This window comes from Sarcophilus harrisii, chromosome 3, assembly GCF_902635505.1.
Source record: "Sarcophilus harrisii chromosome 3, mSarHar1.11, whole genome shotgun sequence".
NCBI classification, from domain to species: Eukaryota; Metazoa; Chordata; class Mammalia; order Dasyuromorphia; family Dasyuridae; genus Sarcophilus; species Sarcophilus harrisii.
This window is the reverse complement of record NC_045428.1, coordinates 123,434,639-123,506,727: the sequence shown is the minus strand read 5'-3', so window position 1 is coordinate 123,506,727 and position 72,089 is coordinate 123,434,639.

Below are 72,089 nucleotides of genomic sequence, written 5' to 3'. Positions count from 1 at the left end.
GGACTGTATATTATTTCTTTTGTGAGCCAAATCTGATGAGAATAAACTTCAAAGAATGTTTATCCCCCTTTCTGCTTTCCATGTACTGTAATATGTATTTTGTTCTTTTTATGCAGTGTGAATTATCCCATTTTACCTCCCTTTTTCACTTCTCCCAGTACAATCATTTTTTTGCAATTCTTAATTTCTTTTTTATATCATCATATCAAAATTAATTTATATCCACACTCTTTATGTCTATTCTTCTGCCCTAAGAAACACAGAGTTCAAAAGAGTTATAAATATTATCTTTTCGTGTAGGGATTTAAACAATTTACCCTTCAAATTATAAATAGATGGATATGCATGTGGATAGAGATAGATATAGAGATATAGAAACATATATATATATACATATAGAGATAAATAGATAGATGAAACTGAAATAGACAGATGTATTTATTTTCTTTCTTGTTTTTTTTATGTTTCTCTTGGTTCTTAGATTTTCTGTTTAGCTTTGTCTTTTCATCAGAAATTATTAAAAATTCACTATTTCATTGGATGTTTATCTTTCCCCCTGAAATATAATGATCAATTTTGTTGATTAGTTGATTCTTTGTTGTAGTTCAAGTTCCTTCGACTTCCAAAATATTATATTGCAGGCACTCTGATCCCTTAATGTAGAAACTGTTAGGTGTTGACTTGACTCCTTGACATTTGAATTCTTTTCTTCTGTATGCTTCCAACATTTTCTCCTTTTAGTTCAAAAACTTGGCTACAGTAATCCTTGGGGTTTTCTGTTTGTGGTTTCTTTTTGGGAGTAATCACTGGATTCTTTCAATTACTATTTTACCCATTAGTTCTAAGATATCAAGACACTTTTCCTTGATAATTTCTTGCAAGATGCTGTCTTGGATCCTTTTTTGATCAGTTTTCAGGTAGTCTAGTGATTCTTAAATTGTATCTTCTGGATCAATTTTCCAGGTCAGTTTATTTTTTCCCAATGAATTTCTTCTATTTTTTTTTATTCTGTTGATTTTGTTTAACTGATTCTTGATGTTTCATATAAGCATTGATTTCAATTGCCCAATTCTAATTTTTATGGATTTTTTTTTAGTTAGCCTTTGTACTTTTTCCATTTGGCCAATTATATTTTTAAAGAGTTGTTTTCTGCAGTGGATTTTTTTTTGCCTCACTTGTCCAATTCTATTTTTTAAGGAATTGTTCTTTTTGTTCAATTTGTGTGCTTCCTTTTCCAAGCTGTTGACTCTTTTTTTATAATTCTCCTGCATAATCCTCATTTCTTTTTCACATTTTTTTCTTATGCCTGACTTAATCAAAGACTTTTTTTTAATTTTTAAAATCTTTTTGAGTTCTTCCAAGATTTTGGGGGTTTTGGACCAATTCATATTGTTTTTTGAGCCTCTCCATGTAGAATTTTTAACAGTATTGTCCTCTTCTGAGTTTGTGTCAGTCTTCTCTGTTGCCATAGTAGTTTCCCATTATCAGGGTTTTTTTTCCTGTTTCTTACTCACTTTTACCCTATATGACTTTTAAATTTGAGTTCTGTTTTGCAGGCACAGGGTCCCAAGCTTTAAGGGACCTGTTTCCTGGATTTCCATGCAGGGGATTCAAGGGCTTATGGCTTGCCTATTGTGCTAGAGAGCCTGGTCTAGTGGTCTAGTTGTGGTTGTTGTGCGAAGAATCTATGGTTCACAATTTGCCTTTTAGGAGTGAAGATCTCACAGGTGGTCTGATTTGCCACAGGCCTGCCAAGCCAAGGTCAAATGTTCTAATTTGATGATCTGTGCTGTGATTAAGAGCCTGCTGCTGGCTTGCCCAGGTACTATCTGCACTGGACTGTGCTCTCTTTTACCCAAGTAAAACATTTCCTCAAGTCCTTTGAAGTTATCTTAAGCTGGAAAATTGTTTCACTCCATCTTTTTATGAAATCTGTCACTCCAGAATCTATTTAGAATTTTGATTTCATGTTGTTTCTGAGGGAGAGTGGGGAGAGCTCAAACTACTTTTTCATTATCTCCATCATATTGGCTCTATATCCTAAGCTTCTTTTTTAATGTTTTTATTTTAATATGAAAAGAATGAGAGCTATGGAGGATAGAATTAAGGGGGTGAAAGGGTCAACAACCTAATAGCAGAGATACAAAACTTTGCTTTGCTAATGACCTCTCTAGAATTAGAACGAATTGCATAGAAAGTAAGAGGCAGACTCCTGGATATCATTTTCAAAAAAATGTTAAAGAAAAATACTCAGACATTAGAAAAAGAGGGCAATATAAATATAGGGGAAAAAATCTATGAACCACCTTCTGAAGGAAATTTTCAAATAAAAACTCTCATAGATGTGTTTGCAAAGCACAGAAAGCTAGAAAAAAATTAAATATTGAGAAACCACAATTATGATTAGGATTTAGCAGCCCTGACTATAAATTAAAAGAGAATGTGGAATGATATATAAACTTAAAGGATGGTAGAAGATTATTTTAAAAACCAACTGACAACTAGATAACAATAATTAAAAAATTAGTGGGATAAAGAACAAATAAATGAAATTGTGCTTGTTATTAAAGATAATGACAACAACGAGAGAACATATTAAATTTGGAGGATGCAATGCAGAAAAAGTCTAAACACCTTTATTCCTAAGAATATATTAAGAATATATTGTTGATCAATGAATTGGGAAAAAAACTAAAAATACCATGATACCAAAAAAGGAAAAACACTAATTAGCTAAGAAATACCAAAATGGAAATTCTGGAATTCAAATAAGATATTTATTAACAAAATTGAAAACAAAAGAATTAAAAATGCATTGATAAAATAGATAAGCCTCTAAATTGGTTTTGGAGTGCATTTACTTAGCACAAAAGAAAATCAAATTATCAGCATCAAAAATTATTGGAATACACAGGAAAACTGTTGGAATACACAAGAGCCACTTGATAGTGGCTAGTGGAGGTCCAACCCAGAATGGATCTCCTCTTTGGAGATGATGATACAAGGAGACTGAGAGGCAGTTGCTCTTATGTTACCTCTCTCCTCTTCCCTCTGCCTCCAGTTTATCTCATTCCCAGTCCACAACACCTGTGTCATCAAAGACTGCCCTGCAACTCCTTCAAACGTTATGATTCACAGCTGTGGAGGCTCTCAGAGAATTGATCTCTCCCTTAACAAAAAATGAAAAAGTATAATCATTTCAAATAAATCATAAAGGATATTATCAGAAAATATTTTGCCCAACTAGATGCCAATTAAATTTTTGATCCTTTCCTCATCATTTGCATTAAACTGTTTCATTCTTTCTTGAATAATAAAATACATTTTTCATGAGTTTTTAATTGTTTCAAAAATTATGTTATATAGAACTGGAAGCCATTTTTCTACCAATGATGAATAAGTGACCTTTTAATTTCACTTTGCCATAAGCATTCTTGAGCTGGTTTTCAGTTACAATTGCAAATATATTGCGTACTTTGGAGATATTCACATTTTCATCAGTTATTCCTTTATGAAGAAATTTCCCTTTTAAAATATTTCCAGATGTTTGAAGAGCATCACCTGATTGAATACTAAAATTTCAGTGGCCTTGATGACTGTTCTATATAATTTACTAAACATATATTTTACTTAAATTAAAGTATGTATTACTTTGAGAAAGTTTCTAAAACCTGACTGGCCTTTTGTTAGGCTTTATAAGATTCAGAAATACAATGAATTCCTATATAGTATGGGAGTTTCCCTTAGAGCTACTAAATCATACAATTTTATATTATTCATCATTCATTCATTCATTCATTTGATTGTTTGTTTCTTTTGATTCTAGATATTCTATCATCATGTAAATAATCAAGGAAAACAAAAAGATAAGAAGGAGAGAGTAAGGAAGGAGAGGCAAGGGAGGCAAAGAGAGGATAGGGCTTGCTCAAATAACTAATACAATTTCATATAAAATCAATAATAGCAATGGAATAACCACGTGGTGAATTTTTTGGTAATAGCAAGTTATAAAGACCAAATATTAAATAGCAAATGAGTTATAATTTGAGTTGATGGAGACTATTCACACAAATTAGAGGTTCTTAAAATAACATATAATATATTATTGAATGTTTTGATCGGTAATTCAGTGGGTAGAATGCTGGACTTGGAATTAGAAAGATCTGAGTTCAAGCCTGGGCTCAGACAGCCTGGGCTGTATGATGATAGGCAAGTCATTTTCTTTTGCCTCAGTTTACTCATGGTAAAATGGATATCATAAGGTAGTAGAATCAATGGGATCCTGATAGGATTCTATTATCAATAGAGTATCACCTACCTTTTAGAATTGTTGCTAGAATGAAATGTTATTATAAATATAAAGTGCTTAGAACAGGGCCTGGCACATAGTGACCACTATAATAGCTCCTATTATTGATATTATTATTATTATTTTCATTCAGAATTTTCAGTTATAGAAATAATTGATACATATGTAAAATTTTTGATTAAGGAAAAAAACACTTTAAAATATGATGATATCTACATCATGATAAAATTATTGTGTAGAAAAATGACATGAATTCAAAAAATTTGGATTCTGATTCTGGCTTCAGAACTAAATACTTATATGATAATAAAAAGGTAGTCATAGGGAGCTCCCTCTAATTCTTTTCTAAACTGCAAAATAAAGATTTAATTTTGTAACATCTAAAATCTTAGCTGGAAAATGATATTGTCTCCCCAAAATCATATTTGAATGTGGCATAGTGGCATGAATTTAATTATGGTTTCTAATGGTCTCAATGACAAAAAGCTAGTGGTTACACAAATGGGAGAGAATATTTTAGAATTCTGTCAATTAGACAGCAAATATGTGAATGCATTGGAAAAAATGAATAATTTGAGTAGAAAGTATAGCATTCAATATAATTATTTTATACAGAATTTATCAGTTTATTATTAATATAGTACTTACACAATTTGAATGCTTAATTTAATGCATTCTGAGTAATGTAAATTAATTTTGATAAAAACTATAAAGCATTGATAAAGTGCATTGATCAGCAAACATGATGTGTTTTCCAAGAACAAAGAGATGGTGGTTGAAGTCAACACCAATATAAAACATAATTATATTTTGCAATCTTAACAAAGAAAATTAGTAGGACAATATGACCAATATTGTCTCATAAAACAGAGAATCCATGGATCATAAAAATAATTTAAGCAAAATTTAGATAAACACCCAGCCAAAAATATATCCTGAAGCTATTTAAAGTTGTAAATAGGAGCATAACTGAAGAAACTAGAAAAGATATGTAAATTTTTAAAAAACAATTTTTATCATTATAGAGATGTGAGTTACTATCCTTAGATATTAACATTCTAATCCAAATGTGGTAGTACTAGAGAAGAGCTGTATTAGGTGACACTAAGAAAACAATTGCAGGAAAAACAATCAGATTAGTTCAAACATTTACAGATTATATCTATTTTGCACACCACACAATTATGATAGCTTTACAATGTATTTGAAAGAGATAAAGATATGAAAGTTGTTGAAAGTATCTTAAACTGGGATTTATATTAAAATGTAACTAAGAAATCATTTACCACTGCTGACCTTTATGCTTATTTTTATCATGAATATGGAATTCTTGTGAAACATTTCTACATACATTCTCAGTGAGAGTGTCATTAGGGAACAAGCAGATTTCACAAGTTATTTTGAGCATATTTATTCTACAAATATAAGTATAACATATAATATGTAGAGTGAAATATAATACATGATATTACTGCTTACTGTTTGCTTTTTTTTAAAGCATATAACTTGGGGCTAAACCAAGATGGCAGAGAGCAGACACTATTTTCTGTGACCTTCTCTGACTTTCTCTCAAACCAAAAGTAGTGCAAGCCTCTAAACTGGTTCTGGAGGTACAGAACCCACAAATATTGGAAGTACAACAGATTTCTAGAAGAAGATACCTTAGAAGAACTTCAGAACAGGTCTGTTTCAAATGGACTAGGGGACAGTCTGCTGAGCCCACACCGCAGCACAGGAAACCTGGAGCAAGGAGCTGGGCACAGAATCAGAATGTTGCAGCTTCCCCACACTAGGGAATCTTCTATGAGCCTCTTAGGTAAACTCTGTCCTGGCTGCAAGTGGGTGAGTTAGGAGATTTGCAATGAAAGGCAAATTGTAAACCACTGAGCCCCAGGAGAAGGACTTAACTTCAATTACCTAACACCAGAAGTCAATCAGCAGAGCTGTCCCACGGCAAACTGAAGCAGTTATCACTCCTTTGCATTAAGAGCAGACCTCAAGCCCTTAAAAATGAGCAAAAAACCCAAAAAGAACTCTTACTATAGACACCTTTTTATGGAGAGAGAGAAGAACAGATCTCAAATCCTTAAGTTCCTAAAGGCAAATCAACTCTAGATGAAGCCCCCAAAAGAGTTATGAACTGGTCCCCATTTCACAAGTCTTTCTTGGAAGATTTCAAAAAGGATCTTAAAAAGAGAGAGAAGAAATATGGGGAAAGAAAATAAGATCTTTGCAAGAAGGATGGGAAAAGCATATAATCCCCTACAAAATAGATTTGATGAAAAAGAAAAAGCATATTACTCCTTACAAAATAGATATGGATGAGATAAAAATATGTTGACAAACAGAATTTGTGAAATGGAAAAAAAATCAATGAATAAAAGCATGTAACTTAGTAGATTATAATTGTCATCTTAAAAGTTCTCTTCCAATGAGGTAACTTCTCTAAATATGTCAAAATCATTCAAAATTCATTAAAAGATATTACAAAAAAGAAAGTTTTGCTTCAATAACTCTTTAATGATAAACATAAGAAGGAACATAAAATAAGAATATGCTCAACACAAAGATTCACTCATCTATTAGAAGAGACCATGCTAAAAGTTCAAGTTGAAACGGGATTCTCTAAGAATGATAGAGCCTCTTAAATTATCCTGTGATGCACAACTTTGTTGCAGTTTTAATAAAGTACCAAATATTGCAGTCTCAGAGCAGAGATCAGCAATTACTCAAAACAATTTGGTCTGACCATTTGTGTAGAAAAAATAAAGTCAACACAGAATATTTATTTATAGATATTTAGGCCACCTAAACAAACTGTCCTAAGCAAACTATACATGGAATATATACTATAAGTGACAACTGTACATGGAATAATTAGACAAATAGAATAATTGAGCTTGATTTAAAGAGAAAGAATAAAGCAGTCTAAGTTGCTCCCAGAATATTGCAAAACTGCTTTAATCACTACAAGCTTCTCCTTGAAATAAAAAAAAAATCATCTTTTTAATACCAAAATTTGGATAGTATAATATATTTGTGAGACCTTTATCTTAATTGACCTGAACATGAATATCACACAGAATGATAATAATTTATCCATGTTTCCTTTGTAATTCTTGTCCATGTGAAAATCCCAGTGAAAATCTTCTAAGAGTGGTGTTAAAGGATGTTATTAGGAAATTTATGATAGGGGAAGAAAGCATGAATAAGTCATGTGCCCAGGCAAGGGATAATAGTTGGACAGCCTAAATGCTCTATTTTTATTCTCATAGGATCTAGACAAAGAAAGGAAGGTCCATAGCATGCTGGGAGTCCCCAGCCCCACCACTTAACATATTTACCATGACTTATAGTATGTTATAGAAGGCTTGAGTAAGATTCACATAAGACAGGCAAATCTGTGAATTTCTATCTACTTCATTGACTAGTCATTTATGCATTAATTGAATAAAAACACATAGAAATATCTTTATACATCATCAAGTCCAAACTGTTTAAAAAATAATAACTGAATACTCGTAATGTGAATTATTTGGCAATACTAGTTAAATAAAACAACTTTTTCAAAAATAAATTTATCACTTTATTTCCTTTAATTTTCCTCTTTACTTTTTTTTTTCTTTTTTACATTAAAAAAATCTGTGTCTGTGAAAAGCATTATTGAACCAGGGACAATGGTGGGTTTGCTCCAATTTTGATGGCTGGGCCATTCTTTTGGACACAAAGTACTTTTTGTTCTAAGAAATGTTTGCACTCATTTCAAATATTTGAAACAAAAATGTTACATCAGTTCCTTGCACAATCCTCATCCTCAATAAAGTCAAATTTATCCTAGTACAGAATAACAGTAATCCAATACACATTTCTTGATTAATCTTAATAAAATCGTTTGCTAAATTAAAAATCATAGTTTCAGAGATTATTATATCTGAATTATCAGATATGTATGGCTTATATATGTTTCAGTTTAAAGTCTCAGATATAATTAAGATCACATATGTTGAACACACATCTAAAGTATCACCTCTTTCTATTCAATACCTCCTATTTGATCACCAAATCACTGGTGCTCCTAATAAATAAGCTTACTTTTACATAACAGGTTTCTCAGTATAATTTTGTGAATAAGCAACATATCTTTTATTGGTTACATTTTACAAGGGAGGAAACTGAAGCTTTAAAAAGATTAAATGCCTTGAATAGGGTAATTGGCTAATAACTGGCAAGAAAGAAATTGTTCTGCTTGCTCAAAGTTCAATTTTCTTTCCATTATACCATACCTAACTATCAAGGAAGAAAACAGTTTTTTATGAGTGTCATGTCAGTCATGTGTAATGGCATTCCTGACCAAAAGTAAATTTAAGATTACCATGACGTCTCAAATAAAGACTCATCATTGGAACCCAACTTTCCTTTTTTAAGGCATTGTGTATAGAAGTATATTCAGGTTTTAATTTGTATAAATTAACCCTCCCCAATATATATGGACAAAGACAAACCAGTAATAAGCAACATAATTGTTTTATGATACTTATAAATTCAGGGTGAGCTTATCAAACTGACCAACAACAATCTTAATTGAAAAAGGATGAAGCAAAATGAAGGCATATTTTAGTATATGTGCTGCTAAAAGTAAGCACAATGAAGGTATATTTTGAGGAGGGAAATATTTGTCAGAAAAGAACTGGAGTATGGGTTATTGCTGGGAGATAACAGGAATTGAACAGGCATCAATGGATGGTCCTAAATATGCTCAGTTATTACATAGTGACAGTAGATCACTGGAATCTAATTTTTATCCCCACTATTCTACTACAGTAGTTTTCTTCAAGGTCACTAATTATATCTTTATTACCAAAGTAATGGTTCCTTTATCTTCATCTATCCTTTTTAATCTTTGGGGATCTTCACAATGTGAAACATTGCTTCTTTCTTGATAATATTTCTGCTCTACAACATCCTACGTTGTTGACAATTCCTTTGCCTCTTTTGCTGATTCCTCATCCTTTTCCTATATCCTTAATGTGTATGTTGCCTAAGATTTGCTTATAGTATTCTTTTTTCATTTTTCCTACTCTCCCTTTTGGTCTTTTCATCAATTCTAGTAGTTTTATTATTTTTCCTCTATGCAGATTGCCTTTAATCTACATTTGTACACCAACATTTTTGCAGAGTCTTACACTTCTTATTCCCATATACAAAGTTTAACTATAAATAGCATGTCAATGATCAAGAAGACTTAGGTTAAAGTCTCTCTCTGACACTTTTTCCATGACCACTGACAAATAATAATTCTCATATTATTTTAAAAATCTTCAACTAATCTTCTCGCATCCAATATATTTCCTCTTCCTATCCATCCTCCACATTCCATTTTCCATTCTTATAGTGCTCTCCATTGTTCCATGTTGTCCTTTAAGTCTTGAATGAAATCCTTTATCCACGTCTATTTGTTAAATTTCTTGTAAACTGAAGGAACATTTTCCCTAGAGGGTATTTTTAACTCTATGGCCAGAAAACAATTTCTCCTCATATCTATGACAGCTTTTATCTAGATGACTATTTTATACTTTCCCTCGTTTTATATTTGTTTATATATTTGCCAATCCTCAGCAAAACTATAATTTTTGAGAGTAGGGCTTTGTTATATCTTTCTATAATGAGGACCCAGGACAGTATTTTTCACATAGGAAGCATGAATTAAATAAATAATAGAATAAAAGCGTATAAAATACATTGTTTCTCAAACTTGATCATTCACCAGCCTTACAGATTTCCCAGAGATAATCTCCATAAAATGTAAACATTTGGGAATATAGTCTCTTTTTATAGAGAGTAATTACAATGGGAAAGAACTATTTCTTGTTTTATTTATTTAGCATCTTCTGATTAAAAGACAGCATAAAGTCGTGCAAAGGGTTCATATCCTATACTCATAAGAGACCTAAGTTTGAATCCCTCTATTCACAGGCAAGTTACATCATCTCAAGCCTCAGTTTAAAGATTTTCAATTAATATTCCTGCATACAATATGGTTAGTTTACTCCTCCATAAAGGAGAAATAGTAAGAGATAATGATATCCATATTATCATCCAAAAGAGTAATTGTAAAGAACAAAAAGAATCCTTAGAAAAGTCACTGCAAACATTAAAGCAAAATATGTGGCAGTTGTCTATTTTTCAAAGTCTATCAGAAGAGTACAAAGTTCCTCACATCATACAATACTGCAAAGACTATCTTGAGCTTGGTGTTATCAAACTGCAGGTTTGTAGTCCAGGGACTAGCGTAACTGAACTGGAAGAGACTCTTAGGATAATGCATTTTTCAGTTACAGTTGAATACTCCACAACAATCCAAGACAACATAGAGAGCAAAAGCCGGTAACCACAATGACAAAAACATAGATCCTTAAAATATTTTTCCCATCTAGGATAATCAAAAAAGGTAGTATTTGTGTTATAGAACTTATTCATTTAAATTGGAATGACATTTGATAGGAATGGAGGAAAAACCATCTTGATGTTCAAAAAAAATAAACTGTGACAAAATACTTTACAGCAACATGTGCAAAATATAGTTTAAGGAATATCTGCTATTTTGATGATGCTCTTTTTCTATTAAGGTAGAAGGGAACTAATAATCCTTACTTTTTAATTATTCTGTGATTTTTTTTAGTTGTTGAGAACTGATTTTTGCATAGCATTTGGAGGAAAATGTAACTTTAAACATTTTGTACAGATTGATAAAGATATAGATATATCATATATATGCATATATATACATATATATATATATGTTCACAGACACAAACACTATTTATTCACATACATGTATATATACAAACTTACATGTGTATGTGTGTACAGGCAAACTGGTATAATAATTAAAGTCTTAGAATTAGAACTCAGGTTTTAGTCTTTACACATAATCACTGGCTGTGTTATCCTGGCCAAATCATTTAGTCTTTCAATACTCTAAGCTTTATAGCTAACACTATGAGATGCTAACATAGACTGGTAAAGAGTTATTGAGAAGAAATGGGGAAGCATTTTTAGTGTATACTATGTGTCAGGTGCTATACTAAGCTTAATATGAATATTATTTCATTTGGTCCTCACAACAACTTCTGGAGACAAATGCTATTATTATCTCCATTTTATTGCTGAGAAAACTGAGGCAAGACAAAAAATAATTTGCCCTGAGTCACACAGTTAGTAGAGGACTGAGACTGGATTTGTACTCAGTTCTTCCTGCCTCCAGGCTCAGTAGTCTATAAACTGTGCCACCTAAGTACCTCATCAGGGAATTTCTCCTATTCAGTGAAATCACAGGTCCAATCCCCATACATATGCACATATATTACATATGAATATATATGAATTATATATATTCATACAAATAAACAAGTGTGTACATACTTATGCACATGTGTAGTATGATATCCTGATCCTACTGCACATTGAGAAATAATATTTCTTGGATCCTAAAGTCAGAATGTCTCAGTGCTCTTGACAATTCTATCAGCAAATGCATTTTCAGAACTTAACTCTGCATCATATCATTGTAAACTTTATAGAGGAAAAAAAGCAGCATAATTCTGTCCCTAAAGAGAGGGGGGAAATACAAATAAGCAAGTTATAAATCAGTATGCATTTACTATTTTTTTGTACTAGACACTGTGCTGAGCCATAGGTATACAAAAACAAAAGTAGTAACGTTGCCTGCCTTTAAATAGCGTGTGTTTTAATAAGGGGGAATATATATAAATAAATAATGTAGAGAAAATATATTCAAAATGAAACAAAGTGGTTTGTGAACAGAGGAAACTAATAGCTGAGTTTTTAAGTCTTCATATTGAAGGAAGGAAACAGACTTTAAAAAGTAGGAATAAAAAGGGAGACTATTCTAGTTATAAGGGATAAACAATGCAAAATGACAAGATGGAGGGCTTTCAATAGTGAAGAAATATCAGAATATGGTTTTGTGTATGTGTGTTTGTTGCTTTTTATTTTCGAGGACCAATGACATCACAGGGTAATGTATTGACTTGTGTGTGAATTGGATTTAAGTGAAGAAGAGTTGCAAAAGTCCTCAGCCTCGTTCTCTCTACCAGACTTATTAAAGTCTACTGTCAAAACAAAAATCAAGATGACTGGTGATGGCCTGGAATGCAATGGATGACCTTAGTATCTTCAATGTCTTACAAAGCTCTAAGCACTCCACAGCACCTGTTGCCTTCATTGCCACTGGGACAAGTTCTTATCCACCCATTCTACTGAGGAAGACTTCACGTGCTTGAGGTAGATTTTCCCTAATTCATCAATAGGTTTGAGGCTAATTGGTTGCCATCACTCAACTAGAATACAGAGTGCATAAAAAGGAATACATATTAAAACACTATAAAGATAAAGGGGATCATGGCCATGAAGGGTTTTAAATGAAAGACAAAGGAATTTATATTTGATCCTACAGGTAAGAGGGAATAACTACACTTTGGGAGGTGGGGATGGAAGGAGTGTGTGACATGAAAAATCACTTTGATAGATATATGGAACAAAGATTAGAAGGGAAGGCTTGAGGCAATGAGAAGCAAATATGAAACTATGATGAAGGGGAGGTGATAAAACCTTGAATTAGAGTATTGACTACAGGAGTGAAGAGACAAAGATACACATAAAAGATGTGAAATCTTAATGATTTAAAGACTGGTGCTTTGTGCATGTGCCATGCGAGAGAGGAAAAAATTATGGATGATACTAAGGTTGTGAAACTGAGTGACTAGAAGGAAGATGATATTCCTCAACATAAAAAGGGTAATTTGGTAGAGGTAAGAGTTTTGGAAAGAAAATTATGTTTAGTTTTGGGCATGCTAAGTTTGAGATGACTATATATAGGTAGTTCAAAATCGCTAAAAGGAGTTTTTATGGGACTGAGCTCAAGGGAAAGAATAGGGCTTGCATAAAGATCTGGAAGTCAAATCTATAAACGTTAAAACTGAACCTCTGACAACACTGAGAGAATGTGCAAAAAAAGGAAAGGGGAACTAGGAAAGAGACTTTGGAGCATTATATATAAAACAGTTAGCAAGTAAAACAACTTATATTTATATATACATATAGTAGGGATGCGAATGCACATATATAAACACATAAAATTAACTGACCAATTAAATGCTAGGGACAATCTGACCATCAATAAATCCATTTTATTTAATTAATTCAGTGGAAAAATCAGTTGGACTACTTGAAAAATGTTATATAAGCATAGACTAAAAATTAAATAAAAATAAAATAGTTTTAATATTTCTACATATAATATTAATATAATATCATAAGGGAGGAAGGAACTTAACATAGGTTGAAGTTGTCACAGAAGACTTCAAGATGAAACTTGGGCTTAAACTTTCAGAATGGGTAACATATGATGTAAGAAAGTATGGTAGGAATGGCATTCCAGTCTAAGAAAATGACATGAACACCAATATAGAACTGGGAAAGAATATGGTGTGTAGGAGGTGGAGGAACACTAAGGATATTTACTATCTTGATGAGTATTTATAATTTTTAGAATTTGTTCAAATGCAAAATTAGCAAAAGAATTAGCATTTAACAAAAATGTATATATCATCTTTAAAAATTAAAGCTAAATTATGGGGAAATATTTTCTGTGTTTTTTAATTAAATAATAGAGTTAAAGGGACTAGGAAAAAAATTGAATGTTTTCAGTCAATTCCAACATTAACTTGGGCAATTAAAGAAACTATAGTCCTTATAGTGAGAGGTTTTTATTTATTCTAATAGAAGAATTGATTCAAGAGCTTTATGTCAAATTTCAACAAAATAGAATTGATTTTGCCTTTTTATATAGTTCTATTAAGTTCTACAAAATGTTCCTGTTTTAGTTGTTTGAGCTGAAAAAACAAGTATAATAAAGTTCTCAAGGCATTCATGAAAAAATTTGGAATATACATACGAAAGGTTTAGCTTCATTTTTTAAAATCCTTTTTGAAAGGCTAAATGTGCTCAGGACCTCAAAAATACCGTAACGGTTCTAGAGCTAATATATTAGAATTGTATCAGATTCATCCTATTTTATGGAGACAAAGAAACTGGAAGGAAAAATGTATAGTATTGCAAATGAGAATTCTAGAAGAAGCAAATAGAATCAAGAAGGAGATGCTGAGATATAGATTAGATGAAATCAGGGAGACACTAATTAGGACAGGACCAGGACAGGAACAAGAGGAAAAACCGTTCAGTTTGTTAAGTAATTCATGCTTTCTTTGCTCCCTACATTTTTATTCTTGTTATTCACTTCCATCAAAGAATGAAGAGGATTCAACTGAGCATAAAGATCTAATAACAACATTAATAGTAATAACCACTCGTTTCTCGAGGATAACTTGAGTACTTTTATCCTGGCAAGGATAAAATATGCTCAGTAAAGTATGTAGATAACTATAAAATTGTGCAATTATAATTATACATATTTATATTCTATTTACGTCATATATATTTCCTGTGATATGTGTGTATTAGAACTCATGGCATATTGATTCTAATGTTCATCCTTCCAAAAAGAAACAGTATGCTACATTGGTTATCTATATTCCTGAGTTCAGTCTCCATCCTCTCCTATCAATCCTCCTTGAAGTTATTCAATTGATATTTTTTTAAATAACTTTTTATTACCAAACCCATGCCAGGGTAATTTTTACAACATTATCCCTTCCACTCACTTCTGTTCCGATTTTTCCCCTCCCTTTCTCCACCCCCTCCCCCAGATAGCAAGCAGTTCTATACATGTCAAAGAGGTTACAGTATATCTTAGATACGATATATGTGTGCAGAACCAAACAGTTCTCTTGTTGCTCAGGGAGAATTGGATTCAGAAGGTATAAATAACCCAGGAGGAAAAACAAAAATGCAGAAAGTTTACATTCATTTCCTAGTGTTCTTTCTTTGGGTGTAGCTACTTCTGTCCATCCTTGATCAACTGAAACTGAGTTAGATCTTCTCTTTGTCAAAGAAATCCACTTCCATCAGAATACATCCTCATCCAGTATTGTTGTTGAGGTATATAATGATCTCCTGGTTCTGCTCATTTCACTCAGCCTCAGTTCATGCAAGTCTCGCCAATCCTCTTTGTATTCATCCTGCTGGTCGTTTCTTACAGAACAATAATATTCCATAACATTAATATATCACAATTTACTCAACCATTCTCCAATTGATGGGCGTCCATTCATTTTCCAGCTTCTAACCACTACAAACAGGGATGCCACAAACATTTTGGCACATACAGGTCCCTTTCCCTTCTTTAGTATCTCTTTGGGGTATAAGCCCAGTAGAAACACTGCTGGATCAAAGGGTATGGACAGTTTGATAACTTTTTGGGCATAGTTCCAAATTGCTCTCCAGAATGGCTGGATGTGTTCACAATTCCACCAATAATGTATCAGTGTCCCCATTTTCCCACATCCCCTCCAACATTCCGTGTTATCTTTCCCTGTCATTCTAGCCAATCTGACAGTGTAGTGACTGTGTAGGGGTATCTCAGAGTTGTCTTAATTTGCATTTCTCTGATTAATAATGATTTGGAGCATATTTTCATATGGCTAGAAATAGTTTTAATTTCTTCATCTGAGAAATGTCTGTTCATATCCTTTGACCATTTATCAATTGGAGAATGGCTTGATTTCTTATAAATTAGAGTCAATTCTCTATATATTTTGGAAATGAGGCTTTTATCAGAACCTTTGACTGTAAAAATGTTTTCCCAGTTTATTGCTTCCCTTCTAATCTTGTCTGCATTAGTTTTGTTTCTATAAAAACTTTTTAATTTGATATAATCAAAATTTTCTATTTTGTGATCAATAGTGATCTCTAGTTTTTCTTGGGTCATAAATTCCTTCCTCTTCCACAGGTTTGAGAAGTAAACTATCCTGTGTTCCTCTAATTTATTTATAATCTCATTCTTTCTGCCTAGATCATGAACCCATTTTGACCTTATCTTGGTGTACAGTGTTAAGTGTAGGTCAATGCCTAGTTTCTGCCATGCTAATTTCCAATTTTCCCAGCAATTTTTGTCAAATAATGCATTCTTATCCCAAAAATTGAGCTCTTTGGGTTTGTCAAACACTAGATAATTAAAGTTATTGGCTGTTTTGTCCTTTGAACCTACCCTATTCCATTGATCAACTAGTCTATTTCTTAGCCAATACCAGATGGTTTTAGTAACCTCTGCTTTATAATATAATTTTAGATCTGGTACAGCTAGGCCACCTTCATTTAATTTTTTTCATTAATTCCCTTGAAGTTCTTGACCTTTTGTTTTTCCATATGAACTTTGTTAGTATTTTTTCTAGGTCATTAAAATAGTTTTTTCGGAGTCTGATTGGTATAGTGCTAAATAAATAGATTAGTTTAGGTAGTATTGTCATCTTTATTATATTTTCTCACCCAATCCAACAGCATTTAATATTTTTCCAGTTGGTTAGATCAGACTTAATATGTGTGGAAATTGTTTTGTAGTTTTGCTCATAAAGTTTCTGATTTTCCCTTGGCAGATACATTCCTAAATATTTTATACAATCAGTAGTTACTTTAAATGGAATTTCTCTTTGTAACTCTGACTGTTGGGTTTTGTTAGTGATATATAAGAATGCTGATGACTTATGTGGGTTTATTTTATAACCAGCAACTTTGCTAAAGCTGTGGATTCTTTCTAATAACTTTTTAGTACAATGGGGTTCTCTAAGTATACCATCATATCATCAGCAAAGAGTGATAATTAGGTTTCCTCATTGCCTATTCTTATTCCTTTAATCTCTTTTTCAACTCTTTTCAATTGATATTATTAAAACACAGGTGACTCCTTTACCCAGAACCTTCTATGTTTCTTTATTACCCCCATGATGAATTAATGAATGAATTAATAATAATCCATTCAATAGCCAAATTGTGGTACGTGTGATATAATTACCAACACTGTCCCTGCCTTGAAGACGTTTATTATTTTGAGGGAAACAACACATATAAGGTAGTAATGGAAAGAAAGGGTATTTTGTTTTTGAAAGGTACTGAAATGTAAATGGAACTGTGAGGAGCTGTGTTTTTAAGAGCAGTCACAGTATTTATTTGATTATGGCTCTAGAATGAGAAGATACAAGGAACAAAGAGTAATTGGCAGGACAAATAGACAAACCAAGGACTGCACTAGTATCAACATAATCTTACAATATCTAGAAGAAATCCCTACTTATTGAACAGATGCTTTATGAATGCCTAAAGGAAGAAATGGACATAAATTTTGCTGGGTGAGAAGTCATAGATGACCTGTAATTTGTACTGCTATGATTAATGCATGGACACTGAAGTTCATACTGACACAATGCTTTATAATATAGAAATCACATATCCAAGTCTAGTGAGGTAGGTACAAATATTACTATTCTCTTTTTAATAAGGAAATTTATATTCAGAAATAGTTCTAAATGAGACAAATTTCCGTGTTTACTAAGTGTACTGGAATTGAGTTCTCCCTACTCTATTATTTCACAGTTTTCAATTTTGAGAAAAAGGAAAAAAAACAAATCAGGTGATATTTCTGTAATATAATAAATTTGATAAATATTTTATATTGTTAAACTAATAATGTCACTTTCACACTCTAATAATTACCCCATATTATAAGTTTTAGAATACATATATAATCTTAGTCTATTTTGAATCATTAATTAAAATTTTGAAGATCAGAGTTGAACATCTCTCCTGAAGAGCTAAAATATTCACAAAATTTTCATTTTTAATCAATCATGAGTTCATAATGTAATGATTGTATATTAATTTAATTTTGTATGGGGATGTTGGAAAAAGAAAGTAGAAAAGGGTAAATGACAAAATGACAGAATATAAAATTCATGTAGGATGGCTGCATCTCAGAAAAACCTAAGATTTATGCAACTTGTGGTAGAGTTTTTCAGGATGGTTACTAGTTAAGGTATCTATTCTGTCTTCTATATCAAAAAATAAAATTCTTATGATCAGGAATTAAACAATATTTTTATTATATTAGCTTATTTTTAATTTTATCCTCCTCATTTTGTGGTTGTCTTGTAAAAGTTTGGACAAAATAAATTAAGGCTCTTCAGCTTGAGACCATTAAAACATTTCCATGCAGGAGGAAGTCTAATGGGCCTTCCTGAATTTACCTCAGCAATATCTGCTGGAGTGATTTTCAAGTACTGGCTAAAGTGCATTCCTGTGTATTTCCACTTAAGCCATCTGCCAATCTTAATACTTATTCCTGAGGGAAGAAAACTTCCAGAGCTGTTTTTCATTTAATTTGCAAGGACATCCTGTTTAGGTACTTATCAAAAGAACAGAAGAATCAATGCCAAATACCACAAACCCTAGTTTAGAAAACTTAATGGGTCAGGCTAAAGTAATAACCTACATTTAAAAGAAGCTGCAGCTTTCTTCCTTTCTATTTAGTAAATATTCTGCCTGTTGGACTGTTTGGTCTAAATACTTTTCCTTCTGTCTCTAAAATTGCTGTAATATGTTAAAGACTTTCTGGGGAGGGAAAAAGTTACTATCTTTTGCAAGGATAGGAGCATTTACTATGAAGGTGCTGTGACCCTATTTATATATGCCAATGATCCTAATTCCTGTCATGTGAGAAAGTTAATTCTCTAATCACCAAGACAACATTTCTAAATCTAGTAAATTACAAACTATAAGCCATCAACTTCATTTGGTGAAATGAAAAAATTGCTGGATTAGGAATGAGCAAATGTAGCTTCTGATCTTGATTTTGCTGCTAACTGTCTGGTTTGGGGTAAATTATTTAATCTCTCTAAGCCTTGATTTCTTACCTATAAAACAGCAGCAATAAACCTTGTCTTTGCTAATTTGCAGTATTGTTATATACAATAAACTAATGTGCAATAATTTAATTTCACAGTGCCTGATACAGAACTTGGTACAGAAAAGTGTAAAATAATTATACATGCATTTTGTTGAATAAATTACATAAATGCAACGAGAGATAGTGTAGAGCACTTAAATGTGAATCTAAATAATTTTTTTAAAGAAAAGACGAAGAGCATAGGTTTCTGGGAACTAGAGTTAATTTAAATCTACACAGTAAGACACCTGTTTAATGGACTCATTTCAATCAAATGAAAAACCATATTGATTAGGAAGTACTATGTTTGTGAGTTACTTAATCTCTCTTAATTTCAGTTATCTCATCTGGAAAATGAAGAAAATAATTCCTTACATGCCTATTGATCTATTGCCAAGGATGTGAAATTAAATTTGTTAATGCATTTTGGGGGCATGGAGGACAGAAGGATCTGTACTTCTATATGAGGAGCCCCTAATTAGGAAATCTTTTTACTAGTAATGATTAGCACTTTATAAATTGAGACTTCAGTAAATTCACTGGGGCTTAGGTAGCAAGTAAGTTGCCCCAGATCATACAGCCAATATGTTTTAGAAGACTGGAACCCAATATTTCTTAAGTTAGCTATCTATATACTAGCCCCAAGATAATTCAAATATATGTATTTGTGTCCTTGCTTTCTGTACTTGACTTTTTCACAGGACTGTTGTAACAATGACCAACATCAACATTAGCATCAACAATAACAACAAATAATGTATATATATATATATATGCGTGTGTGTGTATATAATGTATATACATATATATGTGTGTGTGTGTGCAATACACATATGTATATAATACACATATATGTTTACTTGTGTATATATGTCTGTATATATACAGATATATATCTTTGACATTGACAGAATTGAAAATCAATTAAGACTACATGTGTGCATATTTATGTATATGGTATCTTAAACATAAATATATGGGCACATTTTCAATTTATTCTCATAGAAGTTCTGTGAAATAGACAGATAGGGCAAGTATTATTTTCCTGATTTTGCAGATGAAGAAATTAAATTCTAGGAAGCTTAAATGATTTCATATGCAGTGTCTATCAAGATACATAATTTACATTTTAACAATGTAGCAGACTAATACATGTTGCCATCACTTTACCTAACTGATATCTTTTCACCTTTGTGTGAAGAAAAAGGATGATGCATCATACCTGAATATAGTAATGTATAAGTGCTTAATGAATCTTTTTTTTTTTTTTCATTTAGGTATTGATGTCCATGAATCACAGACACACACAAAAGAGACAGAGATATATGCCTGCCCTAACTTGATTCTCACAAAAAAAACCTCTTTCTTCACTATTATCTACTATTTTTCTAGGAGAGGGCCTTCCTGAGGCTAAAGAAGGTCTAAAGGGTGTTTGTGAACACCAATGACCAAATTACTATGGAGAGAGGAGAAAGAACTTCTACAGGAAAAAAAGAAAAAAAAATGTAGAAATTGGGCAACTCTTAGATTTGGATGAAGTAATTAGTATGGAGAACAGCTAACTGAGATAATAAATATGAATTATATGATGCTGATGATGGGAATTTTGAAGAGGAATTTTTTTTTGTTTTCTGAGTTTTTTGTGGAGCTAATCCTAAAATGATCATTTGATAGTCAATAGTATTCCATCCCTTACTGAGATGTTGGATTTGTTTGAAGGAAAGATTCCCCTTCTTCATAGGTTTATACATTTTCATACTTTATATATGCTTTGCTTTTTCTGGAGGCTGGCTCATCTCTATCCATTCTCTTAAATGTTTGTTGTTTCTTCTAATATGGCCTCTGAGACAGTAGACCAGGAAAAGTCAATACGATATATAACAGAACAGAACACTACCACTTCAAGACATTCCATTGATATTTTAGGTCTCTCATCTTTCAATTTCTTTCTCTCTCATTCATCTTTACACATATCAAACTATTTTTCCTAATGATCATGTCTCTTCTTTCCTCAAAAAATTTCAGTGACTCTTTATTATCTTTCTATTGAAATTCAAAACTGTGGGTTAAATATTTAAAGACTTTCTGCCTTTATTACATATTACATATGTTCCTTATTCATATACTTTTTGATACAGCCAAATTGACCTTCTTACTGATTGTTGTACTCACAATTATAGATCTCATCTTCATGCTTTTTCTAAACCTGTTCATCAGGTGTTAAAACACTCTTCAATTTTAGCTCTTTAACAATACTTAGATTTCTCCAAATCTCAGTTCAAATGCTTTATCTAGAATAATTTCTAGATTTTCTCCCAGATACTATATCCCCTCCTCCAAAAGAATCTTATATTAATTCTGAATGTTTTATACTTGTTTTACATGTTTGTATATACGCTATCTCTTGAAAGAGAATTAAATCCTTTGATAGAAGATAATGTTTCATATATTTTTATCTCCATTGCTTAGTGCAGTGTCTGTCACTTAATAATGTTTAATTGAGGACCATGGGAGCTGAATGTAGACCACAACATAGCAATCTCACTCTTTCTGTTGTTGTTTGCTTGCATTTTGTTTTCTTTCCCAGTTTTTTTTTCCTTCTTAATCCAATTTTTCTTGTGCAGCAAGAGAACTGTATAAATATACATACATATATTGGATTTAACATATCTAACTACCTGCCATCTAGGGGAGGGGCTGGGAGGGAACAGAAGGCCCTGCAAGGGTCAGTGTTGCAAAACTATCCATGCATATGTTTTGTAAATAAAAAGCTTCAATAAGAAATAGAAAAATAATGTTTAATTGATTGATCTACATTACCCTGTCCAAGTCATTGTTTCTGGTGCTTCCTATCCTCAGGACTTTCCTTTCTTGAGGAATCTGGAATTTCATTCATATTCTTTTTCTATAACCCTAACCCTACCCCTACTCTCAGGGAATTCATTTTTCATAATGATAATAATCTTGAAATCGTGATTTCTCACTTTATCAATCTCCTCAATTCCAAGGACTTACATTGCCACTCTAGCTCAGTTATCAACACGGCTGATCACACCTATAGCACAATGGCTAGCCAACAAATTGTGTCATATTCATCATATTAAATTTACAATGATCCCTCTCTGATCATAGTCTCTGTTATTTCATTTCTCCCTGAATTGCTTTTAGTCATGAGACACACACATCATCTACCATTTTTTTGGTACTACTTCTGAGCTACTGGGCTTTTGTAAAGTAAGATACACAATAAGACTAACCATATTCAGTAAAAAGTTATCTTATTTGAACTTATCTTTCCCTACTGCAGATAAATATTTATGTCCCTCCATAATTCACTTTTTCTCATCACCCACCAAACAACGATCTTAATCTTTTCTCTGTTTTCTATAAACTCTTGTTACACTGAAATCCTAAATTTCAGTTATAAATTTGACTGCCACTTACTAGAGAAAATGAAATCCATCAATGTGTTGGTTTGCTTAGATTAACTTCACTTTATTACATGCAAGAATTCTCTGGAGGATGAGAAAAACACAGATGTCACTGATAAGCAAAAGTGAAGCAAAAAAAAGTCATATATGGTGAGTCACTATGTTTCCATTGTCCCACAACTAAAAATACTACTAAAGAATAGTAATATAAAAAATAATATTAAATAAATGGAACAAACACTCCAACTATAAACAAAATCATAAGAAAATAGATGACCAAATGGAAAAATACATCAAAGATTCTTCTTAGGATATAAAAGAATTGGTTGAATTTGTTTTATTATGTTTCCAAATTTACTTTCCTATGCTCTGTACCATATTTCCTTTATCCCAGGTATGTTTCTGAAATAAATATAAAATATTTCAAAATATATTTTAAAAACATAAGATATGATAAAATATAAAGTACTAAATTATATTACAAAAATATTACAATCTAACTGACAGAAAACTATAGTTATCAACAGTTTTATTTTTCCAGAATAGACTTTGTAGCCAGATGGTCTGCTATGTGCTAGAGATACATAAAGGACAAAGAAAGACAGTCCCTATTCAAAAAGAGTTTTCAAGCTAATGAGGGAAAAGAACACACAAAAGGAATCTAGAAAAAGTAGTCTCAGAATCCTGGACATTTCTTCACATCTTGACATTTTTTTCAATATATGGTATTAAATTGCAACGGCAATCTTTTTAGTGTTACCTGACTAATGCTTTATCCTACCGTCTGCTCAAAAATTTGTCTCTCTCCTCAAACTAATTACATTATCCTCATCTCCTTTAATAGTTCCCAGGTCTCAAACTGCAACCATTCTCAATAAGATCAGGAGTGAAACAAGGTTGCCCACTATCACCGTTACTATTTAATATTGCATTAGAAATGCTAGCTTTGGCAATAAGAGTTGAGAAAGAGATTAAAGGAATAAGAATAGGCAATGAGGAAACCAAATTATCACTTTTTGCAGATGATATGATGGTATACTTAGAGAACCCCAGAGATTCTACTAAAAAGTTATTAGAAACAATCCACACCTTTAGAAAAGTTGCAGGATACAAAATAAACCCACATAAGTCATCAGCATTCTTATATATCACTAACAAAACCCAACAGTCAGAGTTACAAAGATAAATTCCATTTAAAGTAACTACTGATTGTATAAAATATTTAGGAATGTATCTGCCAAGGGAAAATCAGAAAATTTGTGAGCAACACTACAAAACAATTTCCACACATATTAAGTCTGATCTAACCAACTGGAAAAATATTAAATGCTCTTGGATTGGGCGAGAAAATATAATAAAGATGACAATACTACCTAAACTAATCTATTTATTTAGCACTATACCAATCAGACTCCCAAAAAACTATTTTGATGACCTACAAAAAATAACAACAAAGTTCATATGGAAAAACAAAAGGTCAAGAATTTCAAGGGAATTAATGAAAAAAAAAATCAAATGAAGGTGGCCTAGCGGTTCCAGATCTAACATTATATTATAAAGCAGTGGTTACTAAAACCATCTGGTATTGGCTAAGAAATAGACTAGTTGATCAGTGGAACAGGGTAGGTTCAAAGGACAAAACAGCCAATAACTTTAATTATCTAGTGTTTGACAAACCGAAAGAGCCCAATTTTTGGGATAAGAATGCATTATTTGATAAAAATTGCTGGGAAAATTGGAAATTAGTATGGCAGAAACTAGGCATTGACCCACACTTAAAACCATAGACCAAGATAAGGTCAAGATAAGGTAGTCCTGTGGCATTCTCCACCCTCCCATGAGGTTACAAGAAGTTCTCCTTTTGATGAGCCACCTACAACAGCAGTTCCTTAGGAGCCAATATGACAGGTGGATCAATTTTCCCTATGGGAACCAAGATAACCACCTAAAATGAATTATAAAAATGGACAAGTTTTTTTTCTTTCTTCAAAATACCATATGAACACAAATATTTACAATGCAATATATGGGTTCATGACCTAGGCATAAAGAACGAGATTATAAATAAATTGGAAGAGCATAGGATACTTTACCTCTCAGACCTGTGGAAGAGGAAGGAATTTATAACCCAAGAAGAACTAGAGATCACTATTGACTACAAAATAGAAAATTTTGATTATATTAAATTGAAAAGTTTTTGTACAAACAAAACTAATGCAGGCAAGATTAGAAGGGAAACAATAAACTGGGAAAACATTTTTACAGTCAAAGGTTCTGATAAAGGCCTCATTTCCAAAATATATAGAGAATTGACTCTAATTTATAAGAAATCAAGCCATTCTCCAATTGATAAATGGTCAAAGGATATGAACAGACAATTTTCAGATGAAGAAATTAAAACTATTTCTAGCCATATGAAAATATGCTCCAAATCATTATTAATCAGAGAAATGCAAATTAAGACAACTCTGAGATACCACTACACATCTGTCAGATTGGCTAGAATGACAGGGAAAGATAATGCGGAATTTGGAGGGGATGTGGGAAAACAGGGACACTGATACATTATTGGTGGAATTGTGAACACATCCAGCCATTCTGGAGAGAAATTTGGAACTATGTTCAAAAAGTTATCAAACTGTGCATACCCTTTGATCCAGCAGCGTTTCTACTGGGCTTATATCCCAAAGAGATACTTAAGAAGGGAAAGGGACCTGTATGTGCCAAAATGTTTGTGGCAGCCCTGTTTGTAGTGGCTAGAAGCTGGAAAATGAATGGATGCCCATCAATTGGAGAATGGTTGAGTAAATTGTGGTATATGAATGTTATGGAATATTATTGTTCTGTAAGAAATGACCAGCAGGGTGAATACAGAGAGGATTGGCGAGACTTGCATGAACTGATGCTGAGTGAAATGAGCAGAACCAGCAGATCATTATATACCTCAACAACAATACTGTATGAGGATGTATTCTGATGGAAGTAGATTTCTTTGACAAAGAGAAGATCTAACTCAGTTTCAATTGATCAAGGATGGACAGAAGCAGCTACACCCAAAGAAAGAACACTGGGAAATGAATGTAAACTGTTTGCATTGTTGTTTTTCTTCCCGAGTTATTTATACCTTTTGAATCCAATTCTCCCTGAGCAACAAGAGAACTGTTCGGTTCTGCACACATATATTGTATCTAAGATATTCTGTAACCTATTTAACATGTATAGGACTGCTTGTCATCTGGCGGGGGGTGGAGGGAGGGAGGGGAAAATCAGAACAGAAGTGAGTGCAAGAGATAATGTGAAAAATTACCTTGGCATGGGTTCTGTCAATAAAAAGTTATTTTTTAAAAAAAGTAGTTCCCAGGTCTCATAATTTTTTGAGAAAACAAAACAGAGATAGCAACTATGTCTCATGAATTCTTCTTCTCCCCAATTCCACCCTTCAAATTCATTAACTTCATTCTCCAATTTCTCTTCCTATATTGCAGAAGAAGTTACTTTTCTCTTTGCTAAGGCCAATTCTTTTATGTCCTTGATTTTTATCCCTCCTCATTTCTGGTTGGAGCTTGCTCCTTAATTTAAACTTTGTATTTAAAAATCTTCAGTTTCTCTTTATTCAAAAGCTTTCCTTGCACTTTTACTATTTTATAGGGGCTCTTATTCTTTTGCCTAAAAATGCCTCCACTTTCTTCTGTTTCCCTCTTTTTAATCTACACAGACATTAACCAGACATTCCTAAAGTATGTCCCTAATATCTCACTTTCTTGTTCAAGAAACTTCAACAGTTTTCTGTTGCATTTAGAATAATATGAACTTTTCTCCCTGACTTTGAAAGTTCGTCATAATCTGACCCATCTATCTTTCTAGACTTGTTTAACACTGCAATTTCCTCATATAATTACAATTCCAGCCAATTGGCCTAATTGTAATTTTCTGCACATGATAGTCCATTTGGCATGTCATGCCTTTGAACAATATAGCTACATACTTTTAGTGCTTATCCCAATCTCTATCTCTTATGGTATTTTTTAAAGTTCAGGTCTAAAGTCCTTTATTTATATGACCCATCCTCTAATTATTAATGCTCTTCTCTCTCCAAAATTACTGTATTTATTTTGTACATTTTTATTTTTCCTTATACACAAATGAACACACATTTCCCCTACCACCAACACTCCAAGCAGGATGTAATTTCCTTCATTGAAAGAAGAGACTCTTTTCTTTTTATCACTTTATCCCCAGAATATAGCACAAAGTGAGTGCTAAATCAGTGCTTGAGAAATCAAACACAAATCAGTCTGACCTCACCTCCTTTCCTCCCAAAAGCTATTCAATTTAATGAAAGACAGTGAATGTAAGATTCTATTCTGTAAGTATCCACTGATTATGAAAAGTAATTTTATACAGCAGAACAAAAGCTACCCCCACAAGTTTTTAATAATATATTTTGCATACATAACAAAATTATGGAAGATTCTGTGAAATATATACCAGCAATAATCTCATTATTCCTTGCCCTTTTGGTGATAAACCATATATGAAGAAAAAAAAAGATAGTGAATGCTTCCCAAAAATTTGTTATGATGGTAGAAGGGAATTAGATAAGATTCTAAATTGAAGTGACATTCTTCATGGATTTTGAGATTCTCCAGATGCTCTTAATTGCAGATGATAATATAATTTTCAACACATTTTGGGACCTTGAAATTTTTCAGAAAAGATCTACAGTCACTCAAAAGAATTCATCCAGCTTCGCCATCCAAACAGATTTATATCTATCTATATCTATATAGATTTAAAAATCACAACACTTATTTATTTACATGAATAATCCATAGAGCAGAGAGTTTGATTGGATTTAAGAACGTGTATGCATGCACACATGTATATATATATATATATATATATATATATATATATATGAATGTGCATATGTATGTAGGAGTACCTATGTGTTCACACATATATATCTATATTTTTGAGAAAGTGAATGTTAGATTTTGTTGTAGCATGGACTTCAATAAATGGTGGTCTTTCATAAGAGAACTTGATTCATAATGAGAATCTTGTTTATGAAAAAGGCTTAAAATACATGAAACCTGTGAGATCCATTAAAAACAAATGATTTGCTTCATGGTACTAGAGTGGGTACTAGACCAAGACTAGTGCTCAAGCCAAAGACATTCTGTTGGATCTCTTTAAATTGTTATTATTTTTCAGCACACAATAAAAAGTTCCAATCTATTTAATAGGGAATAATACAGGATGGCTTATAAATTTCTGTTTGATTTTTTCATAAAATTTTGGACTTCTTTAAACATCTGTTATTTAAAATTTTAATTTTGTAATACATCCATAAATTGTTAGATTCTTAAGAGGCAAAAAATGTCATCCTGTCCATCTTGCTCATTGTGGAAATTAAAAAAACAAAATAACAAAAAAAAAAAAAAAAAAAAAAAAAAAAAAAAAAAAAAAAAACAAGATGTTTGTGATGGTCACTTGCCCCAAGTTATACAACTATTTAATTATATAGCTTAAACTTGAACCCAGGTGACTTGGCTCCTATGCCAGTGATATTGATGTGTATTATACATTATTTTAAATAAATATTTATTTTTCTCACATGTTATATTTTGAAATCTTCAAGATGATTATATCCAACTTCATAGTATCCATAAGTTAATTTTAATTTTTTGATAAGTGTAGCCTATCCATTATAAATAGATTTTATATGAACTTCCACTCATAAATCAAATATAAGGGGACAGCAAGCTATATCTGATTCTAGAGATTTCCCTGAACAACTATGAAGGTTTTTCTTTCCCCCCTAATGCTCTTGGTTTCAGTCCTTGCTTTTTTCAGTCCTTGCTCTCATGTGTTCTTCCCAATATCAATTTCCAGTTATAATTAATTTATGTCCTTATGTCATTAATTAAGCCATTAAATAGCACCCTGGTGACATTTAACCAATGAATTAGAATTTACAAAATTATATTTACAGAAGAGATGCAGTAAGAACAAAAATAGAAAACTATTCCTAACTATATTCACATAAAGAAGATAAAATGCTATAAGCCTGCCAGTACTAGACTTTATCTCCCCACTAAGGTCATTGCCATATAGCACACTGCTTGACATAATTTCTATTATTTCGGTTTCCATTGTGTCTTTTCTTTTCTGAATTTAGGTGAAGGAGTATTAAATATCAAATTGACTAAGATACATACAAATCCACAATTTGGTAATTAGATATACACTGTGGAAAATTTTGAAATCTGCTATTCCAACACCAATAGCCTCATATCTGTACAAGGAAGGAATCTGGGGATTTGCGTAAATTTTCTTTAGGGATTCACTTGGTTATTATTATTACAGAAAATTTATTTTTATTGTCATATTATCATTCTTTTATTTATATTATTATAGTCATTACACACACACACACATAGGTATCATTTTCTAGGACTGTCACTTAAACTTTTATTTGTATAAGTTCATAAAAGTTTTCATGCTTCTTTGTATTCATCACATTCATCATTTCTTATAAAATAGCATTTCTCCTATACCAAAACTTATATATCCCTTCTCCAATTGCTAAACATCTAATTTAACTACAGGTATTTTTTTTTACAATGCAGAATGCTGCCATAAATATTATGGTAAATACAAATCCTTTCTTTTTGTCATTGATTCTGCTGGATCCTTTCCACTTATAACATTCTGTGTTCTAAAGCCAGAAAACTAAAAACTTGACAAACCAGATGTTCCACATTGAAAGAACAAATAGGTAGATGTTTATAAATATCTATTTTCCATAACTTTTACATATGTTTACCCCAGTATTAAAATTCAAAATAACAAAAAAAAAACCCATAATTAATTCACATTCTAAAACCTCTAGTCTATGCAATGTAGTTTGTAAGTCACAGAAGTAATTGCCAGGAAATCTATAGAAGGTAACAGTCTTTTCTTAATTGATATTGTTCTGTGCTTTAAGTCGAATCAATTTGGCTGAAGGAAAAAACATGAATAATTTCTTAATTTATTTTACATATTTGTTAAGTAAAAGGGGCTGATCCCAGTCAGAAAGATTTATGGTTAAATACTTCCCCTTATTACCTGAAAAGGGACAATATGTTTACCGTCTCAGTGCCTCAAGTAACTCTATAAGACTCTAAGTTATAGAAGAGTTATTGATCTGCATCAATGAAAGCAGTTTCCACACCAAGATTTCCTAATACTGATGCAATTAGCATTCTGTCTCTTCATTCCTCCCTTAAAAAATCAATAAATGCTCTTATTTTGTTACAGAATGATATGTTCTTATTCTATTCCACTCAAATAAACTGCAAGGATCTATGATTTCTTCACTTTGTACATTAACTCCACTGATACAGTTTGCAATTTCTTCTTCTCCAGGTCTTATTCATTTTGTATGACTTCTCTATGCTCCGGAGTGGAAGAAAAACTGCATCTTATAACTTTAAATGAATATAATTTCCAGCATATGAAGCAGTATGCTAAAATCAGACAAGTGAAGTTTTGGGAAATGATTATTTTCTCTAGACATTTATTGGTTAATGTCTTTTGGCAGAAAAGCAACCAAAGATAATGCATTTTGATTAAATGGATTATTGTTGTATGTGTGTCAGAAAGCAGTGATAAAAATGGTAATCATTAATTACCAGTAATTAAATAAGTAATAACAAAAATTTTGCAAGTTTAGATCAGAGCAAAGAAAGACAAATACTTTCTTCCAATCTATCACCTGATGTCTTTCAAGCTATAGATCTCATTTAAGCACTTCTTGGACAAGGAAAGAAATGTATCCCCTGTTTGATACCACCAACAGTGTGCTAAGCAGCTTATCATGCGATTTCAAAATTTTGTTTAGGAGGGTAGATGAATAGGAAATAAAGGTTAGAGTGAAATAACTGTAAGCAAAAGAAAAGAAAGAAAGGAAGGAAGGAAGGAAGAAAGGAAGGAAGGAAGGAGGAAGGAAGGAAAAACATAAAAAGAAAAATTAATCACTTTTAGAAGAAATCTTTTAAATGCCTCAAAGCAAAGGGGAAAATTATATAAGCACATTATGATTCTTCCCCCCCCCCACCTTTTCCTCTTATGCTTTCTATGAAAACTATTTAAACCCAAAGAATTAAATTGCAATTGTTCAGGAATTCCTATGCATCCTGAGGTTTGTTCCTCTCAATCAACCCTTTATGCCTCTCAGTAGAGGCCGGATGTTTGCAGTGGCTGGCAGCTGCTGTCCAAGCCCCAGCTAACAGCTGATAGACTGGCAGTGTACATTGAAAGAGTGAAGCTCAGAGCCTGGGAAAGGTCCTCATGCTGAATACTCTCAGCTCTGCTGGGTAATTAGCTTACTATATACAAGATTAGAAAACTAGTCCTGAAGATACTCCATCTGACCTGCTTTTCAAAAGTCATTAGAATTTAGAAATGATTATATTTATTAGCAAAAAGAAATGTAAAGAGTTTGTGTGAATGGGTTTTCTTGTGGTATTTGCTGAAGTGAATAAGCTATGGGAAAGGTAGAATGAGTTAAAACTATTGGAGAAAAAAGGGGGGAACCCTCTGTGTAAAAAAACCTTTTACTCTCTGCTCCCCACCCATCTCTATCTTGCATTTTGAAATTAAGAGAACAAATTACAATAGGAAAGAAAATACTAAAGAGAGAAAAGAGAAAGGACAAAAGGAAGAACAGAGAGAGACAGAGACAGAGAGAGACAGAGAGAAACAGAGAGAGAGAAAGAGAAATGGAGAAAGGGGGAGAAAGGGAGGTACAGAGGGAAGGAGGGAGGAAGGGGGAAAGAAAGGAAAGAAGGAATAAAAGAAGGAAGGAAAAGGAAAAAAAGGAAGGAAGAAAAGAAGCAAAGAAAGAAGGAAAGAAAATAATTTTTTTCTTTTTGGGAAAATTTGGCCTTCTAGAAATGTACAGTTCCTGTCTGTTATTGCAATGTAATAGGCTCATTGTATCAAATATAAACATAACCATTTATATCAAATTAAAACAAAATCTACTTTGCCAAATTTTAACAGTAAATATCCTTTTCATACTAGTTAACGGAAATGAATTAGTCAGAGAAACATCAGTTTCATATGGAAATGATAAAATGGTAAAGCAAGTAAACAGTGAAAAAATTTTCCACCTTCTTACCTACCCTGCAAAAAAAATTTTAAATTAAAATCACCAGGATAACAACATAAGTTTGAAAAGATCTTGTATTCACTCTGAGGGGTTCTGGCCATGATAAGTCTTCTATTATCTTACTTGCCATTGTTGCTGACAAAAAGCAAAGTTTGTAAAGTTCAGTGACCTTTCCTTTTACTTCTAGAATGGAGGTAAAAGAGAGTAAACTAATTGGGGGAAAAAGTAAGCTGTTTTAAGTATTAGCGCAGTTCTATCCAGTGTTTATGCCAGTTATTCTGGAGCACTATACTCATTATTCCAACTGGTAGGCAGACATCCCCAAAAATGAAACCTGATCATATTGGTTTAAAACTCCCCATCAGATTTTCTCAAAACTTTCAAAACAACTTTGAAAACCAGGTTTTTTTAAAAAGTTCTAAACCACACTAGATAAAAATGAGTATATTTTTAGAAGTAAAATCTTCTCTGATATACCTCTGTCTTCCTGCATTTGTATACTGATTTACAGAGCATGCCTACTGCCAACGCCTTGGGGTATGTAGGCAAGTTGGCACAAATGTGCATACATCTAACTTCCCCACCTCCCCACCTGTCTGGCAGAAATCCCTGCATCAGTCATACAAAATCTAACTGAAAACATGGGCCCAGTACTATGTCCTGAAGGCTAAAAAGCTTAGGCTATGATGGACGAGGAGTGAAAGCCAGTTTTGATGATGAGGACACCCCCCACACCCAGTCCCCAGGAGCTTTTCAAATTAATTGTGTGCTATTAAAAATCATGGGTTATAAATCCCAGGACTAAGGGTATGGTGGGCAAGAAAATAGTTGCCCTAATTTCTTTTCTGCGTTTAAGTTGTAGAGAAAGTTTTTTTTTTCCTTTTTCTTCTTTTGATACTTGTAGAAAAGGTCATATTTTAACATTTTTCTCTATGCTAACTATGCATAGAGTTCAACTCTCATTTATCTGTTATAACTTTAACATTGATAAATGATCTGAATTAAATATGGTAAAGTAAAAAATATAGCTAACATTTTTGATAACCAGATGTCAAAATAGGAAAATACAAATAACCTGCAAAAGGAGAAAACTAGAAGGTGAGGAATAATACAGTTTTATTTTTATAGAATGCATTCTTGCATATAACTGTTGATAGTTTGCAATAAATTTTGACTGTATTCTCCTTTTTTTTGTTTTTGGTTCAATATATTTTAGATGTATGAGTTGATCAAATTTAGAATGCTGCCAAAAATAAATTACCCTGCTAAACTGAGCATTTTTTTTCAGGGAAGAACATGGACATTCAATGAAACTGGTGAATTCCATTTTTTTTTTATGAAAACACCAGAGCAAATAAAAAAAAAATTGACCTCCAAATATAGAACTCAAGAGAAGCATAAAAAGGGAAAAAGAAAAAAAAAACTCTTGAGAACTGTATTTCTGTTATGAGTATACAATGAGAGTACATGTATAATCTGATTTTACTGCTACAATATAAAAAAGAAACTAGAGATGGAAAGGGGATTTTAACAGAAAAAAAATGGGAAAGTGAAGGTAAAATGAGAAAAATTACATCTCAGGAAGAGGCAAAGAAAAGCTATTATAATTGAGGGAAAGAAGGGAGGATGATGAATTTTGTGTGCATCTCATTCTTCTCAGATTTGGTCCCAAGAAAGAAAATTAGATATATTAAGTTTCACCAAGAAACAACTCTCATCTTATAGAAAAGTGGGAGGGGAAAGGGAAAAAGGGAAGGGGAGTCTAAATAGAAGGGAAAAGAGAGATAGCAGGGGAAAGGTATAAGAAAAGGGGAGAGTCTCTAAAGGGGGAGGACTGCTTGAGGAAAGTAGTGCTCATAAGTAAAATACAGGGGAGGAGAGGAAGGGGAAAAGGAAAAAGAAAAGTTTAATTTGGGGTTAATAAGATGGCACGAAATACAGAATTAGTAGTTTTAACTGTAAAAGTGAATAGGGTGAACTCTCCCATAAAACATAAGTGGATAGGAAACTGAATTCAAAGCCAGAATCCTACAATATGTTGTTTACAAGAAACACATTTAGCTGAGTGATACATACAGAGTAAAGGTAAAAGACTGGAGCAGAATCTACTGTGATTCAGGTGAAGTAAAAAAAGCAGGGGCAGCCATCCTCATCTCAGATCAAGCAAAAGCAAAAATTGATCTACTTAAAAGAAATAAGGAAGGAAAGTATATCTGGCTAAATATCACCATAGATAGTGAAGCAATATAAATATTAAACATATGTGCAGCAAGTGGTGTAGCATCTAAATTTTTAAAGGAGAAGTTGAGAGTTGCAAAAAGAAATAGACAACAAAACTATAATAGTGAAATCTCAACCTTGCACTCTCAGAACTAGATAAATCAAACTACAAAATAAATAGGATAGAAATTAAAATGGTAAATAGAATAGTAGAAAAAGTAGATATGGTAGATCTTTGGAGAAAATTGAATGGAGACAGAAAGGAATACACTTTCTCCTCAGCAGTTCATGGAACCTATACAAAAATTGACCATATGTTAGGATATAAAGACCTCAAAATCAAATGCAGAAAGGCAGAAATAGTAAATGCATTTCTTTAAGATAATGATGCAATAAAAATAACATTCAATAAAGGGCCAGGTGAAAATAGAACAAAAAAAAAAAGAAATTAGAAATGAAATAATCTCATCCTAAAAAATAAATGGGTGAAACTGCAAATTATAGACACAATCAATAATTTCATCCAAGAGAATGACAATAATGAGACAACATACCAAAATTTGTGGGATGCAGCCTAAACAGTAATAATGGGAATTTTTATATCTCTAGAGGATTACTTGCATAAAATAAAGAGAAGATCAATAAATTGGGCTTGCAACTAAAAAAGCTAGAAAAAGAAGAAAATTAAAAAACCCCAATAAATAAAGAGATAAATAAAATTGAAACTAAAAAAAATTATTGAATTAATAAATAAAACTAAGAATTCATTTTATGAAAAGGCCAACAAAACAGATAAACTTTTAGTTAATTTGATTAGAAAAAGTAAAGAGGAAAATCAAATTGTTAGTTTAAAAAATGAAATAGGAGAACTATCCACCAATGAAGAGGAAACTAGAGCAATTATTAGGAATTATTTTGCCCAACTTTTTGCCAATAAATTTGATAACCTAAGTGAAATGGAGGAATACCAATAAAAAAATAGATTACCCAGATTAACAGAAAAGGAAATAAATTACTTAAATAGTCCCATTTTAGAAAATGAAATAGAACAAGCTATTAATCAACTTCCTAAGAAAAAAAATCTCCAGTACCAGATGGATTTATATGTGAATTCTACCAAACATTTAAATAACAATTAACTCCAATACTATGTAAATCATTTGAAAAAATAGGGAATGAAAGACTCCTACCAAATTCCTTTTATAATATAGACATGGTACTGATAACCTAAATCAGGTAGGACAAAAACAGAGAAAGAAAATTATGGACCAGTCTCCCTAATGAATATTGATGAAAAAATCTAAAATAAAATATTAGCAAAGAGATTACAGATAATCGTCTCCAGGAAAATACACCACGACCAAGAAGGATTTATACCAGGAATGCAGAGCTGGCTCAATATTAGGAAAACTATTAGCATAATTGACCATATCAATAACCAAATTAACAAAAGCCATGTGATTATCTCAATAGATGCAGAAAAAGCATTTTATAAAATCCAATACCTATTAAAACACTAGAGAATATAGGAATAAATGGACTTTTCTTTAAATAGTCAATAGCAACTATTTAAAACCATCAGCAAGCATCATATATAATGGGATAAATTAGAAGCATTCCCAATAAGATTAGGGGTGAAAAAAGGCTGCCCACTATCACCACTGCTATTTCATATAGTATTCGAAATGCTAGCTTCGGCAACAAGAGAAGAAAAAAAGATTAAAAAATTAGAGTAGGTAATGAGGAAACCAAATTATCACTCTTTGAGGATGACATGATGGTATGTATACTTAGAGAATCCCAGAGAATCAGCTAAAAAGCTTTTAGAAATAATCCACAACTAAATATTTGGGAATTTATCTGCCAAGGGAAAGCAAAACTACAAAACATTTTCCATACAAATAAAGTCAGATCTATGCAACTGGAAAAATATCAAGTTCTGGTGGATAGGTAGAGTGAATACAATAAAAATGACAATACTAGCTAAACTAATCATTTATTTAGTGCTATACCAATCAAACTCCCATTTTATTCCACTAGAAAAAATAACAAAATTCATCTGGAAGAACAAAAGGTCAAGAATTTCAAAGGAATTAATGAAGAGAAAAGCAAATGAAGATGGCCTCACTATACCATATCTAAACCTATATTATAAGGCATCATCAAAACCATTTGGTATTGGCTAAGAAATAAAGACGTTGATCAGTGGAATAGATTAAGTTCACAGAACAAAATAGCCAGTGACTATAACAATCTAGTACTTGACAAACCCAAAGTCCCCACCTTTTGAGATAAGAATTCACTATTTGACAAAAACTGTTTGGAAAATTAGAAACTAATATGGCAGAAAGCAGGCATAGACCCCCCACCTAACCCTATATACCAATATAAGGCCAAAATGAGTTCATGATTTTGACATAAAGAATGATATTACAAACAAATTAGAAGTTTACCTCTCAGATTCGTGGAGAAGGTAGGAATTTGTGACCAAAGAAGAACTAGAGACCATTATTGATAATAAAATAGTTAATTTTGATTATATTAAGTTAAAAAGGTTTTGTATAAACAAAACTAATGCAGACGAGGTTAGAAGGGAAGCAATGAACTGGGAAAATATTTTTACATCCAAAGAATCCGATAAAGGCCTCATTTCTAAAATATATAGAGAGTTGACTCAGATTTATAATAATTCAAACCATTCTCCAATTGATAAATGGTCAAAGGATATGAACAGACAATTTCCAGATAAAGAAATTGAAACTATATATAGCCGCATGAAGAGGTGTTCTAAATCACTATTGATCAGAAAAATGCAAATTAAGACAACTCTGAGATACCACTACACACCTGTCAGATTAACTAATATGACAGGAAAAGACAGTGATGAATGTTGGAGGGGATATGGGAAAACTGGGACACTGACGCTGAAACTGTGAATGGATCCAGTCATTCTGCAAAGTGATTTGGAACTATGCTCAAAAAGTTATCAAACTGTTCATACCTTTTGATCCAGCAGTGTTTCTACTGGGATTATATCCTAAAGAGATCTTAAAGGGTGGAAAGGAACCCACATGTGCAAAAAATGTTTGTGGCAGCCCTCTTTGTAGTGGCAAGAAACTGGAAAGTGAATGGATGCCCATCAATTGGAGAATGGCTGAATAAATTATGGTATATGATTGCTACTGAATGCTATTGTTCTGTAAGAAACGACCAGCTGGGTGATTTTAGAGATGCTTGGAGAGGCCTACATGAACTGATGCTAAGTGAAATAAGCAGAACCAGGAAATCATTATACACGGCAACAACAAAATTATATGATGATCAATTCTGATGGATGTGGATCTTTTCAACATTGAAATGATTCAAACCAATTCCACTTGTTGAATGATGAAGAGATCTATCTATACCCAGAGAAAGAACCATGGGAACAGAGTGTGGAACACAACATAGCATTCTCACTCTCTCTGTTGTTATTTGCTTGCATTTTATTTTCTTTTTCAGTTTTTTCTTTTTCTTCCTTCTTGATCTGATTTTTCTTGTGCAACAAGATAACTGTATAAATATGTCTACATATATTGGATCTAACATGTATTTCAATATATTTAACATATATTGGACTACCTGCCAGCTAGAGGAGAGTATTGAGGGAAGGAAGGGAAAATTTGGAACAAAAGGTAATGCAAGGGTTAATGTTGGAAAAATTACCCATGCATATGCTTTGTAAATAAAAAGCTTTAATTATTTTTTAAAAAGAAAAAAAATAATTAATCTTTTTATCCATCTTCAAAAAATTGTTTTAGAACAATAAAAATAACTATAAAGTATAAAAGACCTGAAGGTATACCTGACAAAAGAAAGAAACTATGTAAACCTAAGCATAAAACATTTTTATATAAATAAAGTCAGATCTAAATAACTGGAGTGGTATTTATTGTTCATGTATAGGTAAAATCAACATAATTTTGAAATGAAAATTTAACCAATTTAATCTATTTTTCCAATGCCTTCCCAATTAAATTACTAAAACTATTTTATTGAGCTAGAAAAATAATAACAAAATCCATTTAGAAGACCCAAAGATCAGAAATTTCAAAGAAACCAGGGGAAAAAAAGTGTAAAGGGAGTAAACTGAGCAGTATCAGATCTTAAACTGTATTATAAAGTGAGGGTTTTGTTGAAGTGTAAAATGAATAATTTCACTTATTTAAATTAAAATTTTGTGTATAAATAAAACCAATGTAGCCAAGAACAGAAGGAATGCAAAAAATTGGAGGAAAATTTTCACAGATAGTCTTTTAGATAGGATAAGATTGTATAGGAAAATATGTAGAAAAATTACTAGTTGATTTAGGAAAGCATGAAAAAAATTGGACTTATAAAGTAATATATTATCCACCATCAGAGAACAATATGACAAATGGAAATGTACATATTATGATTTTACATATATTTGTATAAGTTTATATGTGTATATGTATGTATAGATATCTATGTGTGTATGTGAAAAACACATTTAAATTATCTTTTCATTGAAGCCTTTATTAGGGAAGGGGTGCAGAGGAGGGAAATAAAGTAAAAATTGTACAGCAGAAAACAAATGAAAACTTACAAGTAAGCAAAAAAAAAGTTGGGTAGCTTTTAGAACTATGTATAATATTTATTATTTTAAATTAAATCCTCTCATATACTGTTGTGTACATAACAATATTGTTTACCCCCTTGTAAAGTATGGAATAGCTCCCTGGAGGCCTCAGGGTCAGCCAGAGTCAGGATGAATTAAAGTCCTGGGTCTTTAGGGGGAGAAGTTAAGGAGGCAGGCAAGCAGAATCTTTGATTCTGGAGTCCGGAGTCAGCAACCTCTCTCCTTCTCGTCTTGCTGCCAAGTGCCTCTGCCTCTCTCCCTCTCCCTCCAATCCTTGCCTATGATTACCTCACTACCAAACATTCAGCAAGCACCATTAGTGAGGAGAATCATTTATCCAAATATATGCTAATAGAGCCATTGTCTCACATCAAATAGGTAACCTTAAGTGCTCTCTTGTCTGATTCAGAATTTCAGTCCTCTACACTCCCTCTTTACTTTTTGTATTTAAGTTTAAAATGAATAAATAGATGGTGAACTTCTCATTTTTCAGTACAGAAATATGAAGAATAGATAAAATATTACCCTGAAAGGTAGTAAATGGATCCAAAAACAAGTAAAAGGGAATGTAACAGAAAGTGATACTAATTTTATTCATTCATTTGACTATTTAAAAGTATATAAAAATAAAACAGAAAAAAAGAAAGATGGAAAAGAAAAATAATCCCACAAACACCACATTGTCATGTGCCCAGCAGAACATCAGAGAAGATTCAAAATATATAAAAATAAATTTCTTCATGAAAACATAGATAGTAGTGGAGCTAAGATGGCAGAGAGGTTTTTATCTGAGCTCTTCCTGGCATCCTTAAGATCAACACCAGATCAAGCCTCTGAACTAGTTTTGGAACAACACAACCACAAATATTGAGTGTGACAAATTTCCAGTAGAATATATTTTGGAAGAATTTAAGAAAAGTTCTGTTTCATTGGGGGGGGGGGGTTAAGGGGAGAGGACCTCACTGACTCACTGAGCACAAGTGCAATGCAGAGATCCTAGACAATATGGTGTCTGCTATGGGGAATCTACTGGGGAGGCTTTTAGTGAAAATACAGCAGTATTGGCTACTCTGTCCTGGTTGGAAGCCAGTGGCTCAGCAGATTAGTTGTGAAACATCCAACACAAAAAAAGGCAAATAGTAAGCCTCTGAACCCCAGAATAACATGGGAGTTTGCCACACCCACCCAACACCAGAAAAACATCACCAGCACTGTGTCAGGGAAGGATAAATCTGCTGTTGCTCAGAGACGTAGCTTGGGACAGTCTCCCCTTTGTCCTAAGAACAGACCTCAATCTAAAATAAATAAATAAATAAAGATAAAAGCAAAAACAGCAAAAAGAATCTGACAATAGATAACTTTTATGGAGAAAGAAAACAGACCTCAAATCCCAAGGAACCTAAAGGCAAATTATCTCAAAATGAAACCCCAAACAGTGACATGAATTGGTCCCCATCTCACAAGGCTCTCTTGGAAGAATTTAAAAATGATCTCTAAAAAGAATTACAAGAAAAATGGGAAAAGGGAAATGAGAACTTCGCAAGGGACTTTGGAAAGGAAAAGACAGAAATTATTTGAAGAAAATGCTTACAAAATAGTGAAATTTTTAGTGAAATGGAAAAAGCAAATAACTTCTTACAAAATAGATTTGAAAAAGAGAACAATTGATTGAAAAATAGAAGTTGTATCCATTCCTATTAAAAACACTTGATACTATGGGATTAATGGATTTTTCCTTAAAATAATCTGTAGCAAGTATTTAAAACCATCAGTAAGCATCATATGTAATGGGGATAAACCGAAATCATTCCCAATAAGATCAGGAGTGAAACAAGGTTGCCCACTATCACCATTATTATTCAATATTGTATTAGAAATGCTAGCTTTGGCAATAAGAGTTGAGAAAGAGATTAAAGGAATTAGAGCAGGTAATGAGAAAACCAAATTATCACTCTTTGCTGATGATATGATGGTATACTTAGAGAACCCCAGAGACTCTACTAAAAAGCTATCAGAAATAATCCACACATTTAGCAGAGTTGCAGGATACAAAATAAGCCCACATAAGTCATCAGCATTCTTACATATCATTAACAAAATCCAACATTTAGAGTTAAAAGAGAAATTCCATATAAAGTAACTACCAATAGTATAAAATATTTAGGAATCTATCTGCCAAGGAAAAATCAGAAACTATATGAGCAAAACTACAAAACACTTTCCATACAAATGAAGTCAGATCTAACCAATTGGAAAAATATTAAATGCTCTTGGATAGGGCGAGAAAATATAATAAAGATGACAATACTACCTAAATTAATTTATTTATTTAGCACTATACCAATCAGACTCCCAAAAAAACTATTTTAATGACCTAGAAAAAATAACAACAAAGTTCATATGGAAAAACAAAAGGTCAAGAATTTCAAGGGAATTAATGAAAAAAAAATCAAATGAAGGTGGCCTAGCTGTACCAGATCTAAAATTATATTATAAAGCAGCAGTTACCAAAACTATTTGTTATTGGCTAAGAAATAGACTAGTTGATCAGTGGAATAGGTTAGGTTCAAAGGAAAAAACAGTCAATAACTTTAATAATCTGGTGTTTGACAAACCCAAAGACCCCAACTTTTGGGATAAGAACTCACTGTTTGACAAAAATTGCTGGGAAAATTGGAAATTATTATGGCAGAAACTAGGCATCAACCCACACTTAACACTGTACACCAAGATAAGGTCAAAATGGGTTCATGACCTAGGCATAAAGAATGAGATTATAAATAAATTAGAAGAACATGGGATAGTTTACCTCTCAGACCTGTGGAAGAGGAAGGAATTTATGACCCAAGAAAAACTAGAGATCATTATTGATCACAAAATAGAAAATTTTGATTAAATCAAATTAAAAAGTTTTTATACAAACAAAACTAATGCAGACAAGATTAGAAGGGAAGCAATAAACTGGGAAAATATTTTTACAGTCAAAGGTTCTGATAAAGGCCTCATTTCCAAAATTTATGGAGAATTGACTCTAATTTATAAGAAATCAAGCCATTATCCAATTGATAAATAGTCAAATGATATGAACAGACAATTCTCAGATGAAGAAATTGAAACTATTTCTAGCCATATGAAAAGATTCTCCAAGTCATTATTAATCAGAGAAATGCAAATTAAGACAACTCTGAGATACCACTACACACTTGTCAGATTGGCTAGAATGACAGGAAAGATAATGTGGAATGTTGGAGGGGATGTGGGAAAACTGTGACACTGATACATTGTTAGTAGAATTGTGAATATATCCAGCCATTCTGGAGAATGATTTGGAACTATACTCAAAAAGTTATCAAACTGTGCCTATCCTTTGATCCAGCAGTGTTACTACTGGGCTTATATCTCAAAGATATCTTAAAGAAGGGAAAGGGACCCGTATGTGCAAGAATGTTTGTGGCAGCCCTCTTTATAGTGGCCAGAAACTGGAAACTGAGGGGATGCCCCTCAATTGGAGAATGGCTGAATAAATTGTGGTATATGAATATTATGGACTATTATTATTTGGTAAGAAATGACCAGCAGGATGATTTCATAAAGGTCTGGAGAGACTTACATGAACTGATGCTGAGTGAAATGAACAGGACCATCATTATATACTTCAACAACAATACTATATGATGATCAATTCTGATGCACATGGTCCTCTTCAACAATGAGATGAACCAAATCAGTTCCAATAGAGCAGTAATGAATTGAACCAGATACACCCAGCAAACTCTGGGAGATAACTATGAACCACTACACAGAATTCCCAATCCCTCTATTTTTGTCCACCTGCATTTTTGATTTCCTTCACAGGCTAATTGTACACAATTTCAAAGTCCGACTCTTTTTGCACAGCAAAATAACTTGTATGGACATGTATCCATATATTGTATTTAATTTATACTTTAACCTATTTAACATGTATTAGTTAACCTGCCATCTGGGGGAAGGAGTAGGGGGAAGGAGGGGAAAAGTTGGAACAAAAGGTTTGGCAATTGTCAATGCTGAAAAATTACCCATGCATATATCTCGTAAATGAAAAGCTATATATAAAAAGAATGATTTAGAATATTTTTTCAAAAAGAAAAAAAAGAAAAATAGAAGTTGTGAAATGGGAAAAATATCCAAAGAACAAAACACCTAATTTAAAAAGTCAATTGCCCAAATGTAAAAGGAAATTAAAAAGCTAACTGAAGAAAATAGTTCACTCAAAATTAGAATTGAACAAATAGAAGTAAATGATCCAATGAGACTTCAAGAGTCAATCAAACAAAACCAAGAAATGAAAAAAAAGGAGAAAATGTAAACTACATAATTGGAAAAAACAACTGCCCCTGGAAAAAGAGCCAGGAGACCAGGAGACACTAAGGATTATTGGATTTTCTGAAAGCCATAATGGAAAAAAAAAGAAAAAAAAAAAAAAAAAAGAAAGCCTTGACATCATCTTTTAGGAAATCACGAAAAACTGCCCTGATATTCTAAGACCAGAAGGTAAAATAGCCATTGAAAGAATGTACCAATAATGTCCTGAAAGAGACTTCAAAATGAAAACTCCAAGGAACAGCATAGCTAAATTTCAGAATTATCATATCAAGGAGAAAATATTGCAAGCAGCCAGAAAGAAACAATTCAAATATCAAGGAGCCACAATCAAGATTACCCAGGACTAACAGATTCCACTTTAAAGGACTAAAGGTCCTGGAATATGATATTCTGGAAGGCAAATAAACTTGGAGTGCTGTCAAGTATTATCTTTCAGAGGAAAAGATGGACATTCAATGAATCAGGTGAATTTCATTTATTTCTGATGAAAAGACCAGAGACAAATAGAAAATTTGATCTTCAAACATAGAAACACAAGAGAAGCATAAAAAGGTAAAAAGGAAAGAAAAATAACTTTCTTTTAAAAGTTAAAAAGCTTATATCCCCATATGGGAAGATGATATATTTAACTCTTGAGAGCTGTATCTCTGTTACAAGTATACTTACAGGGTGCGGGAATAATTTGATTTTATTATGATGATATAAAAAAGAAACTAGAAGAGGAAATGGAATTCCCTGGGGGGGAAAATGAAGTTGAAATGGGATAAATTACATCTCATAAATGAAAAAGTAGTTAAGGAGATAAATAGAATTCTAGAAAAGTTAGGTATGATAGACCCTTGGTGAAAATTGAATGGAGACAGAAATGAATGTGCTTTTTTTCTTAGCAGTACAGGAAAACTATGCAAAAATTGACCATGTATTAGAGCATATAAACTTCAAAATCAAATGCAGAAACTCTTTTTGTGGTAGGAAAGAAATGGAGAAGGAGTGTATACCCATCAATTGGGGAATGGCAAATTGTAGTATATGAAAGTAGTGGAATATTATTGTTCTTTAAAAATAATGAACAGGTTGATAATAAAAAGGCTAGAAAGATTTATATGAACTGATGCTGAGTGAAACAAGCAGAATCAGGAATCAATTGTACACAATAACAGCAAGAATGTGTGATGATCAACTATGAAAGGCTTGGTTCTTCTCAGTAGTTCAGTGATCCAAAGCAATAAACTTTGGACAAAAATGCTATCTGCATCCAGAAACAAGAACTAAGGAGGCTGAATGGAACATGCTATATTCACTTCTTTTTTTTTTAATCTCTCAGATGTTTTTCCCCTTTTGCGCTTATTATTCTTTCCCAAGATGATTCATATACTTAATTGACTACATCAGTAACCAAACTAAAAAAAATCATGTGATTATCTCAAAAAAATGCAAGGTTGCCCATTATCAAAATTACTGTTTAGTGTTGTAATAGAAATGTTAGCTTTGGCAATAAGAGAAGAAAAAGAGATTAAAGTAATCAAAGTAATGAGGAAACCAAATTATCACTCTTTGTAGATGATATGATGGTATACTTGAAGAATCCTAGAGAATCAACTAAAAAACTACTAGAAACAATTCACAATATTAGCAAAGTTTCAGTATACAAAATAAATCCACATAAATCATCAGTATTTATATATATTATCAACAAAGTCCAGCAGCAAGAGATATGAAGAGAAATTCCATTTAGAATAACTGTAAATGATATAAAATATTTGAAAGCCTACCCACCAAGGCAAAGTCGGGAACTATATGAACACAATTACAAACACTTTCCACAGAAATAAAGTGAGATCTAATCGCTTGGGAAAATATCAAGTGCTCCTGGGTAGGCTAATTAATATAATAAAAATGACAATACTAACTAAATTAATCTATTTATTCAGTGTCATACCAATGAAACTCTCAAGAAATTATTTTACAGAGCTAGGAAAAATAATAACAAAGTTCTTCTAAAAAAAGAAAAGGTCAAGAATTTTAAGGGAATTAAGGGAAAAATGCAAATGAAGACAGCCTAGCTTTATCACACCTAAAACTATATCATAAAGTAACAGACAACATTTTTTTGTGTGAGAAATAGAAACAACCAATTCAGTTCTTAGTCTCTTAATATCAATTCAAGCCTCAACATAGAAGAGTGATCTCAAGGAAGCCAAATCTCATTTTACCCACTACACCCAATCATGAAGTAATTTATATCCAAATCCCTAACTGCCTACTCCTCTACTTCTACCTCCCCAACCCCCTAGATGACAAAACTATCATAGATCCTCTCCCCTCCCCATAAAGTATTCAGCTGGGGCTACATGATTCAAAGGCTTCTTGGGAACTCATTGTGTGTCAACATTTGGTACTGGCTAAGAAATAGAGTAGTCTGTCAGTGGAAAGGTTAAGTTCACAGGACAAAATACTCAATTACTATAGTAATCTAGTTTCTGACAAACCCAAAAATCCTAGCCAGTGTTGGGGACAAGAACTCACTATTTAACAAAAACTGCTGGGAAAATTGGAAATTATTATGGCAGAAACTAGGTATTAACCCACATCTAACACCTTATGACAACATAAGGTCAAAATTGGTTCACTATTTAGATATATAGAATGATATTATAAGCAAAATAGAAGAATAAAGATCTTTAGAGGAGGAAGAAATTTGTGGCCAAAGAAGAACTTTCATTATCAAATACAAAAATGTATAATTTTGATTTATATAAAGTAAAAAACAATTTTGTACAAACTAAACCAATGTAGACAAGATCAGAAAGAAAGCAATAAACTGGGGGAGGGGGAGAGAATTACATTCAAGTATACTTCTGGTAAAGGCCTCATTTCTAAAATATGTAGAGAACTGACTCAGATTTAGAAAAATTAAAACCATCATTCAATTGATAAATGGTCAAAGAATATGAATAGATGATTTTCAAGTGAAGAAACTGAAACCATTTCTAGTCATATGCAAAGGTGCTCTAAATCACTATTGATTAGAGAAATGTATGTTAAGACAAGTCTGTACCACTACATACCTCTCAAATTGCCTAAGATGACAGGAAAAGATAGTGACGATTGTTGGAGGGATGTGGGGGAAAAAGTGACACAAATACATTCTTGGTGGAATTGTGAACTGATTTAGCCATTCTGGAGAGTAATTTAGAACTATTATCAACTGTGTATTCTTTGATCCAGCAGTGTTTCTACTGGGTTTATATCCCAAAGAGATCAAAAGGAGGGAAAGGATCTCACATGTGCAAAAAAATTCATAGCAGTCCTTTTTATAGTGGCAAAAACCTGAAAAATGAGTGGATGCTCCTCAGTTGGAGAATGGCTGAATAAGTTGTGGTATATGAATGTTATGAATATTATTTTTCTATAAGAAACATGAGCAGGATGATTTCAGAGAAGCCTGGAGAGACTTATATGAATTGATGCTAAGTGAAGTGAACAGAACCAAGATTTCATTGTACACAATAGCAAGTTTATATGATGATCAATTCTGATGGACATGGCTCTTTCAAATAATGAGGTGATTCAGGCCAATTCTAAAGATATTGTGATGAAATGACCCCAGAGAGAGGATGATGGGGACTAAGGGTGAATTACAGCATAGCATTTCACTCTTTTGATTGTGGTTTGCTTGCATTTTGTTTTCTTTCTAATTTTTTTTTTCCTTTTTAGAACAATGCTCAAAAAATTATCAAACTGTGCATACCCTTTGACCCAGCAGTGTTACTACTGGACTTATATCCCAAAGAGATCTTAAAAAAAGGGAAAGGGATCCACATGTGCAAAAATGTTTGTGCCAGTCCTTTTTGTAGTGATAAGAAACTGGAAACTGAATAAATGCCCATCAGTTGGAAAATGGCTGAATAAGTTATGGTATATGAATATTATGGAATATTATAGTTGTGTAAGAAATAACTGACAGGATAATTTCAGAGTCCTGAAGGGACTTACATGAACTAATGCTAAGTGACAGAACCAGGAGATCATTATACATGGCAACAGCAAGACTAAAAGATGATCATTTCTGGTAGACGAGGTGATTCAAACCAGTTCCAATTGTTCAGTTGTGAAGAGAGCCATCTACATCCAGAAAGAGGGCTATGGGAACTGAATATGGGCCACAACATAGCATTTTCCCTCTTTTTGTTGTTTGCTTGCATTTTTGTTTTCTTAGGTGTTTTTTTTTTCTTCTTGATCTGATTTTTCTTGTTTAGCAAGATAACTATATAAATATGTATGCATATATTTGATTTAACATATATTTTAACATATTTAACATGTATTGGACTACCCATCATCTAGGGGAGGAGGGAGAGGAAGAGGGAGGGGAGGGAACCTTTTGCAAGGATCAATGTTGAAAAATTACCCATGCAGATGTTTTATAAATAAAAAGCTATAATAAAATAAATTTTAAAAACAACAACAACAAAAAGAAATTATATTCACCTAATAAAATACAGGAACCAAAGGTTAGAGTAATTTTGGAGAATATTTGGATAAAATCAAGACAGAAAGAAAGAAATAATAAGCTTATTGTCATATGAGGACACTTTTGACCATCAAAACAGCAAGAAGAATTATCTGGAGTATTGAGCAAACAGATCAGAAATTTTATACACAGTATGCATGAAATTCATTTATTTATCTGTATAGGCTTTCTCTCTGCCAAAAATATATTAGTAAATTATTTCTGAATGTCTCCTATTGATTTTGTCCTTGAAAAAGCAGAAAAGTCAATAAGGATAACTAGTGTAAACAGAAAAAAATATATATTCTATACACACATATGCATGAAGATACATCTGTATACACATATAAATATGTACATGTGTGTGCATGTATCATGAATCTCACAATAAAAATTAAATTTTGCTAACATAAAATAATGGGACACTATGGGGAATTGGTCAATTCAATTCAATACACGATCAAGATGGAGAAAAAATGTTTTTTATATCAAAGGAAATCTTACATATAGTCTAGAATTGGGTAAAGTAGATGACAAATTTAAATTACAAAGCTCAGAAATCAGTATGGCTAAACTTATTCAGAAAGTCAATTCAAGAGAGATGGAAAACACTGAAGAAAAAAAGTAGGAAAACACAAAAAAAATTATTTATATAAAAAAGGAAAATAAGTACTTGTCTGAAAGGCCAAATGTAGATGCATAAGAAAGGTACGTATCAACTTGGATTCCTAAATGGTAAAACTATATCTAGACACACACATATGACAAAATCACAAATGGCTAATGGAATGTGAATGTGAATGTGTGACATGCTTTTATAAGATCAAAACTCAAAAAGAGCTGAGCTTGGTAAGGAACACATGAAAGCAAAAGAAGTACTTTTATACCAATATTTGGGAAAGAAAAGAATCCCTTCCAAAAAGGTGTGGAATATCCATTTCATGTGAATGAGATAATGAAAATAAATGATAGAAAGAACATATTATCTTTTTGCATCATAGTTTGACTTTCTCCATCAATGAAAATAATCTTTGAATTATAAAAGAGGTCATAAACATAAAAATGATCAATAGACAACTGATATAAATAATTTTTTTGTGTTTTCCTACTTTTTTTTCTTCAGTGTTTTCTATCTCTCTTGAATTGACTTTCTTAATAAGATACTTAGACCATAAGACAGCAACAATATATCCTTGTTTAGCTCAAGCAACCAGGCCCTGAAAGAAAACAACAGAATACTAAAAGAACTAATGTGCATAGTTGTTGGCCCCAAGTCATCCATCTTTGAATGATAGTGGTAGAGAACACAGGGAAAATGATAGAACTGGTTGAGGAGTACCAAAAAGCTAAACAGTGATATGAGTAGAAAAAGAAATAATCCATTACAAGGCAATTCTTAAGAAAAATAAATTAATATCTATTAGTCCTTCCAGTCCTAGTCATTTAGTCCATAGTGAGGCCCGGATGTTGCAATTTAATTCATCAGTTTATTTTAAGAGTTAGCATTTTCCCCAGTGATACTTCTTCATGTATTCAGAGCTCAGGCCTGTGAATAGTATCTTGTCCATAATCTAATAAGAAGGAAAAGAAAATAGATGTTCAAGAGTAAGTAGTTCTATGAAGATTTTAGAGGAGGTAGAAAACCATAAGTAGGTATGACCCATACCTCATTGAGATATCACAATAAAAAGATAGAGAAAAGACTCAAGTGAAGGTTTTTTGGGATACTTCTCAGTGGTATTCTAGGAGATACTAACTTGACCTGTTTGTGACAAGCCCTGAGAATTACCTAAAGAAACTTATCTAACCCTGCTAGTTTGGCAGAACAAAGGATAGACAGCAAGTCACAGGGAATGTGGAAAATATCACTGAGACTTAAAAATGAGAAAAATTAACATTGTAAAGCCCATATTCAATAATAATACAACTTAAAAATGAGAAAAATTAACATTGTAAAGCCCATATTCAATAACAATACAACATAAAAATCAGTAGAATTAATGATAATGAGAAAATGATTGATAATGAACTATAAAACTTCTTTCAAGAAAATGATAATCTGGGGGGGGGGGGTGGAGCCAAGATGGCGGAGAAGGCACACGCGACTTTCTAAGCTCTTCTCTTACCCTCTCTATCAATATTATATCGAGCCTCAAAAATAGTCTTGACTGCTACAATTCGTAAAGATAAGAAGTAGAACAACTCACCAGCTGAAGAAAATCTGCAGTCTCGCCAAAAAAGGTTGGTTCCAGGGCCAGGGGGGAGATCAGCGTAGACTGGGAGAGAAATTAGGTTCTGAGGAGAGCCTCAAACCGAAAGTGAAAGCACAGATCTCAGCACAAGCGCGCAGCCCCAACCCGCAGTACGGGGCTTTTCCTTGGGGCAGTTGTGATCCTGCATGGCAGGAGGACACAGCCCGGGTTAGCCTGCAATCTGCGCAGTGGGGGGGGGCTCGGCTTGGGGCCATAGAGCTTTCCCAGCGTTGATTTGTCGGGCAGAGATGCTGGGGCAGAGTTCTGGGCAGAGTTCGGTAGAATCGGCAGTCTGCGGTCAGCTGCTAATACTCACAGTCCCACAATAGGCTCTGGCCTGGGGCAGTGACACTTTCACCCCTTAGTCTCTAGCCTAGGGCAATCGCTAACCCACACAGCCCAACTGAGCACTTCGATAGCTCAGCCAGTGATGAATCCACCTCCTGTTGGGGGAAGGGAAAACTCTCACTCAGAGCACTCCCATACCTCGGAGCCGGACATCAGTTTACATTTCTCCCTGTTCTTGAGAGGAAGCTGGTAACCCCCTTGCCTAGGAGACATACCCTAAAGGCTTTAAAACATGAATAAAAAGATGAAAAGAAAGATGCACAGCTTCTATGCAGAAAAAGATCAGGTCAGCAAACCTGAAGAGACAGCAAATGGCAAAAATGCATCAGACTGTCCTACTTTACATGATGCTCTCATAGAAGAGACCATTAAAAGTCTCAAAAGAGAGTTAGAAGATAAATAGGGAAAGGAAAGAGAAGCCTTACAAGAGAGCAACAACTTGCTGAAATACGAATTGGAAAAGATAAAAAATTCCCAGGAAGTGCAGGGAAACAAAATTTGTGAACTGGAAAAAATAAAAAAAAAATCTCAGGAAAGTAAGAATTGTGAATTGGAAAAAATAAAGATTTCACTAGAAAGTAGGATTTGTGAATTGGAAAAGACAAAGAACTCGCAAGAAAGTAGGATCTGTGAATTGGAAAAGACAAAGAACTCGCACGAAAGTAGGATCTGTGAATTGGAAAAAGAAAATAATTCACTAAATAAAAAAAATTAGTGAAATGGAAAAAAATTCCACAGACCAAAACAATACATTTAAAAACTCAATTGGACATATACAGAAAGAAGTAAAAAAAGCTAATGAAGAAAATAATTCTTTAAAAATTGGAACTGAACAAATAGAAACTAATGAGTCATTGAGACAGCAAGAATCAGTCAAGCAAAAACAAAAAAATGACAAACTGGAAAAAAAACATGAATTATCTACTTGCAAAAAATGACAGACTTGGAAAATAGATCTAGGAGAGATAATCTGAGGATTATTGGACTTTCCAGAAACTGTGATGAAAAAAAGAGCCTAGATACTATTTTACATCAAAGAGAACTGCCCAGATGTAATAGAATCAGAAGGTAAAATAGGCATTGAAAAAAAGGAAAAAAATTCCCCAAATGGGAAATTTTCTCGAAAGGAAAAAACCCCAAAAAAAAAAATTTAAAACCTAAAAGGAAAAATTTTCCCCAAATTTAAAGAGCCCTAAATATATTTTGGGCACAAAATTTAGCAGCCAAAAAAATTCCCAAATACCCCAGGGGTGGACATTTAATGAAACAAGATCCATTTGTTTCAAGGCCAGAAAAACAAATAATTTGATTCCGAACAAGAACCTGGGATCAGAAAAGGAAAAAAACTCCCTTTGAGAATTTTTTCGGGGAATACAAAAAGAAACATGATTAATTTTTTGGCCCAAAAAAAATGACCCAAAAATTGGGAAAAAGGAGGAAAAAAAGGGAAAAATAAACGGGGAAAGAAATTTATTTGGGGAATTTAAAAAGAAACAGTTAATTTATTTTCCGAAAAAAATTGAATTTGAAAAAAATTTTTCCCAAAAAGGGGGAGAGGAAAAAAAAAAAATAATAAGGGAAGGGGAAAAATTCAAAGGGGAGGGGGGATTTAAAGAGGGAAGCATTTGGGATACTTTAAATGTTCAAAAAAAAAATTGGGGAAGTAAGAAAAGTAAATTTCTTTAAAAGGGAGGAGGAAAAAAAGAACAAAAAAGGAAGGGAGACCCCCAAAAGAGGAGGCAGAAGAGTGGTAAAAGTCAGAAAAAAAGGTTTGGAAAAGGGAGGAGAAAAGAGTAAAAATAAAATGGAAAATTAATGGTTAGGTAACAAAAAGGGAAATTTATTAATAAAAAGAAAAAATTGATCTATTAAAAGAGATAAGGAAGGTAACCATCCCTAAAGGGCAGCATAAACAACAAAAGCAATATAAATATTAAACATATATGCATCAATGGTATGGCATCCAACTTCCTAAAGGAGAAGAAGAGAGTTAAAGAAGAAATGAAACAAAACTATAATAGTGGGAGATCCCCTTTGACCTCAGAATTAGACAAATCAAACCACAAAACAAATAAGAAAGAAATTAAAGAAGTAAATAGAATATTAGAAAAATTAGGAAGACCTTTGGAGAAAAATTGAATGGAGATAGAAAGGAATATACTTTCTTATCAGCAGTTCATGGAACCATTCAAAATTTCCCATATATTAGGACAATAAAGACCCCAAAATTAAAATGCAAGAAAGGAAATAGTAAATGTTTTCTTTTTCAGATCATGATGAATAAAACCTAATCCAACAAAAAGGTAGGGGTAAAAAGTAATTGAAACAAACAATTCATCTTAAAGAATGATTGGGTGAAGAGCAAATTATAGATAATCCTTAAAACATTTAACTTCACCCAAGATAATGACAATGATGAGGTGTCATACCAAAATTGTGGATGACCAAAGCGTAATAAGAGGGAATTTTAATCCTTAGAGGCTTACTTAAATAAAACAGAGAAAGAAAAGATTAATTGGGCTTCAAACTAAAAAAAAAAAAAGACCAAATTAAAACCCCCAATCAAATACTAAATTTGAAATTTAAAATTAAAAGGAGAAATTAAAAATATTGAAAGTAAAAAAACTATTGAACTAATTAATAAAACTAAGAGTTTTCTATGAAAAGCCAATAAAATAGATGCCCTGGTAAACTGATTAGAAAAAGGAGGGAGGGAAAAATGAAATTAGTTCTTAAAATGAAAAAGGGAGAACTTTCCACCAATGAAGAGGAAATTAGAGAAATACTAAGGAGTTATTTTGTTTCAACCTTATGCCAATAAATTTGATAACCTAAGGAAAATGGATGACTACCCCAAAAAATAAGACTTCCGACTAACAGAGGAGGAAGAAATTTTTGAATAGTCCCATTTCAGAAAAAAGAAATAGAACAGGAATTAAACAACTCCCCAAGAAAACCGGACCAGATGGATTTAATTGAATTTTACCAAACATTTAAAGAACAATTCCCCAAGTAATAAATTATTTGATAAAATAGGAATGGGAGTCCAAATTTCCTTCTATGACACAGCCATGGTATGATACCAAAACCAGGTAGGCTGAAAAAGAGAAAGAAAATTATAGACCAATCTCCCTTAATGAATATTAGCAAAATCTTAAATAAGATATTAGCAAAAAGACTACAGAAAATCATCTCCAAGATAATACACTAGATCAAGTAGGATTTATAAGGAATGCGGGTGATTAATATTAGGAAAACATCAATATAATTGGCCATGTTAATAACCAAAAACAAAAACCAGATCACTAAAGATGGAAAGTTTGAAAAACCAACATCCATTCCTATTAAAACACTTGAGGTATAGGAAAAATGGACTTTTTCCAAAATAACCAGCAGCATCTATTTAAAACCATCAGTAAAATAATGTAATGGAGACAAACTGCAACCATTCCCAATAAGATCTGGAGGAAACAAGGCTCCCATATCACCGTTACTATTTAATATTGTATAGAAACACTAGTTTGAATAAAATTGAGAAAAGAAAAGGAATAAGAATAGGCAATGAGGAAACCAAATTATACTCTTTGCCGATGACATGATGGTATACTTAGAGAACCCCAGAGATTCTGCTAAAAAGTTATTAGAAATAATCCAAAACTTTAGCAAAGTTGCTGGTTATAAAATAAACCCCATAAGTCATGATTCTTAACAAATCCAACAGTCAGAGTTACAAAGAGAAATTCCATTTAAAGTAACTACTGATAATATAAAATATTTAGGGAATCATCGCCAAGGGAAAACGAAACTTTATGAGCAAAATTACAGACCACTTTTCACACAAATTAAGTCTGATCTAACCAATTGGAAAAATATTAAATGCTCTTGGATAGGGCGAGCAAATATAATAAAGATGACAAAATTACCTAAACTAACTATTTATTTATTTACCAATCAGATCCCAAAAACATTTAAACCTAGAAAAAAATAAAACAAAGTTATATGGAAAAACAAAAGGTCAAGAATTTGGGAATTAATGAAAAAAAAAATCCAATGAAGGTGGTTAAAAAGATCTAAAATTATATTATAGAGGCAGTTACCAAACATTTGGATTCCTAAGGAATAGAATTGACGAGAACAGGTTAGGTTCAGGAAAAAAAGTCAACAAATATAGCAACCTAGTCTTTGACAAACCCAAAGATCCCAGCTTTTGGGATAAGAACTTACTGTTTGATAAAAATTGCTGGGAAAATTGGAAACTAATATGGCAGAAACTAGGCATTGATCCATACTTAACGCCGTACACCAAGATAAGGTCAAAATGGGTTCATGACCTAGGCATAAAGAATGAAATTATTAATAAATTAGAGGAACATAGGATAGTTTACCTCTCAGACCTGTGGAAGGGGAAGGTCTTTATGACCAAAGCAGAACTAGAGATCATTACTGATCACAAAATAGAAAATTTCGATTATACCAAACTAAAAGTTTTTGTACAAACAAAACAATGCAGAAAGATTAGAAGGGGAAAAAAACTAAAACTTTTTTAAGTCAAAGGTTCTGATAAAGGCCTCATTTAAAATATATGAGAAACCAATTTATAAAAAAAAGCCATTCTCCAATGAAAAATGGTCAAAGGATATGAAAGAAATTTCAGATGAAGAAATTGAAACTATTTCTAGTCATATGAAAAGATGCTCCAAGTCATTATTAATCAGAGAAATGCAAATTAAGACAACTCTAAGATACCACTACACACCTGTCAGATTGGCTAAGATGACAGGAAAAAATAATGATGATTGTTGGAGGGGATGTGGGAAAACTGGGACATTGATTCATTGTTGGTGGAGTTGTGAACGAATCCAACCATTTTGGAGAGTAGTTTGGAACTATGCTCAAAAAGTTATCAAACTGTGCATACCCTTTGATCCAGCAGTGTTACTACTGGGATTATATCCCAAAGAGATTATAAAGAAGGGAAAGGGACCTGTATGTGCACGAATGTTTGTGGCAGCCCTTTTTGTAGTGGCTAGAAACTGGAAACTGAATGGATGTCCATCAGTTGGAGAATGGCTGAATAAATTGTGGTATATGAATATTATGGAATATTACTGTTCTGTAAGAAATGACCAACAGGATGATTTCAGAAAGGCCTGGAGAGACTTACACGAACTGATGCTGAGTGAAATGAGCAGGACCAGGAGATCATTATATACTTCAACAACAATACTATATGATGACCAGTTCTGATGGACCAGGCCATCCTCAGCAACGAGATCAACCAAATCATTTCTAATGGAGCAGTAATGAACTGAACTAGCTATGCCCAGAAAAAGAACTCTGGGAGATGACTAAAAACCATTACATTGAATTCCCAATCCCTATATTTATGCACACCTGCATTTTTGATTTCCTTCACAAGCTAATTGTACAATATTTCAGAGTCTGATTCTTTTCGTACAGCAAAATAACGTTTTGGTCATGTATACTTATTGTGTATCTAATTTATATTTTAATATATTTAACATCTACTGGTCATCCTGCCATCTAGGGGAGGTGGTGGGGGAGTAAGAGGTGAAAAATTGGAACAAGAGGTCTGGCAGTTGTTAATGATGTAAAGTTACCCATGCATATATCCTATAAATAAAAGGCTATTAAATAAAAAAAAAGAACACAGAGAAAGAAAATTATAGACCAATCTCTCTAATGAATATTGATGCTAAAATCTTAAATAAGATATTAGCAAAAAGACTACAGAAAATCATCTCCAGTATAATACACTATGATCAAGTAGGATTTATACCAGGAATGCAGGGCTGGTTCAATATTAGGAAAACTATCAATATAATTGGCCATGTTAATAACCAAATTAACAAAAACCATATGATCATCTCAATAGATGCAGAAAAAGCATTTGATAAAATCCAACATCCATTCCTATTAAAAACACTTGAGAGTATAGGAATAAATGGACTTTTCCTTAAAATAATCAGCAGCATCTATTTAAAACCATCAGTAAGCATCATATGTAATGGAGACAAACTGCAACCATTCCCAATAAGATCTGGAGTGAAACAAGGTTGCCCACTATCACTGTTACTATTTAATAGTGTATTAGAAACGCTAGCTCTGGCAATAAGAGCTGAGAAAGAGATTAAAGGAATAAGAATAGGCAATGAGGAAACCAAATTATCACTCTTTGCCGATGACATGATGGTATACTTAGAGAACCCCAGAGATTCTGCTAAAAAGTTATTAGAAATAATCCACAACTTTAGCAAAGTTGCTGGTTATAAAATAAACCCACATAAGTCATCAGCATTCTTATATATCACTAACAAAATCCAACAGTCAGAGTTACAAAGAGAAATTCCATTTAAAGTAACATAAATCAAACAGTCTGAGTTAAAAAGAGAAATTCCATTTAAAGTATCTACTGATAATATAAAATATTTAGGAATCTATCTGCCAAGGAGAATCAGAAACTTTATGAGCAAAATGACAGACCACTTTTCACACAAATTAAGTCTGATCTAACCAATTGGAAAAATATTAAATGCTCTTGGATAGGGCGAGCAAATATAATAAAGATGACAATATTACCTAAACTAATCTATTTATTTAGCGCTATACCAATCAGACTCCCAAAAAACTATTTTAATGACCTAGAAAAAATAACAACAAAATTCATATGGAAAAACAAAAGGTCAAGAATTTCAAGGTAATTAATGAAAAAAAATCAAATGAAGGTGGCTTAGCTGTACCAGATCTACAGTTATATTATAGAGCAGCAGTTACCAAAACCATTTGGTATTGGCTAAGGAATAGATTAGTTGATCAGTGGAATAGGTTAGGTTCAAGGGATAAAACAGTCAACAAATATAGCAACCTAGTCTTTGACAAACCCAAAGACCTCAGCTTTTGGGATAAGACCTTACTGCCTGATAAAAATTCCTGTGAAAATTGGAAACTAATATGGCAGAAACTAGGCATTGATTCACACTTAACATAGTACACCAAGATAAGGTCAAAATGGGTTCATGACCTAGGCATAAATATTGAAATTATTAATAAATTAGAGGAACACAGAATAGTTTACCTCTCAGACCTATGGAAGGGGAAGAACTTTATGACCAAAGAAGAACTAGAGATCATTACTGATCATAAAATAGAAAATTTCGATTTTACCAAACTGAAAAGTTTTCGTACAAACAAAACTAATGCAGACAAGATTAGAAGGGAAGCAATAAACTGGGAAAACATTTTTACAGTCAAAGGTTCTGATAAAGGCCTCATTTCCAAAATATATAGAGAATTAACTCTAATTTATAAAAAATCAAGCCATTCTCCAATTGAAAAATGGTCAAAGGATATGAACAGACAATTCTCAGATGAAGAAATTGAAACTATTTCTAGTCATATGAAAAGATGCTCCAAGTCATTATTAATCAGAGAAATGCAAATTAAGACAACTCTAAGATACCACTACACACCTGTCAGATTGGCTAAGATGACAGGAAAAAATAATGATGATTGTTGCAGGGGATGCGGGAAAACTGGGACATTGATGCATTGTTGGTGGAGTTGTGAACGAATCCAACCATTTTGGAGAGTAGTTTGGAACTATGCTCAAAAAGTTATCAAACTGTGCATACCCTTTGATCCAGCAGTGTTACTACTGGGATTATATCCCAAAGAGATTATAAAGAAGGGAAAGGGACCTGTATGTGCACGAATGTTTGTGGCAGCCCTTTTTGTAGTGGCTAGAAACTGGAAACTGAATGGATGTCCATCAGTTGGAGAATGGCTGAATAAATTGTGGTATATGAAAAATTATGGAATATTACTGTTCTGTAAGAAATGACCAACAGGATGATTTCAGAAAGGCCTGGAGAGACTTATACGAACTGATGCTGAGTGAAATGTGCAGGACTAGGATATCATTATATACCTCAACAACAATACTGTATGATGCCCAGTTCTGATGGACCTGGCCATCCTCAGCAACGAGGTCAACCAAATCATTTCCAATGGAGCAGTAATGAACTGAGCCAGCTACGCCCAGAGAAAGAACTCTGGGAGATGACTAAAAACCATTACATTGAATTCCCAATTCCTATATTTATGCCCACCTGCATTTTTTATTTCCTTTACAAGCTAATTGTACAATATTTCAGAGTCTGATTCTTTTCGTACAGCAAAATAACGTTTTGGTCATGTATACTTATTGTGTATCTAATTTATATTTTAGTGTATTTAACATCTACTGGTCATCCTGCCATCTAGGGGAGAGGGTGGGGGGTAAGAGGTGAAAAATTGGAACAAGAGGTTTGGCAATTGTTAATGCTATAAAGTTACCCATGCATATAACCTGTAAATAAAAGGCTATTAAATAAAATAAAAAAATATTTAATTTTCCCAAAGCTACAATTTTAATATGTAATTTTTCTTTTTAAAAGAAATAAACAATTTTAATTGTTTAAAACAATTAAAACAATTTTAAACAAAAAAAAAAAGAAAATGATAATCTCACAGAATCATAGGTTCATGCAGCTAGACTTAGCAAACATTAAAATAAAGCAATAAAGTAAAAAATCTCTTGAGAAAATATCCATGATTGATAGCTAATAGCAATGTTCTTTCATTTTATATTTGTTTAAAATAAATAAGAATATTTAAAAAACAATCATACATAGTAAACTTCTTTCATTTTTTAATAAAACTTATGATGAATAAAATGTAATTCTGAAAGTTAATACATTGGCTAATTAGTTTAAATGTGGAAAATAGTAAAATTCTATTAATTACAGTTATGAATAGTAGTTATGTAGGACTGTCACACCTTGGTTATCTCTAAGAAAATGAGTCAATTATAGCAGTGTAAATATCCTATTAGGAAATCAATTCAAGAGAAAAATAAGGATACTCTAAGCAGATATTTAAATATTTGCATTGATAAGAAATTTTCCTTCCTGGACATTTCCTATACTAACATCATTTCAATTGGTATTGAAACCGTTTTAAAACATAGGTTGGTGGAAGAGATAAAATACGGAAGAGAAGCAAGCACATAAATTCAGTAGATTAAAATTTGATTAAACAGAAAAAAAAATAAGCCATATACTTCTGGGGGATACAGACACACACATATTAACTGTGCTCCAAAAGAAAACACATCCAAAACATAACAAAACAATAAAAAGAAAAGAGGAAAAAGAAAGAGTAGCTCTCTCACACACATATACACACACACACACAGAGGGAGAAGGAGAGGAGGAGAATATATCAATTGGCATTCAAAGTTTATGACTTCTCTCTCTAAAGGTAAATAATATTATTACTTATTTATTTATTTTTACTGAGACAATTGGGGTTAAGTGACTTGCCCGGGTCGCACAGCTAGGACCTGTGAAGTATCTGAGGTCAGATTTGAACTCTGGTCCTCCTGACTTCAGGGCTGGTGCTCTATCCATTGCGCCACCTCGCTGCCCCCAATAGTATTTTTTTCAACATAGGATTTTGATATGGTTTTGGAACATTGTCTTGATCAGAGTATGTAAATCTTTCACAACTGATCATTATTACAATGTTGCTATTACTCTCTACAATATTCTCTTGATTCTGCTCACTTCACATTGCATGAGCCTGTATATATCTTCCTCTGTTTTTCTGAAACCATAGTGTTTATAATTTCTTATAGCATAATAGTATCCCATCATAATTATATGCTACAATGTCATTAGCCATTCCCCAATTATTGTCATCTCCTCGATTTACAGTTTTTTGCCACCATAAAAAGTGCTACAATTTTTTTTTTTTTTTGGTACAAATGGGCTTTTCCCCCCTTTTTCTATCTCTTTGGGATACAGATCTATTGCTTTATAGCCTTTTGCTTATAATTCCAAATTGTTCTCCAGAATGGTTAGACCAGTTCACAACTCTATCAAAAGTGCATTAGTGTCCCAATTTTTTAAAACATTCCCTCCAGCTTTTTATTGTCATTTTCTTTTTCTGTCATGTTAGCCAATCTGATAAATGTGAGACGATAGCTGAGTTGTTTTAATGTGTATTTCTATAATTATTTAGAGCATTTTTTCATGTTCATATTGTAGTTTTAATTTATTCTTCTAATAACTACTTGTACATATCCTCTGGCCATTTGCAACTGGGAAATGACTCTCATTTAAAAAAATAAATTTGGCTCAGTTACCTAAATATTTTTGAAAACATTCATCAGAGAAATTTGCTATAAAATATTTCTCCGCTTTCCCATTTTTCTTCTACCTTTGACTACATTAGTTTTGCTTGTACGTTAGTTTTTCTCTGTTCTTTTTTTTTTATTTCAAGCAATAAAAATCATCCAGTTTATATCTCATAATGCTATAATGCTTTCTGTCTCTATTTTGGTCATAAATTCCTCTCTATTATTCATAGTCTGACTGGTACAACTTCCCCATGCTCTTGTAATTTACTTTTGATATCACTCTATTTCTATTTTTAAATCATTTATCCACTTTATCTCAATTTGGTTTATGAGATGCAAGCTTAAACCTCTGCCTACTTTCTGCCAAACTGCTTTCCAATTTCCCCAGTAATTTTTGTTAAATATGGAGTTCTTGCTCTAAAGATTGGATTTTGGGCCTTATCAAACATTAGATTACTATGATCATTTATTATTGTGTATTGTGAACATAATATATCCCATTGATCAACCACTCTATTTCTTAACAAATACCATATTGTTTTAATGATTACTATTTTGTAATATAGTTATCAAGTATTGTATATTGTCTATAGTTATTTTACATGGAATTTCTCTTTCTTTTTTAAATAGTATTGTATTTTTCCAAATACATGTAAAGATAGTTTTCAACATTCATTTTTGTAAAACTGTGTTCCAACCCTCCTTACTTCCTCCTTCCTCAAACAGCAGGCAATCTGATATAACTTAGATATGTATAATTCTTTTAAGTATATTTTCACATTTGTCATGTTGTGTAAAAATCAACAAAAGGGGAAAACACAGGGAAAAAACTAAGAAAACAAACAAACAATAACAACAAAAAAGATGAAAATACTATGCTTCGATTTAGTCTCCATCATTCTCTTTCTGGATAAAGGTGGTATTTTCCATTCCAAGTCTAGTGTAATTATCTTTAATCATCACATTGTTGAAAAGAGCCAAATCTATCACAGTTGATCATCCCATAATCTTGTTGTTACCATGTATAATGTTCTCCTACTTTTGTGTACTTCATTCAGCAGCCAAATCCTCACAGTTGATCATCACATAATCTTGTTGTTACCATGTACAATGTTCTCCTACTTTTGTGTACTTCATTAAGTGAAACATTATAGTGTTTCCAGGCTTTTCTGAAGTCACTCTACTCATCATTTCTAATGGAGCAGTAATATGGAATTTCTCTTTTTATTTCTTAACATGGGGTTTTGAAGGCAGTGTGTAGAAATGTTGATAATATATATAGATTTATTATATATCTTGAAACTTGGTTGTAGTTAAATGTTTCAAGTAGTTTTTGTTTTTCAGTTTTTTCTTCAGGCTTCCCTAAATATATCATATAATCTGCAAAGAATGATAGTTGTGTTTCCTCATTGCTGACATGTCCCTTTAATTTTCATGTTCATGTCTTTTTATAGTTAGTATTTATAGTAAAATAGTGAATAATAATGGCAATAATGGATATCCTTCTTCACTCCAGATTTTATTGGGAGGCTTCAAATTTATCCATATTGTAAATAATAATTGCCCTTAATTTTAGATAAATATTACTTGTCATTTAAAGAAACCATCCATTGATTTCTATGCTTCCTAGTATTTTTGATTGGATTACATACTGTATTTTATCAAAGGATCTTCTGCATTTATTGATACAATTATATGATAGTTATTGTTATTATTGATATGGTCAATACTGATAAAACCAACCCTGCATTCCTGGTATAAATTTCACATAGTATGTGATCTTTGTGATATACTGCTATATTTTCTTTTTTAGTATTTTATTTAAAATTTTTGCATTGATATTTATTAAACAAAGTTGTTTAATTTTATATATATTATATATAATTTTCTTTCTCTGTTTTTTGATCTCCCTAGTTTATGTATCAAAAACATGTTTGCGCCATAAAAGGAATGCATAGAAAACTTTACTTAATTTTTCCAAGTAGTTTATATATTATTGGTATTAATTGTTCTTTAAAGAATTCACTTATGATTCCATCTAGTGTTGGGGATATTTTCTTAGGGAAGATCCTTCATGCTTTGATCAATTTCTTTTTCTAAGATAAGATTATTTAATGTTCTGTTTTTTCTATTAATTAGATTAATCTATTATTTATATTAATTTATTTTTAAATATGCAAATATTTCACTCAGATTGTTGGGTTTTTGGCATATAATTGAACAAAATAACTTCTAACTATTGTTCTAATTTCATCTCCATTGGTTGGTGAATTCATTCCTTTCATTTTTGATACTAATAACTTGATTTTCTTTTTGAATGAAATTAATTAATCCATGTTTTATCTGTTTTGTTATTTTTCCCATACACAAAACAGCCCTTAGTTTTATTTACTAATTCATTGTCTTTTTTATTTTAATTCTTTTATTTTTAATTTCATTAATCTATCTTTTGATTTTTAGGATCTTCATTTTGATGTTTAATTGGGGTTTTTAATTTGTTGTTTTACTTGTATTATTTTTATTCAATAGTCAATTCATTGATCTTCTCTTTCTCTTTTATTAGCCCATGCATTTAAAAAAAAATTTTTCCTTTAAGTACTCGTTGTCTGCTTTTCATTCTTTTTAATTATTCTTTTATCTATCCATTCTTCAGAATTAGATTATTTATTTTCCCATTAACTTTTAATCTTTGTTTCCACAGCCCTTTATTAAATTCAGTTATATAGTATTATGGTCTAAAAGGGTACATTTGGGGGCAGCTAGGTGGCACAATAGATAAAGCACCAGCCCTAAAGTCAGGAAGATCTGAATTCAAATGTGACCTCATATACTTCACTTCCTAGCTGTGTGACTCTGGGCAAGTCACTTAACCCTAATTGCCTTAGCAAAAAGAAATAAACAAATAAATAAAAGAGCCCATTTGGTATTTCTGCTTTTCTGCATTTGGATGGGAGGTGTCTATTCTTTAATGTGGTCAATTTTTGTGAGGGTAGCATGAACAGCTGAAAAAAAGACATAGTCCTATCTATTCCAGATTTTTATCTTAACTAGATTTTTTAAAGATTATATTTATCTCTCTGACTTCTTTCTTATTTATTTTGCAAATAAATATATCTAGCTCTGAGAGGGGCAAGTTCAAGTTCCCATATTATACATTTCTGTTTATTTCCTCCTGGCATTCATTTAACTTTTCCTTTAAGACTTTGCATGCTATGACATTGTGTGTGTGTGTGTGTGTGTGTGTGTGTGTATTTAGTATTAATATTACTTCACTGTTTAGTGTTTCTTTTATCAAGACAATTTCCCTGCTTATCTCTGTTCATTTCGTCTATTTTCTACTTTTGCTTTATATCAGATCATGATTGTTAACCATGACTTAAAAAAAAAAAAACTTTTTGAATCAGAATAGATTCTGCTTCACCATATTTAACTCTATGGATGTTTCTCTGTTGAATATGGCCTTTATGTAAACAAGATAATATTGGATTCTAGTTTTGAATGCATTCTGTTATTCATTTCTGTCATATGAGTAAGTTCATCCCATTCACATCCACAGCTTTAATTACTGTGTTTCCCTCCATTTTATTATCTTCTGTTTCTTTTTTCATCTTTCTTCTTGTCTCTTTCTTCATCTTGCCCATCCTCTATATGTTTCCATTTTGCCTACTGACTTCTTTTATCTGTTTTCCCTTTTATAATCCTCCTCTTTCTCTAATCCTCTTCCCCTCTTACTTGCTTGTTGAATAATGATTGCTCTTACTAATTGAGTTTACAGACATATTTTCACTTTTTGAACAAATTTACTTGGGATTTTTGCTCAGAAATCATTTCAAATTCATTTATTACTTGTATATGAGAGAATAGCTAATAAACTCATAAGAAACAGATTTATTTTTACATGATAGTTAAAAGTAATTGAAATATCATGACACTTTCAGTGAAAGCAACATTTCTAATTAAAAATGCATCTTAGAGTCTCTATGGTAAAGCTGAAAAGACTTAGGCAAAAGCACTATGGGAATAACAGTGCTTCTTCAGTCATCACAAAAATTAAAAGCTAATTTACAGTTGATATATGAAAGTTGAGAAAATGACACAAGGTAGTTTTCTGTACAATTAAATGTATAAATAAAGAGCTGTTCAGGATGAGCATTTTTGCTGTATTTTAAATGAAGTCTAAATAGGCCTTTTGATTAGCTATATTTATCAAAATTTCTGTAAGATTTTGAACCAATTTAGATAAAAGTGATGTTCAAGTATATCCCATCCTTTCCACCACCATTTCCCCTTCACTCTAAAAGCTCTTTCTTGCATGTCTTTGATGTGGGATCACTGTCCTTATTCTTCTGCTCCTTTCTATTTCTACCAGTGCTATTCACTTTTTTAGCCTCATTTCAACATAATCAACTCATTCCTTCACCATCTTTCTATGCAGAATCTTTCTAACTACACTCATAATGATAAAGTTCTTAGAAGATACATGTATCATCTTCCCATATAGAAAAATAATTGAGTATACATGATTTCTCTTTCATGCTTACCTTTTTATACTTCTCTTGAGTCTTGTATTTGCAAGGTCAGATTTTCTGTTCAGCTTTTAATGTTTTCATCAAGAATGCCTGAAGACCTTTACTTTATTAATTACCCATTTTGGTTGTAATCCCTGTTCTCTTCCCTTCCTTTAATATGATAGTGACTGAATCCTGATTTTGACTCCACAATATTTAAATGCTTTCTTTCTTACTGCTTCAAACATTTCCTTTATAACCTGGGAATTTTGGAATTTGACTATAATACTTCTAGGGGGTTTCATCTTGATATTTCTTTCTAAGTAGAGAACAGTGGATTCTTTCCCACTTGAAATATCATATCTAGACTCTTTTATTGATCATGGTTTTTAGGCAATTCCATAATTCTTAAATTATCAATCTTTTCCAGGTCAATTGTGTTTTTAATAAGATAGTTCACATTTTTTTTTCCATTTGTTTTATTGTTTCTTGATGTCTCATAGAGTCATTAGATTCAGATGTCTAATTCTAATTTTAAGTGTTTTCTTAAATCAACTTTTATATCTCTTTTTTCCATTTGGTCAATTCTGTTTTATAAGGGGTTATTTTCATCAACATTTTTGTACTTTTTCCATTTGGGACCTTTTATCCCTTGAGGTTTCAACTGATACTGCTCTTCAGAACCCCTCTTCCCTTGGGACCAAAAATGATACTGTTCCCCAGTATCCCTAAATCTTGAGGATGATAGTGAAGCCTCAAGGCTTTCATTCACTCTTGATTTAGAATGCAATGTTGAACTATTAACAAGAAGCGGTTATAGACAATGGAATTGCTGAACAGCATCCATTATTAGCACACTTCTACCCTGTCATCTAATTCCAATCAGTTGCTAGGACTCCTTATCACCTTTGGTTTGAGAGCTCCAAACCACATATTTGTCACCTCCACATATTCCCACCACTGGTCTTTCATTCTCATGCATTCTGGGTGAGCCCATACCCAGTTTTCTAACCTGAGCTGGAAGAAGGATGTTAACCTTTTGTTGGCTTTGTCACTTCAGATTCAATTTGAGGAGTTATTTTAAAACTATTTGAAAGGGAATGTTGTGAGAGCTTTGCTGACTACTTCACTCCACCACCTTTGCCATTTTGGCATTTGATCAAAAAAAAAAAAAAACAGTGAATTCTAGAGAGAAGATTGTCAAAAATAAATTTAGACTAGCACTTACCTTACCATGAAATATTAAAATTTGATAAGAAATCTATAAAAATGATTTTGTAAAACTAAAAAAATGAAGTCGATTCTAGATCTGATTAGATGATAGTGAAAAATCTTCAAATAAGGTATAAAGAAAATCATAAAGAATAAAATGAACATATGAATGTTTAAAGATTTAAAAGCTTTTTAATTAATAAAATCAGTGATGATAAAACTAAGAAAATATAGAGTATGCACATATTTGGACTAAATATCAGTTATTTTCTCTCTAAAATATATAGGACATAAATAAAATAATATGTAATATCAAGGATTCCTCAAATAATAAGACATCAAAGGTAATGAAAATTTTTCAAAAAAGAAATCCACATCATAAATGTCATTATGAAAATATTTTCAAAATCACAATGTTATGAGAAGATAAATGCAAACTAAAACCACTGTAATGTTTCACTTCATTTCATGCAAATTGGCAAAGATGGCTAAAAAAAAGCCTATGCTGCAGAAACTTTGGGAATATAGATTATAGTACAGAAACTCTACTGTCTTCAAGGCAACTTTGGAAATTTGAATAGATAAAGTTAAGCTTTTATTTTGAATAAAGTGTTAAGAGAGAAGGTTTGAGAGAAATTATGAGAAAATAGGGGGAAAGAAACGTTTTCTTCTTATTTTTAAAGAAATTGAGCTTTACCTTACATATTAGAGGGTATCATGAGAAAGAAAGACAAGAGAAAGATTGTGAGAGGATAGAGAAAAATATTACATACTAAATGGTTTGAGTTTAACCTTTAAATCATAATTAAATAAGATTCTGGAGATATCTTTAAATATTTCAAGAATAATGATAGAAATGATTCTTCTTTCTCACAGCCAAAGTGTTTATAAATTGTTATTGATTTTTTATTTCATTATGTGTAACATTATATATATATTATATGGCAATAATTTTGATGTCCAAGTCCATCAGAGTTTTGTAAATGTATACACACATGTAAAGTTGATCAATGGCTTATGGGAAAATAAGCTTCTCCATTTTACTCAATAAATAACTTTGAATATCCTGAGATAAGAACTCAGAAATTAATAATTAATGAGACGATCTTCCAATTTTACCTATTAAAAAGGAAATGCCAAAAAACAAAAAGGAAATCCCCAAATATACCCCAGAATTTTCTTAGGACTTGAAAGCATAAAAATAATAATGATTGTGTGGAAATAGTAGGTTGGGTGACCGCCCTCTGTAGGCTACATATAAGGATAGGAGGACCTAATTCCCCAATACATATAAATTGTGCCTTACATTTGATTTTTTTGACCTTCCCTTCAAAAATACAATTTTTTCTAGGCTGAAGTCCATGTCTTCTTTGTCTTCCAGCTAAGAAATAAATGCCAATTTAAAAATTAGTACCTCTTTTTTAAGACTTCTAATCACTAAATCAGTGAATGCTAGAGAGGTTGTCACAAAATAAATTTAGACCAGTATTTATACCTTACCAAGATATATTAAAATTTTTATGATAAGAAATTTATAAAAATGATTTTGTAAAAATAAAAAATGAAGTCAATTCTATATCTGATTAGAGGATAATAAAGAATCTTCAAATACATAAAGATCATAAAGGATAAAATGAACTCATGAATGTTTAAAGATTTAAAAGCTTTTGTAGTAATAAAATCAGTGATGATAAAACTAAGAAAAATAGTGGAGTATGAACATATTTGCACTAAATATCAGTTATTTTCTCTCTTAAATATGTAGGAAATAAATAAAATAATATGTAATATCAAGGATTCCTCAAATGATCACTGTATAAAAGGAGGAAAATTTATTTAACATTAAAATTAATTTTAAAACACAGTAGAAACTTCAGTGATTCTCTTATTTGTACCTATATAAATAAAATAAGACATCAAAATGCTAGCTCTAGGACCCAAGGACTACCATTTTTCAGCATATGGGATTTTTTTGTGCTTTGGTTCATTCCTATAATCCCTTCAATGAAATGGCCTTGTTCATATTCCTCAGAGGCTTCTATCCTTGTCATCATATATTGCAACTATAATTCCAACAAGAGGTGAAATACAAGTTTTACTTGATTTTTTTCCTATTTTCCCTTTAAAAATATACTTAATATCACTCTCCTTACTCCAGGGACCATAACATCTTTCCCTTCATTAAAACTTAAACTCTGATTTCCCCTCCAATTTTCCCTAGCTCTGTTGGGCTTGTCTTGTTTGATATTAGACTTCAACACCATTTTCTTACCATATCTATACCATATCCCATTATTTGCCTGCTTCCCTATATGTAGTTTCTACTCTTATTTGAATTTAAGCTCCTTGTAGGAATAGATTATCTTAATTTCTTGTATTTATACAGTTAGTAAATTATGTCTCTACCTACATTTCTTCTCTTCCTCTTCTCCTTTCTTTTCCTTCTTCTTCTTCTTTTTTCTTTCTTTCTCTCTCTTCCTATCTTCTATCTCATAGCTATCTATTTATGAATCACTTATATCATCTATTTTCTTTCTTTTCTTCCTTTCTCTTTCTTTCCTTCCTTCCTTGTTTCTTTCATTCTATTTCTTTATATACATCTGACTGCTGCCATGCAGATGCCTTCCATGGTAAAAAGAAAAAATGGACAGAAGAAACTCTTATCAGAATAAGAGAAAATTGTTCTTAAGGTTCTTAGCATTATTCATGTTCACCTATTTTTTTTATTCTAACCAAACTGTACTATTCATTACTCTCTACTTCTTATCTATATTAAATTCTCTCCCACCTCTGTGCCTTTGCTAGCAACATCATTTATGCCTAGAAAGATTTATACATACTCCACTCTTTGTTTTTTATCTCCTAATTAAATTTATGTTTTCCTTCAAACCCTAACTCAAGTGTCATATTCCTCAGGAAACCTTTGCTAATCACCTCCCTTATCCATTCTTTGACCCTTCATTTGGTTTTTTGAGCATCTTATACTCTGTATTGTATCCTGGTTATTTGTATGCATGTCTAGTATCTTCTCCTTTCCCCGATTAAATTGAAAACATCTTGAAAACATGGAATCATTTTTCTTTCCTCAGCACTTTACATATGTTTGTTGACTTGAAGCCAACTTTCCTTTTTTTTTTCTTTTAGCAATGATATGATCTTTAATTTAATGTATTCTTACCTCAGGTTGCATCTCTATAACTGTAGTAAACCAGAACAAAATATTCAGTCAATCAGCCACTGAATTATTTGGATTTTATGAGACTCAAAAAATGGTCAGACAGATATTTATGAATTGTCTAGCTATTTGGGCATCAGCTAGACAGAACCTAAGAGAGAACTGTGCTATCTTTGGGTACACTGATTGTGGCAAAATCTTTCACTTTTATTGTTATGTCACTGACAAGCATCCCATATCGTTTCATACTTCAAGATCTGCCAAAAACAGCAATAATTTCTACATTCTTGTGCATATTGATGTATTGAGCTTACATAATGAACCTCCAGTTCAAATATACATTTTGCTTTAATACTGCTCAATGATTATTTGGCACTCTTGCAAAGGCCTAAGTTGACTTTTCCTCCCTACCTGATTTGGATCCATTAAGGTACTCCTTAACTGCTCTGGCTCCTCTTCCCCTATCATTAAACAGACAGTCAGTGTCATTGAATACTTGATACAGTTGCAGAATCCCCGATTTTAAACTTAGACTTGTTTCAAATTCAACTTCTCATTGAGAGTTTAGTTAACTTCTTTATTTCTGTAGCAATTATGCAGCATTTACTGTTTCTTTTCAAGAAGTATTTTGACCAAAAGCCATCATACCTCAAATTTTAAAAAGTAATTATATTCAGAATCCTTTCTCAATTCAAATGTTGATGAGCTATAGAATATTTTGCCTAGATTTAGCACTTACTAAATGGGTACTGATTCCTCACTCTACACTGTTCTGCTCATTAGTAATGAATTGTTTAAGTTTTAATGATAGTGGACAAGGTATTTGAATGAATTTGGAAGTAGGAAGACCAGGGAGCAAGTCTTACATGTATTAGCTCTATGACAGTTCAGATCAGTTAATGTCATTTTTCTCATCAGTAAAATAGGGATAATAATATCTATAATGCTTTTTTCTCAAGCTTCTCATGAGTTTCAAATGATTTACTTAAAATGCTTTGCACACTTTAAAGAACAAGATACATATTGTGTAGATATATGTACAAATATACAAGATACCCAAGACAGGTGTTCTTTTTATCATAATAGTTAAAGCACTTGAATACGAAGAGTTAAATTTTACTCTTGCCTGAAAAAAATTACTTTTTTATGATTGGGGAGGGGAGTAAAGAGTTTGGAAATTACATTCTTGTTATCTGTATTTTAAAAGTTGGTTTGTATACTCTTTGTACTTGGTGTTAACTTTCTACAGATTTGTGTTACTGGATTATTTATAGTTGTGGACTTTCTACTTAACCTTGTTGACTTGGCCAGCTAGAAAAAAAGTTTATCAAATACATGTCTTTATGGCTGCCATATTTATGATTCATATATATATATATATATTTCATATATGTTCTTTATAGGAGTCTCCTCAACAAATACTCCTTAGAGCTGGATGAGAAAATAAAAATGATTAAATAAATGGGACCAATTTAAAAAGCAATAGTCTAGAATGTCTTAAATGATTGGGGTTCTAACTGGCTTCTAATACTGTTCCTACATAACTGTTTTCATAAGAATCTGTTTAATGTTGAAACTTTCATTAAAATTATTTTGATAAGAAAGAAAGATTTCTGTTCTATGCTTAAAGGATGTAATATATTACTCTTGTTATAGATAAACATTTTGTTGGCTAAAATAGCAAGAAAATAAAATTTTAAGTAGAGTTTTTTGATATATGTGTATTAAGAAAAATGTTTCAAATAAGATTTTAAGCAACTGCTATAGAAAACAAACTTGTACCAACATGAAACTTAAGACATTTTGAGGATGATGTCAAATGCCTGATATATGTAATCAAATTGATGTTTTGAAGAAGATAAAGAAATTTTATTTGTTGAAACCTAGAGAAAAAAAGTTTATGGGAACACAGTTTCAGAAACTACAGAAAAGTTAGACTTTCATGAAAACCTTAAAATTGCAAAGAATTATGGCACCTCAATTCATTTGTATATAACTGCTTCATGATGACTGAGAGTAAAACTAAAAACATGAGAATTCATAAATATTTGGAGACATATTAAAAGAAAACTATTCAATTTATATTCAATTCAGAACATTTTCAGTTCAATTCAATGACAGAAGTGTCATTGAAAGTCAATGGGATAGCTTTTAAGTTATTAAAGATATAGGAAGAAACAAGAAGAATTTGTGTTAAATAAGCATAGCTCTATTGACAGCATGTGACCTTAGGCAGTACACTTCATCTCTGTTGACTTCAACTTCCTCATCTGCAAAATGAATAGTATAGATTAGATAAACACTAAAGCCTACATACTTCTCAAGAATGTTTCTATGAATGGTTTTGTAGGCCTTGTTGCTACAAGGCCAAGGAACTTGGTTAGATGATCACCAGGGCAGATAATCTGTCTCTAATATTTCTCTATGGTAATGAGAAAGATGGAGAAGTAAGATGCATATATCAGGGATGACCCCCAAATAAAATTAAAGCAATAAAAGGATTCTCCTCCCAACTGAAGCTTTTCACAGAAATATGAATATGTAGTAATATTTGAGTAATTCATTCTAGTTTTGTTTACCTTTTATCCCTTTTTGTGCTTTCTAAGGCATGAAGCGGAAATATAACAAACACTAGCCAAAAATCACAAAATCAAACAAACAATGACTAGAGAGGCATGTGTGAGACTGACCTATTTTGGTATTGCTGCTTCAAAGGAAATGCTCTCCTTACACTTTTTGTCTGAAGTTAAGGGATGAGGAAGTACTCATCTAATAAGGATAAAAAGTATGATAGGGTCATCTAAGCTTTAGATAAGTTAGGTTGTGCAATCCTATC